Source organism: Actinia tenebrosa, unplaced genomic scaffold (assembly GCF_029948245.1).
Source record: "Actinia tenebrosa isolate PJP-AT-01 unplaced genomic scaffold, QUT_ActTen_1.0 PGA_scaffold4__44_contigs__length_22323623, whole genome shotgun sequence".
Classification (NCBI taxonomy): Eukaryota; Metazoa; Cnidaria; class Anthozoa; order Actiniaria; family Actiniidae; genus Actinia; species Actinia tenebrosa.
The window spans coordinates 18180838-18251906 of NW_028292581.1; the positions used below are offsets into that span (position 1 = coordinate 18180838).

General features: G+C 39.7%; 6 protein-coding genes across 7 annotated transcripts; 2 read left to right on the forward strand and 4 right to left on the reverse strand.

The window, feature by feature from the left end:
* Positions 1–618: 618 nt before the first annotated feature.
* Positions 619–27241, reverse strand: LOC116292535 (uncharacterized). The gene is made up of 2 exons (XM_031699876.2): positions 27182–27241; positions 619–3729 (listed from the first exon to the last, which is right to left on the reverse strand). Exon 2 carries the CDS (start codon positions 3637–3639, stop codon positions 739–741), a length of 2901 nt encoding a protein of 966 aa, XP_031555736.2. The 5' UTR covers positions 3640–3729; positions 27182–27241; the 3' UTR covers positions 619–738.
* Positions 27242–35021: 7780 nt separating this feature from the next.
* LOC148907381 (uncharacterized) lies at positions 35022–46013 on the reverse strand. 2 transcript variants are annotated; one of them, XM_089036387.1, is made up of 2 exons: positions 45926–46013; positions 35022–42300 (listed from the first exon to the last, which is right to left on the reverse strand). In XM_089036387.1, exon 2 carries the CDS (start codon positions 42038–42040, stop codon positions 35555–35557), a length of 6486 nt encoding a protein of 2161 aa, XP_088892513.1. In that variant the 5' UTR covers positions 42041–42300; positions 45926–46013; the 3' UTR covers positions 35022–35554. The 2 variants fall into 2 exon arrangements, with proteins under 2 accessions (XP_088892513.1, XP_088892514.1); XM_089036388.1 differs by having other exon boundaries at positions 35022–42296; positions 45926–46002.
* A 1329-nt stretch (positions 46014–47342) lies between these two features.
* Positions 47343–49423, forward strand: LOC148907382 (uncharacterized). Its single transcript, XM_089036943.1, has 2 exons — positions 47343–47806; positions 48130–49423. The coding sequence occupies exons 1-2, from the start codon at positions 47592–47594 to the stop codon at positions 48545–48547; spliced, it is 633 nt and encodes a 210-aa protein (XP_088893069.1). The 5' UTR covers positions 47343–47591; the 3' UTR covers positions 48548–49423.
* On the reverse strand, positions 49371–52449 carry LOC148907383 (uncharacterized). Its single transcript, XM_089036852.1, has 2 exons — positions 52120–52449; positions 49371–51709 (listed from the first exon to the last, which is right to left on the reverse strand). Exons 1-2 carry the CDS (start codon positions 52447–52449, stop codon positions 50402–50404), a joined length of 1638 nt encoding a protein of 545 aa, XP_088892978.1. The 3' UTR covers positions 49371–50401.
* A 1136-nt stretch (positions 52450–53585) lies between these two features.
* Positions 53586–60609, reverse strand: LOC116301733 (hypoxanthine-guanine phosphoribosyltransferase). The gene is made up of 11 exons (XM_031710843.2): positions 60488–60609; positions 58557–58663; positions 58228–58364; positions 57453–57502; positions 57306–57371; positions 56964–56981; positions 56171–56253; positions 55572–55618; positions 55272–55318; positions 55071–55100; positions 53586–53744 (listed from the first exon to the last, which is right to left on the reverse strand). The coding sequence occupies exons 1-11, from the start codon at positions 60509–60511 to the stop codon at positions 53691–53693; spliced, it is 663 nt and encodes a 220-aa protein (XP_031566703.1). The 5' UTR covers positions 60512–60609; the 3' UTR covers positions 53586–53690.
* Positions 60610–61529: 920 nt separating this feature from the next.
* On the forward strand, positions 61530–69320 carry LOC116301764 (protein disulfide-isomerase A4). The gene is made up of 8 exons (XM_031710883.2): positions 61530–61836; positions 63168–63373; positions 63611–63749; positions 64688–64893; positions 65621–65925; positions 66305–66464; positions 67704–67940; positions 68441–69320. The coding sequence occupies exons 1-8, from the start codon at positions 61574–61576 to the stop codon at positions 68848–68850; spliced, it is 1926 nt and encodes a 641-aa protein (XP_031566743.2). The 5' UTR covers positions 61530–61573; the 3' UTR covers positions 68851–69320.
* The last annotated feature ends 1749 nt before the right edge of the window (positions 69321–71069 follow it).

A 71069-nucleotide genomic window follows, 5' to 3' on the forward strand; every position in this document is an offset into this window, starting at 1 on the left:
ATCATGACCGTGAAGGAGGTTTTATATCTGATCATATGATCTGATATAGATTCGTCTTCATTTGCATTAACTTTAACTTGGATTTTCTCTATCAAAGTTGGTTCATTTCGTAAAGAATTCGGTACAATAATGAGAACTTATATCATGTGTTTTTTAAGCCGTTTGATAAACTCGGAGATCGTGTTTTATCGGGTCTAAAACCACTCGGCTACGCCTCGTGTTTTATACCTGACAAAACACTCCTGCTCGTTTATTAAACATTACTTATTACTATTTATATTATATACATAGATTAGTTTATTGTAAAGCGCCTCGAGTTTTATTAGGGAGTTTTATTACGCGCTATATAAGAACTTATATTATTATTATTATATAATTACCTATGAAATATCTATTTTTCTCTATTTCGAAAAATTGATATCTTCACACGTGAAAATAACATGTTATCTTCACGTGTGAAAATAACACCATTGCGATGGCTATTCAAAAATACACGGAAAGAATTGCCTGAAAAAGCCAAAACATACTTCATTGATAATTATATAATAAACAGAATATTACATGGGCGCTTGGAGATACGAAATTTATCTACTCGTGTTGTAAAATTCGTGTTGTGAGATCTTTTCAACACTGAAAGATAAATTTCGTATCTCCGCGCGCCCATGTAATATCCTCCATTTATTATAATTATACGTGTATTACCGCTACACCACCCTTGATCCCCAGTTGATTCTGTAATCAATAAAGTAACGGCCTACAGTCTCTACCAAGCCTTGCACACATTTCACAAAGTCTCATGTGATCCGTGCGTGTAAAGTTAATGTTTGTTCGTTGTCTTCTGGTTGGCGGAAGAAATGATCTCATTTTTAATGGGTAACATTTGGAGTCAGTTCCCTGCGAATCACATCTGTAACATCTCTGGAAAAACCCCTTCCAACTAGTCGCACTTGTCCAAGTCTTCTTGCATCTTTTACAGTAGAAGTCAGCTACGCAGGGTTCTCTACCGGTGTATTCAGAGAAGGTGATCAACAGGGCTCCCTCGTTCGCTTCCACGTACTCTATACTCTTCTTCCTGAGGTATTCTTTTACTTTTGGTCTTATTTTCTGTACTCCTCTCCTTGCTGAGTGATGTCCTGCTCCGTCTATAATCTCTAACCAATCTTCACCATCTCGTTTCGCTTCATCATGATCAAAATTTCTCAGTCGTTCATCCAGTTTACGAATCGCTTCATCTCTTTCTTGTTGTTCTCTTTCAATTATGGCATCAACCTCAGCAGCACTCTTTTCTCCTTTACTTAAAAGCTGCTTCTTATAGGCGGTTGACTTTTCTGTATTTCCAACCAGTTGTCCATGAAGATCGATTTGACTCTGAGGACGACCATAGTTGTAGAAGTTAAAAATCGCGTCGGACGCTAGTCTGTGACTCTCATTCATCAACTCTCCATACTTCTCTTTGATAGCTTTACATTCTTTGGCTTCTTGGTGGTTTTTAGCGTAATATGCCTCAGTTGCTCTTTCTTTCCATCTTTCTTTTTCGTCCCCAAACTCATTAGCCATGTTTCGGAAGTGCTGCGTGCCTCTTAGAAGCAGACACAGAAGTACGAAGACTCTCCAGAGTGCTTCCAGCCGAAAACTGCTGAGATCAAATACCGCAAGACCCTCGTATTCTTGAGATACGTTGTAATGGGAGAGCTTGCAATCAGGATGATATTCTTTCTCCAGTATACGGTTAATGTTTTTAATGTTTACGCAGTCTGCACCAAAGAGATACTTTTGGGCCACTCCAATGCAAAGTAACTTTCCCTCATTTTGGTTGACTTCTAGATAGTCATCCGTTTTAAAAGGCACCAAGCCAACAACATTCACGGTTACCCGCCTACCAAGACACGTTTCCTTGTACTTCACTTGGACTTTCTTCAATCCGCCTTCTTTCAGCTCAGGAAGTATAAGACAAGCTTCAGAAGGCTTTGAGCTGTGTTTAAAAGTAGGTTCAAAAACTAAGTTGTCGACCGTAACACTTAAATGACCAATATCCGGGCGGGAGATGACGTACCTCTCTCCTGTACAGCTTACAAACGAAACACGAAGTTGTAGACACCGGAAATGGCATGTAAATATGGGCTGTTCTTGACAGACTTGAACATCACATTTCTCAGGGTCGATTGGAGCTGGACCAACTTCAATTACAAATTGAGGAACTTTGATGTAGGTTTTACTAGGAAATTTAGGTTTAACAATGGCCGTATATCTTCCTTTTTTACTGTGTGTGTAGTGAAATGAAACCATCTTGGCTTTCTCGTCAAGAAAAGAATTCTTCACATCTAACATGTTCGCGAATTGTGTCTCGACCAACCTCCATTCGGAGAAGTCAAGATCTACTTTATTTCCAAAGGCATCTATTCCTTTGACAACTACGACTCGTTGTTCCTTCGGGTAAGAAATAACAACGTTTTGATTTGTTGTTGGAGGTTCGTGACTAAAGATCTTTATTTCGATCAAAGGGCCTGGTACAACAGTTATCTTGATTGGAGAATTCTTAACTTCCTTCTCCGATAGAAATAAAAGGAAACGTTTTCGTCCAGCCACGAGAGGAGTAAACTCAAGCTGACAAATGTTGGCAGGAACCTCCAAATCGAGAGAGCTCACTTTGTGGGAATCAACTTCCTTCTCAGTCAAGACTCGTACGTCCTGTTTTTCAGCTGCAATCTCGATGATGCGTTGATCATCTCCACAAGACAAGTTTGTATCACAGTCATGAAGACAGGTAAGATGAATATTCGATGTAATTTCATTTAAAGATGTCAACGGGTGCCCAAAAATGTCAAACAGCGCCAACTTAAACATTATCGCTTTGCCAGCCTCGTGAATTTTCTCTTGTATGGTATGGAGGTCGTTGTGAATGATATACGAATTAGCGGGACAAGCTGGAGGAGTGATGATTGTCAAGTCTGTTACTTTCACCACCGGATGATGAACTTGTGTTGGATCAAGCAAATCAAAGGAGGTTATACCAACTTTATTACAACGCAGAGTGACAATGTATATCTCTTTCTGCAAATCACGAGTAGTTGAAATCAAAGAGACGAAGGAGTTATCAGGAACTATGTTTAATTTTAAATCACTTTCAACAGTTTTATTTCCAAATTCGTCCTTGCCCGTCACATGAATCTCGACGGTGCCCCCTCGATATACACTACCAGCCTTGCCATGTCCAGGAATTGGTGCTATACCGCTGACCTCGACGAACTTTAATTCTGATGGCTTAACGTCGATATTAACAGCTTTCTTGTCAATTGATCTAAAGTTGTAACGACCTTCAGGGAACTCAGGGATTATGGAATATGTCCCAGCTGACGTTACTTGAACATAAACATCTAGCTCCAGTACTTCTCGACGGGGTCGCCTGTCTTCGCCGTAACTGACTTGAACTCCTGGAGGTACGCTATTTAAGGAAGGTCGTGGAAAATCAATATCTTCTTGCCGCCCTCCAAATATGCGATCACTGTGAAGGCAAATAAATATGGTGCAAATCTTTGTTCTTTGTCCTGCTATCAGAGCACCAGTTGACGTGTCGTGGTTTACTTTAGTCGTGACACTGAACGTCGGTGCTGTTAGACGACGCCATATTTTCCTAAACATGATTGTATTTTTTTTCAAGAAAAAAACTTGAAGGGCCTCTGATAAACTACTGATTTATAGTAGATGGCGGGAATTCTTCTGATCGCGCGTCTGAAACACGAGAAAAAAAATAACATGAATATCAAAACAAATAGTACCAGTCATATGACCGAAATAGAAGGCACACGGTTGTCACGGTACATAATTGACGACATCATGGATGATCGATCCTTTAAACCAATCACCGTTCGTTCAAACCGAGTCCTCAGAACATGAAACAGTCACAGTGCTCGCCGCGTACGGTGAGTTCTTACAAGGCCACGTCCACAGGTATCCGCAAATTTTTGCGGATACGGGTTGCGTCCACACGCAAAAAAAAATTGCGGATACAAAAATTTCCGGAAACGTGTGGACGGGGCCTAAGAGTCGTTTATAAAAAAATTCTGTCGTTGAATGTTTCTAAACCTGACTTGTAATCCGAGTCCAACCCGAGGTTGAGGGTAAAATCAGTAAATTCGTTGAAAATAGGAAGTATATTTTGCTAAAGACCATAAAATATCATGAATAGAAACCAGGGTATGTAGTCTAATCGAAAATTATTTGTGATTTAGCAACCGTTAGGGGAACAGAGAGGATTTTCATGGAACGACCTGTCTGACCTCCCCGGGAAATGATTATGAATCTCAATCAGCCTGAATCCGACGCCGCCTGAATCCGACAGGCTGTCAATTCAACGCTTGTTGTGGAGGAAAGTTTATACTGCGATCCAACGAATTAAATATAAAGTAGATATAACTAACTATAATCAGTTAATAAGAGATAACTAGCTAACAACTAGTGTGAGCTGCGTCGGTGTTTCTAATGAAACAGTAATGATAAAAGGGTAAATTTTACACCGTGAAAAGATGAAAACAATTACCGACGTTTCGGACGCTAGTCCTTCGTCGGAGTCACTATACTTTATTATACATTTTACTAAGTATCTCAATTAATTAATTGCTTATTATAGGGGAAAATCAGTGAAATTACATGGCTACATACCTCTCTCCTCCCTCTTGTACTCTAGACTACTACCACGAGGCCGTAATGTGATACTTTTAAACCAATGATTGAATATTAACTAAACTAGCAAGGGATCGGTTACTTGGTTTTCATGGTTTTCATCTCACATGGCTGCTTCATATTTAATAGCTTGATCTAAGACTTACTGCGATTCCCAGTCGCACGCGACGAAGTGAGACCAAAATCACAATCAGTCCTCGTCGAAAATTCCGAAAATGACCCCTAAAAGGGATCTGTATTTTGGGATGATGGGCGTGGCAGTGATGAAATTTCACCCCTAAGAGGGACCAATCAATAACGCATTTTTTTTGTTTGGTTTCTCGATTTTAGTTGCATCAAACGCCGTCTGCTCTAACGAAATTATGACGACGTCCTCATATACAAATCGCTTGTCTTTTTGTAGATCTTATACCCTAAAAGGGACCATAAAATTCAGTTGGTGCACATTCCCGTCGTTATCACCCTAAGCGGGACCAAAACCCCGATTTCAAACCCTAAAAGGGACGACGAGGACCCCCGCCCCCTTTCATAGGGGAGTCCCCCCCAGGGTCTAAGGATTCCGACTCCGAATTTCAAATGTTTAACTGCAAACTATCAGTATTGACTTATCCTATCTTGAAGAAACTCAAATCATAGTCATAGCGATAGCTTTGCAATCAAGTGTTAAGATTCGGAGCCGGAATCCTGTGACATTTTTGAGTGAGAAATTCACAGTTACAATGAGATAAGGACAAAGATTTTTGCACATTTGCACGTGTTCACGTGAGTATTCACATCAGTCCTGGTGTAGAAGCCAATAGAAACGATAGAAACCCTTTTGATTGACGTCCACCCAAATTCAATTTTTCGTTTGTGATGAAGGTCTAGTCGCAGTAATATCAACTTATTTGTTCCATAATATTATTAATTTTCCTAACTCAAGGGTTAAACTTAATTTTGTTGTGAAAACCATAGTTAACCAAGCATTTCTAACTTTGGCTTAGATTACTAATTATTGCATAGTAGTTATCAATTGCATTGCTCGGATTACAAAAATCTATGACTATCTAGGCAAAAAACAGAAGTGGATTCAGTTAATTCAACTATTCAAGGACTGTATCATATGGTTTAGATTGAATTAATGAAATCGATTATAAATATAGTAAGAGGACAAAAATAGAAAAGAAAAAAAAGAGAAAAATATCAAATGGATCAAACTAAACAAATTAAATTGCACACGTGCTACAGGCTAATATTAAGTGTATACATATATATATATATATATACACTCGATTGCAGAAACGTTGTAGTATACATTTATACATATATCTAATTTATTCAGTATATTTAATGATATGCAAAACAGAAAAATCGCTTTATTTATTGTTTGTTTCATTCTATGACTGTCAAAATATTTTTTTCTTGTCCATTAGATCGTACAGATTATATAATTTTTTTGGTTTTAAGCGTTGAAAATGGTTATTTTGTATTATGCATCTTATTAGATATTTGTATAAATGTATAAACGTATACTACAATGTTTCTGCTTGATCGAGTGTATATATATATATATGTGTATATATATATATATAAAGCATCTTTCTTATGTATACATATAGATACAATATATACCATAGTTAAACTATGAATGTACATACCTCTATGTATATACATGTATATAACTTATTGATTTTCTAAGTAAATAACAAAAAGATGTTAATTAACTTTATAATGTTATATATAATTATTGTATTGTGAACACATGATATTAAATTTATAGCAAGGAGGAAAAAAACTAACTCAATTATACATGAGAATTAATTCATTCTTTAGAGTTCTAATGAAAATGGAATTCCAAATTTTAGCACCTATGAATTTGATGTTCATTAAGCCATAATTTGTTCTTGTCTTAGGAAGCACGAAAGTCAATTTAGATGCCAATCTTGTGTTGTAAGAATGTCTTTTAGAGGCTGATAGAAAAAAGTTATTAAAAATTGAGGGTAGGTTGCCAGCATGATAATCATACATAAATATTGCTGCAGTATACAAATAACTTAGATCAACTAGTTTCAATATACATAGACTAGCAAAAAGGGGATCAGTGTGTTCAAGATAATGTGAGAAGGTAATAAGTCCAAGGGCGGATCCAGGGTTTTTTTGAAGGGGGGTCTCAGGGGTAAATTTTGTGGGCAAAGGAATCCCAGTCGCATTTTTACCATAAGAAGCACATTTGACCTCAGGAATGACAGGGGGGTCACGTCCCCCCGACCCTCTAATAGTCTAATAGTTTTCTTTTGCAAAACTATTAAAGGAGTTAGAGCTGATTTGTAGGTGTGTCCCCAGAAAATTATACCATAAGTCAAATGTGGATAGATTAGAGAATAATACAACAAAGTTAGAATTTCCAGGTTGACATAATGCCTCAACTTAGAAATCATCCCAACACTGTGTTTGATTTTACTAGAGATGTACGAGATGCGGGCCTTCCAATTACTAATTACTTAAGTTCATTTACTTGCTTTAGGGGAATATTGCTAATACTAATAGAAATATCATGTACCTTTTCCTGGGGGGTATGGAAAATAATAAAATTGGACTTAATGGCAAAAATCAATATTTCATGACAATTTATTTGCACAAAGCCATGAGTAAATAAGCAGCAGTTAGGCGGACTCGCGGAGCGCCGACAAAGCCAAAAATCGAAAGTCGAAAAACATCAGGGGGGGGTGGGTTTTTAGAGGTCGGTAACCCGCCCTACAGGGGGTCTTGCGCGATCGGCCGACACGCGAAATGTGCCTAACTGCTGCTCTGTTGGGGTCGCAAACAGAGGGAAAGATATCCTTTAGATATACATGGCATCCGTCAACGACATTCAAAACGAAACTGTGCGCAGGCTGGGAAATCAGGTGATGGATAGCTCAGATGCGGATTTTGTCTTCGCGACGTTTATGGAGGGAAAGACAGACAAGACGATGAATCACGAGATGGCTGAAAAGATAATCGACAGAATGCCGGACGGTGACTACCGCTTGGAGTTGACGTTCGTGAAGTATTTGGATGGCGAGTGGGTGATAGAAAAGGGCCGTAATCCCATCAGGGCGTCTGGTAAGCAGAGTTTGTTCATCTTGAATAAGCAAACGAGACCAGGGGCATTAGAGGGAATTGACATGCTCTTCTATGAGGTCGCTTACCCGGTTACCGTGGTCATTTACGGCGCGTACGAGATTAAGGAGCCGGATGTCAGAAAGTTGCGACCAATGCGACATCCGGGCAATTGCGTCGGGAAATTGGTCAGAGAGTTCTTCGAAGATTCTTCTCGTGGCGGCAAGCTTACGCCAAAAAGAAGTGAAGTCATCAGGAAATGGGAAAGAGATACTAATAAAACCGGAGGTACCATCAAAAACATCAAGAAGTTAGAGACGGCTTTAGAACGCCGCATACGCGTGAAGGACATCACGGACGGTTGCATTTACGAAGGGACGAAAAAATATGGAGGTAGAGGTGCCCCTATTGTCATCTACCAACACAATGGACACGCTTGGCGAGAACTTAGGTTTCCCAAAAAGAAGGAAACTAAGGTTTATAAGATGTCGCCGTTGGCAGAATTGGTCCACGAGAATTCCGTTTGGTTGATGGACGCGGAAGGAAGTCAGTTTATGACGCAGGATGGTACTCTTTACAGGCCTCTAGTAGAACACCAACGCATTCAAAGTGCTTGTGCGACGTTAGGGGAAGACTTTTCAGACGAGGTCTTAAGCATCCGTAGTTTGGACTTCCTAGCTGCGAAGAAAAGAAATGGATGGAAGTCCACGCCTAAGGAATTTGGAGACATAGCCAAAGCCTGCGTAGAGCACGGTCATGGAGGTCTGTGGAACATGGAGTATGACGAGAACGAATACGTCTCCTTAGACATGAAACATTGTTACCCTGCCAGTTTTAAAGGCCTCGGGGATTGCAAGGAGTATTACGACCGCTACGGGCATCCAGACTCACAATTCTTTCGTGTGTCTTTGCCAGGTAAATATGACGCCCCCAAGTCTACGGGGTTCGTGCGGTTGACCACGTGGAAGTTAGCAAAGGGCTTACATCCGATAATTTACGCGTGGTATGGGAAACATCTGCAGGAGAAAGAATGGATTCCCATACCGCTGCTGAAGTTTCTCGAAGAGCGCGAACTGCTCACGTACACAGCGCATGAAGCCATATTGTGCCGCTCCGCGTTTACGAAATGGCTTCCGGAGCATAACCCCACTGCTAGAATCGTCATAGGCAAATTCACCCAGGGTGCAAAAGAAGGAGAAAAGCACATGCAGCGGCGTTTGATAACCGACGACGGAGAGTTGAGCTTCCTCGTAAAGCGTGCACATGAGCAAGGAACTATGGTGTCCGTAGAGAAGTGGAATTATTTCATAGAAGGTAAAGGCGAGCGACGATGGAATGCGTTGTGCTATTATCAAGATCATCGCCCGCAATATTACCATCTCCGGGCGAGCATGCTCGCATATGCGCATATCAATCTCTTAGCAATGCTGTTGAGGTTCGACAAAGAGGACGTTCCGCGCGTGGCTACGGATTCCCTCTATGTGAAGCCCGAAGTGTTAGAAAAAATGCAAGAGTTTTACACAGCCGATGAACTTGCGGAAAGTGGTCAATGGCGCGTGAAAGATGAAGAGATAAAAGCCTGGAGAGAACGTGTGGAATACCACGGGGAACACGTAAAAGGTGCCGTCGTTCCCACCGTGGAGCCATTGCCATCCGTTGTGGACCCCATTTCTTACCAACGCTTTTCGTACCTGTACGGGCCGGGAGGCAGCGGTAAAACCACCAGGGTCTTGGAATTATTTCCAAAGATAAAGGTATTAACGCCGACACACCGTCTGGAAAGAGAATTAACGGAAATGGGTTACGACGCACAGACTTATCACAGCTTCTTTCGCTGGAATGGTCAAAAGTGGGTGCCAGAAGCAATACGCGACATACCGTCGGTCATATTATGGGATGAGATTTGCACCGTGCCATTAGAAATCTTACAGGAATTCGTAGACTTCCTCCGCGGGAAGTGTCAAGTGATATTCGCCGGAGATCCATGCCAGCCGCCTCCCATTTGCGGAGAAATGCCCCACGAATGGTTAAAAGGAATGGTAGACCATGCAGAGGAAATCAACGCCGACTACCGCAGCAAGGACGAAGTAAGAGACTTAAAGGCATCATTGAGAGGCCTCAGCGATGCAGAGCAAAACAAGACGCTGCGTAAACGCATCCGAGCGAAGTCTTACGAGGACTTCCTTTGCGCGTGGCATCCAGAGGATTTGGTGTTGAGCAGCAAGCGCGCAGCACAATCGCGAATACAGAAAGATCTATTAAAAGTACACCGCGAAAGATTCCCAAGCCATTTGGTACCCGTTTGCTACAAGCCCCACGATACCCGCATGCAGAAGAGAGACGTGTGGGTGCCAGGCACCGACGTCCAACTGCGAAACGCGGTAACTCATGATAAAGTCTGGGTGCCTATGGGAAAGGTTGAAAAAATAACCTCCCATCCAGATTGGCGTTTGGGATATTGCATGACAGTCCACAGCGCGCAAGGTCTAACCGTAAAGGAAACCTTATGGATCATAGACCAGCGGCTGTGTTGGAGCAATTTGATTTACACTGCTGTGAGCCGTGTGGAGCATGCCAAACAGTTGCGGAGGGCTTGGGGGCCGCAATTGCGTTACGATAAGACGCCAGAAGATATAGCAAAGGAGAACATTGCTAAGAAACTCCTTCGCTATAAGAGACACGACGAAGGAAAAGGCATGGTGTTCGACCTATGCGTGGACGACGTCTATGAGAAAGGCGCCCGCTGTGCAAAGTGTAACATACCGCTGCTATGGAGCTTCGATGCGAATGACGATCAACAGTTCTCCGTGGATCGTATAAATAACAAACGCGGGCATTGCAGAGGCAACGTAAGACTGACATGCCTAGAGTGCAATCGGGCGCGTGGAGCTGCACTACTCTGAGTCTTTGGGGACCATGAGCAGCTCTTCCTTGACAAATCCGCGACTTGGGCCATTTAGGTAATACAACACGGGTTGCCCTTCCTTGGTGACGGACTTCGAAATCTCATACGTTTCCAAAGACCAGTTAGGATCCGTGGCTCTCTTACTGCCACCTTCGAGTTCCCCCGGCTGATAGAGGTATCTGACCACTATGTTGCGGGGTAGCTTTTTTTCCTTCAGTCCGACCGCCCTCGAACTTCTGACGTAGGACTTGTGTTCCACGTGTTTCTTTTTTATGGCGTCCCTGGGTTTCATTCCCGTAGCCCTGGCCGCCTCGTTGTTCAAAGCCGCGACGACCTGGGGGAGCCTCTGAGTCCATTCCCTGTTGCGTTTGGAGGGATCTTCCAGCTCTTTCCAATACTGGTACCCAAAGAGACGCTCGGCCAGGGTCTTATTGAATCTTTCGACGATGCTCTGACCCCTGTGGTACTCTGCTTCGGCTCTTCTTATCTTAGTGCTGTGGTCTTTCAGGGTCTTAGTAACCACGCCCATGAACTCCGTCCCCGCATCCACTTGCAGCAGCTTAGGCCATTTCAAAACGCGCTTATAAATCCTACCTAGGGCTTCCGCGACTTCCCCAGAATCCTTGCTGGTTATGGGTTCGGCGTCCTTATATCTGCTTGCGATATCAACTACGGTCAAAGCGTATCTATAGGTCTTTCTTCTCACCTTATCGTGCGGTAAGAAAAGCAAGTCCGCCTGATGAACTTCATTAGGGGTATTTACGGTAAAGCTGGGTCTGGGAATGTACTTGGGCACGGGAAGATAAACCTGCCAGAGGGTTTGTTTTCTTAGCCAGTTCTTAGCCGTTTCATCTGATACCCTGGCCGCGGTCGCGAGTTTCTTGATGGCCGACGCTCCTTTCCAATAGCCTTCAGGCCCATAGTAAATCCTTTTGAGTTTGTCCTCTACGCGGCCCATTATATGAATTCCAAAACGAGATTGATCTTACGTCCGTTAAAATCCACCGTCTTTCCGTCCACTTTAATGGTGATGTTTATGCTTTCTACCAAATTAGACAAATCATAGCTCAAAGAAATGGGGGTGTATTCTACCAGATCGAATGGATTACCTTTGGGCAGGAACTTAGACATAAGAGAAGACTTTTCTCCATTGTTGTAACTATTGGCCAAATCGCAATAGACTTCGTAAGAGGATGCGACTTTCCATTTTACATCATATGTACTGCCGCTATTTATCGTGGTACTAGTAAGGCCCAGGAGTTCTACCAATGAACTGCCCTTTAAATTAGCGCTTCCACTATTTTTCTTGAATTTCATTTCATGGGGTAATCCTGTGGTAAGAGTATATCCATGCTTTGCTAGCTCCTTAGCCAGTGTTATAGGGGTGTAATGGGAATCTGGTAACTTTGGTTTGGTGCCGGAAGTCACGACGACAAAGCCATTAATTAAATTATACCAAGAATTGTACAAAGAGCAACTAACCAGCCGGACCCTTTCCGCGCGGATGGGAGGATTCAGATAAGTGGTAAAGTTATTCTTGTCGCTTTCCAAAAAGACGATCATTATATTAGATACGCCAAGGCTACGCCTCCCGCCAGCCCTGCGACTCCTACAAATACCAGCTCATTGTCTTTTCGTTTCTTAGAAGGCTGGTAGTAATTCTTGAACTGAGGCTTTCTTAACCTAAAGTCGGGGTGTGCTTGCGCATAAAGTTTAAAGGCGTAGTCCGTATTTTCGAAGTTCTTATCCGCCTGCATCTTGTCTTGGTAGTTCTTATCCAACCAATCCCTGTAAGCTTGTCTTTTTTCATTCCAAGCTGCCACGTCCCGCTGATATTTCTCCAGCGCTAAATCATGCCTCTTCCTCTCAGCGGCTAAATCTCCGCTTTTGTCGCCTCTAACTAATCTATCCAAATATTGACCACCATAATTAGCTCCAGTGAATGCTAAAGCTGCGACGACTCCACCTACGACCACGCTAGCCATTATATATTACGCCGTAGGCAGGTACTTTTCCTTTCGTAGGTAATCCTTTAGCATGATAGCCCCGCCTACGGCAGCGGTCATTTTAGCGAAATTAGCGAAGCTCTTGCTTGGGTCTTCAGTAAAGTCTTCTTTGAGCACTTTCTTACCTACCCAACCAATACCCGCAACGATGGAAGTAATGATAGCTGCTTCTTCAACAGTTTTCAATAACGCGGTTGACATTATATTACAAAGCGAGAAGGAAAATCTAGGTCGCCACGGCACGTGGTGATAAATTTACTCCATTTCAGGGATTTTGCTTTTTCTAACCTCCACAGGTGCGTGCACGGGCGCGTGATATGTTGGTGGTTCTACCTTTTTCGTTGCCCGCCATTGTAAGTAGAGGCTGCCTGCTGCTATAGCGACTCCTAACGCGCCAATGACGTACCCAGGATTAATGAAGGATTCCTCTTCTCTTTCCTCCACCTTTTCTTCTTTTTTGGCTTTGTTCTTTTTATTCATCTCCGCGAGCTTCTTTCCGGCAGCGACTCTGCCTGGAGATTTAGCCTTGGTAATCTTGGTATCTTCTACGGGTGGTTGTTCTTCAGTGCCGCTCATCTTATATTAAGGGACTTGAAGGACTTAACAAGTAACTTGATGACGACTTGACAATGACTTAAGGACGACTTGACTAAGTACTTGACAACGACTTGACTAAGTACTTGACAATGACTTGGCAATGACTTAACGGCGACTTGACTAAGTACTTGACAACGACTTGAGTAAGTACTTGAGAATGACTTGATTAAGTACTTGACAACGACTTGACTAAGTACTTGAGGCGACTTGATCAGGTACCTCAGCAAGTGCTGCCTGGAAGACCTTTTCGACTTCTCTGTCCTTCTTGAAGTCCTTCCAAGATGTTCCGAAGGAACCTAGTACCTCCTTCAAGTCGACATGCTGAGCTACGTGAAGTGCCGCAGAGGCGACTGCCATTAACTTACCGCACTTCAAAGACAACCACCCGCAGGTTATCTTAAGTTCTTGGGCGATAACATAGTCCTCGCTTATGTCCTTCCGCAGTTGCTCCACGTCGTCTATGGGCAGTGCAAGTCCGAGAAGCTTGGTGGCCAGCTTAATGGCTGAGTCTGCTACGGCGTCCGTGGTCTTACTTGCAAGGGCGGCCTCGTACCTCTTATGGAACTTTTTGACTTCCTCTTCTGACAACTTATTAACCTGCTCATGGGTAAATTCCTTGCCTATCATTTCTTTACACTTCCCAGAAGACACAAGGACGTTGAGTTGTTCCTTAAGGTTACTTTCATCTAGCTGCGTGGGGACTTCATCTAAGAGCTGCTCAATATCCATATATGTTAATGGAATACGGAAACCTCAAAGAGAAGATCATTTTGGAATGTTGGTGCGTCTTTAGATGCCGCATGTATTCGTGTAACTGTTCCTTACTTATCTCACCGCCGTAGTCGCTTAAGATGGTTTCCAGGTCACTCCGGCTCGGAGTATAAAATACGACCAGGGAGCCTATGTTTTCCCTAAAAGGCTTAGAGACGCTGGTAAGCTGCTGCGAGAGCAACCAAACGCTGATATTGTCGTGTCTACCGCTGAAGGCGAGCTTAACGAGCTCGGAGGTGCGCTTTTTTACGTCGTCCCCACAGGCGATGTCATCCAGTATGAGTAAAGTCTGCGTGTCCTTGGGGAATTGCTTGTGCCAAAACTTCAAATGGCTGGATAACTCATTAGGATCTAAGATATCCACGAAGAAGTCGTCATCTTTCACTCCTATGCCTTCCCAGGTGCGGTTATTCACATAGGTGGGACATAATAACACTATGTAGTCGAAGCGGTATCTAAAGGGTCCTAATAGCTGCTCCACGACGAACTGCGTTTTGCCGCAGCCGGTGGGTCCTACTATCAGAGCATTGCAGGGAATATGGTTCGGATCCATTATATATACGATGGACCCAGTGGACGCAGTAAGAAGGATTGCCGCCGACGCAAAAGATAAAAGAGACACCATAGAAATGCAAAGGGAGGAGATCGATCGGCTGCGGGAGCGCGTGCAGGAATTGTACGATGAAATGTGCGGTCTGAAGCGCGCGGAAAGGTTTGGTGCCTTGTTGACGATGGCCGGTTGGGCAAAAGAAAGCATTAAGGACTTTATGCGGTATCCCATATAAGGCTTAAATAACACTTAGTTATAATGAAGTGTAAGCAATGTGAAAGGGAGTTCAGCAGCAAGCAAAGATTGCAATATCACGTCGAAAGACGGGTATGCAGTAAGAAGGTAAACAACGTTACCGTTTGCGAAGACTGTGATAAGCAGTTTAGCAGCGCGCAGGCTTTGGAGTACCATCGTAATAAAAGGGTTTGTTTAAAGAATGTATGCGTGCGCTGCGACGAGAACGTTACCGACGCCTGGCACCGACATAGATGCTACGGTAATTACGATCTGCTGGGCGTAGCATGTGAGGAGCACGGTGACGTTGCCGCCCGATGTTGTCCACAGGAAACCCAAAGGAAGTTAACGCAAAGGAAGAAAGAAATAGACGAAACGTTTATGGAGTTTGACCGCGTAGAAGGCGTAAGGTGGGAGGATAGGGAATATTGGGAGGCCAACTGTGAGCGCTGCGGCTGTCAAAGAAGTGACCAACATATTTGGCAGTGCCTCTACGACGGTCAAGGCGGCTTTAAAGAGTACTTAGATCGCTTTGATGCTTGGCATGCCAGTAACGAGGTGGCAAGGAAAGCCCGTAGAAGTTAGAAAGGGACCTAAAATAGTAAGATAGGGTTTGTGCAAAGAGTCTCAAATCCTGATCTTATTTTTTATGTTGTTTTGTTAGGGATCAACAATACCTCAACAAATCAACAAGAATAATAGGAACCCCTTTTAAAGGAGGTTGCAGGATAATGAATAAGAACCCTTTTAAAAGAAGAGCGGATCGTCACTACTTTTTTTTTTCGTCAAGAGATGTAGTAAAGTACGACTTGTGCAAAGAGTCTCAAAATACGACTTTATTTTTTATGTTGTTTGTTAAGTATCATCAACGTTTAACAAAACAACAAGAATAATAGGAACCCCTTTTAAAGGAGGTTGCGCACTAAGAACAAAAGAGGTCTATGCCTCTTTTCGTGTCCCAAAAGACGTCGATTCATATTCCTAGGTAGTAAAGTACGACTTGCGCAAAGAGTCTCAAATCCCATTCTTATTTTTCTTGTGTTTGTTAAGTATCATCAACAAAACAACAAGAAAAAATAAGGACCCCCTTCAAAGGCCTTGCAATATATGCTAGCCTACGCAGCAGCCTTCTTAGGAGGATTCCTAATCACCCTTTCAATATATGGACTGTATTACGTGCGAACTACCAGCCGATTGCATTACGCCCACTCCTGCACCGCGTAAAAAATACACCTGCCTTCATTGCGGCAAGGTATTCCTGGAAGGATCCTTTGTGGGGCATTGGTGCTCGGCGGATCCTAAAGCGCAGCGGACTTTAGCAGACATTATGAATGCAGAGGACTCTCAGGCTCATACTTGACTACGTCAAATACCCACCTGCCATCCTTTTTACCATGACTCATGACATGGGTAACGTCCTGCCCTTCGATGGCGTACCTTATCCTATCGGGCGCCCAAAGGGTGTATGTTCTTTTTTCATTCTTTAAGACCAAACGCAGGCGGTCCAAGTCTTCAAAGACCACGTAATTCTTTATCTCATAAATCTCCCCCACCTGCAAATCCCTCCAGTATGTTTGTATGAACTTTAACTCGTTAAATTTATCCTTGTCCATATATTCTATGAAATATCTTTAAGTGTGTTGCCAAAGTCTCCGAGGTTTTAAAGCCCTTACAGCACCACCTGCAGGGAATTCGTAGGTGTTCAGCATACGCAGTGATCTCCCTGCAAATGACATCGTAGTCGCTGCTTATGAGCACCTTATAGCCGTTTTCTTCATACCTCTGTAAGAGTAGTTGCTGATCCTCAGATAACCTGCCGTTGCCTTTTGGGGTCTTTAGCTCTATGCAGAATCCACAGTAATGCGTATGCGCATTCAAGATCATTAAGTCGGGTTGACCGCGTTGATATCCTTTCTGCCAGCACTTTATACGTTTGCCGTCTGAATCCTGCAGTTCACCTAGACCAGGGGCTATGAGCATTTGGGGGTAAAACTTGCGGATGTAGTCCACCACCTTTTTATGCAGGTCGAATTCATTTTCTATTTTGAATACCAACTTGTTTGGACCGTCAAACCGCCTTTCATACTTACCGGTTTTCCTTAGCGCGGGTAGGACTTCTTCGAAGACCCAATCGCGAAACTTAACGGCTTGGGGTAACTTAGAGCTAAATATCAGTTCATACAAACCTGGCTCAGATATGAACACAGAATGTGGGTGCATAGAAGCGCCCTGTTTTAGGGCCCTTCCTAACTCACTCGACCTTTTCTGGTATTTCTCAGAAACGTGCTCCCTGATTGCGTTTCTCGTTTTTTCATATCCTAATGCAGCTGCCACCTCCTTCGCTTTGAAGTACAAAGTTTCGCCTTGCACTATGCATTGCAGTTTCGTACCGTTGTTTTCAAATATTTGCAGCATTGTATACCTAAGGAATATTTAACCCTAATATGCAACACTTTTAAGTTGGTTCATTTCCACGCTCAGTTGCGCGTCTGAGACGACGAAGACGTAGCAGTTTATCTTGTCGCTGTCGCCGGCACTGGTGTTCTTGGTGCGCTTGATCTCCAATGTTATACCATCCTGCGTATTTACTAGACGTAAACCCTGGCCATGTAGGTCTTCGTCGTTAATGGTGCGCATGTCAATCCACAGCGCGTACTTATCCTTAAAGAATTCCTCGGGGCTAATTTGGTCGCCAAACTTGCGCATTGCCTCCCTGTACACGTCTACGGGCTTTATCCCCTGGGAGTAAACCTTGTTTGGGACTCCGTTGATATTCACGCCGACGTTAGTAATGTTGGGGTTATGAAAGGCTTCGGAGTCGCGCTTACCGGCCTCATAGGGCTTAGCAAACACCAGCATTAACCCCGTGAGACTTCTTCGGGGGATGTTAATACTTTGGTTAATAACCTCATCCGTCTTATCTAGGAAGCTAAATGTCTTATACATTACTACGTGGTCGTATAAGAATGCCTTTCCGGCGCTATATTCCATGCCAGCGCTACGGGCCAGCTCTTCGCTGTACACGGTCTCGTACTGTAATTCTAGATTAGTGATAGAATAGGGATCCACGGCTCCGCTAATTGCGCTGTCCATTCCTCCTATGACGTTCGTAGTGTCCGCCAAGGTTACTTCAAACTGTAACTCGGATAACTGCCTGGGGTAGTACACACCATGACTCGTAATTACTTCAAAGTCCAAAGGGATAACGTATTTGGTACCGTACGCAGTTACTACCCTTGTTGCGTCTGCTACTGCGGTTGCTCCACTGGAGTCCGTAGGCGCGGGGTTAGTATCGCTGCGAAGCTTACGAAGAATAACGCTTCCAATTCCCTGCTCTATCTTTTGTGCACGGTCAAAGGCTGTTAGCCACAGATCCTTATACGTGGTGTACAAATCGTACCTATTCAAATCCAAGAGGGATTCCCCTGCGAACTTGATTCTCATCTTAGAGACGAGGTTCCTACCCACATTATTGACGGTATAGCGCTTGTCCTTGGTGCTTGGTTGTATTGCTAGGTCAAACCTTAAAGCCAAGGTACCAGGAACCAATACTAGGTTATCTGTTAGACGGGGCACGCCTACGTACTGCGTTTCCCCTGGCTTTGCGCTACTGGGGGTAAAGGTGACCCGGTGAAAGGTGCGTTCTGCTTTCAGCCCGCCAACCTGCTTAGGTAATACGTTGGGATTTAACTTCGAGCTTATCATATATAATGGAAGTAGGAGGAACGGATTTTGACCCCCTTACCGAAGAAGGCCAAGTAGACATTAACGACGAAGAATACGAGTCTTTACTTCCTAATGACAACGTAGACGGACGAAGTCTCTTTGAGAAATTGCTGAACAAGTATGGCGTCAGGGCCCACGGTGCTCTGCGTTCCTTAAGAGATAAATTTAGGTCTAAGAACCCCCACACGCCCATTCCAGAGTACTTAGAAATGGAATCTCTTGGCGTGCGGTCGGACTTAATGGCGGACCTCATCGAGGACCTAAGAGAGCGATTCCCAAGCCTAAACCTGGCTCTTTTGGACATCCAAATAGGAGACAAAGGGCAGGTTCAAGTTAGAGAATCGGGTAGGGAAAAATGGCACAACCTGTATCAAAGGAAGAATTCCCACCTGCTTAATAACCAGCTTCCAAAAGGAGTCACAAATGCGCTGGGAACGCCCAACTTGACCATGCAGCGAGGCTCGACTAGGGAGGAAATGCGACTGGATTTCAATAAGATCTTTAAGGCGGCAGCTAGATTACCGGCCTCTGCAGGCGGCCATGGAACATACGAAGAATTAAGGGCGCAAGTAGGAACGCTAAGTGAGTCACTCCAAACCAAGACAGAGGAAGTTGCTACGCTGAACTCTCAAAAACGGGAATTGGAGGCCAAGATAAATAAAATACGGACCTTACCAGCACGCCTTGCCGAGCAAGCCTCTTCTGCATACGATTTAGCGGAAGCGCATCGAGAATTGGCCGAGATTGCTACCCGAACGGAGGCAGCTAATAACGACTTAGAACGAATCGCCAGGGAGCGCGAGGACCTCTTAAGGGCAAGTGAGGATTTGGCGGCTCTTAAGGTGTCTTTCCAGAATCTAGAGCTGGAAAACGACGTCCTCGAAGAAAGATTTAAGGAAATGGAAGACGAATTCATGAGGGGAAACAAAGCTACTCTTGAAAGTCATGCCGCCGAAGTTGCCGACTTTCGGCAGCGGATATCTAAGTTGTTAGATGAAAAGACCACTGCCGTGAAGGACTTTCAGAATGCCTTTAGCCGCTTGGCAGGTAAGGATGAGCAGCTAGTACGCATAGGAAATGAATTAGTGGAGAGTAACGCCAGGGAAAGGCGTATTATAGCACAAATGGCCGAAAAGGATCTGGAAATACGACAACTTCAACAGGCCGTCGAAGACCTGCAGGGTCGAATAGAGCGGCAGCAGGAAGTAGCTGTGGACCAAACTCGCTCCGAAGAGGAAAGGGAGGCTGCTAGGAAGGAAGTAGATACGCTTGAAATACGCCTTGCGGAATTACGGGCGCAAAAGGAAAACCTGGAAAAAGAGCTGGGGCTTACCACCAAGGAAAAGGTAAAAAGAGCTCTGGTGAAGTATGGTATTCCGCTGGCATTTGCGGTTGCTATTTCGAGCGTAGTAGGAGTCATCCTATCCACGCTTAAGGCTACGGGCGCGGGCGTAAAGAAATTAGGCAGTGGGCTGACGGACTTGGGAAAAAAGATGGCAGCCGGTCTTCCTGGGCTGCTGGGTTCGGTTGTTTCCTTGGCGCTTAGGGCCGGCGGAGAACTGCTAAAGTTTGTGGGGAATAACATTTGGATATTAGTCGTAGCTATTGGAGTGGTACTCCTGAAGAAGATGAAGGGTTAATCTTATCCTTGTATGTTATGTCGGGCTTATCGTCGTCGGGCATCCGAGGCGTCCTCGACTGAGGATAAGTAAAGATAGTATTCGCAACGCCTTGATAATGCGGAACTAGTGGTATGGCGGTCATGGTGCTAATGGGCTTATGATTCCAAATAGCATCCGGTGGAGAAGGCCCCACAGTATTTATTCCTATGCGACCACGAGTTGCTATGGTCTTACCTCCATCGCTGGGACGAATTTGCAGCTTTGCATATTGGCAATTGGCTATCATATGAAAAGTCGCCGGCCTTTGATCTTCTCCGCTTACTGGAGGGGGCTCAGAGGAAAAATGAACTGGGTTCCTATTGTTAATTTTTTTTCTGTAAGGCAGTAATGGATGGTCATTCTCATCAACGATCCTAAACCCAGCATTGCACGAATACCCCGTATTAAGGCTAATAGTACACACAAGTAATCCCACGCCTCCAACCTTCACCCAAAGATCAGTGTCAAACCATTCATCATTTACGTACTCCTTCTCCTCTAAGTAATAAAGAAACCAATCTTCCTTTACATGTGGGTTCATATATTTCAGCAAACATAGTTTGCTTCTAGAGACTAAGCACCGTAAAAGTGCTAATGGTCTTGTGGTTATAAGCCGTGTCTCTTTGATTTTCTATGCCATTCACGCAAACACTCCCAGAATCGTCTACGCGTATTTGCAGCTTTACCTTCCCATGGCAATCGGCGACCATGTGAAAAGTCCAAACCGATAGATTTTCCTCGCTGGCTGGGTTGGGCTCTACGGAAAAATGTACAGGCTCCCTGTTGCTCGTCTTCGCGCGCATAGGCTGCAGTATGCCATTCTCATCCAGGAACCTAAAGCCCACGTTGGCATGGCTGCTCGTGCCAATGCAAATACTACAAAGGATTAACTTCTTTCCTGAGTAGTTCAAATTCACGGACATGCCCGTGACATCAACCCAAGAGCTCTGGGTGTATTTTTTCTCGCCTGTGTAAGTCGTATAAACACAATCTACTCCAGCTACGTAGGGGTTGTTCATCGCCATATATAATAGCTCAGACCAACACCCGCGGTGGCTAAGCCGGCTTTTAGTAAGTCATGGTCATATTCCTCGGTAACCTTCTTTACTGGTTTCTTTGGTGGCTTTTCTACGTACGCCTTTTTTAATGGTAGCTTCGTTTCGTGCACTTTTTTAGGCTGTTCAACTAAGTGCCTCCTGATGGTGTCAGAGTTCACGTCGTTCACCCCAAACTTCATATTCTTAGTAGCTCGTTGAAGTTTGTTGTTGTATCCTACTACAGAACCAGTATTTATAGATAAATTACTGGGCATTAACCAACAACCCGGGGCTACGGCATAGTCCAACCTCGCTTTGGAATTTTGTATGGCTAGTTGGTAACGCTGTACGCCCTTGCTAATGTCGCCCTCCAAGATTGAACTTTCGAATAAGATCAAGGCTTCGGCTCGCGTCTCTTCTGCGGCGCCTGTATTCCCCACTATGCTCGATCGGGTGTTTACCTGAGCTCCAAGGATAGAATACACGTAAGCTTCTATGCTGCGGTTCAAACGGGCAAGGCCGGCTTTGGTTAGTCCTTTACCTTCTGGGGGTATGAAATTAAGATATTGCTTCGTTTGCTCGTCGTTGGTAATCTTGATAATCAGCGGGTTAGCCCCTGCATACTTACCACCCTCGTCTTTGAACAGAGGTCCATCGCGGACTTCCTTAGTGGTCTTAGCATTTGGTTCGAAGAAGGTGCTACTGTCGTGAGTTTCCTTATGATATCCCGTGTTCCATTGTAGATTCAATGCATGAACTTCCTTATCACTTAACACATGTCCACTAATCCCCCAATAAGCCCAAATATGTCCCAGACCATTGTTAGCGCCGGCAGTGCATCGGAAATCCTTCCCTACAACGCCAAACTCCTTACAAAGTCTGTCATAAGCCGGCACGCTGTATTTATTATCTCTTGGATAAAACGTGGCATCTCCCGGCAGCGCAATAACACCCATTTCATGTAGTATTCTTCTAACCGTGAAGTGGAAGTGAAACATGAATATTGAATTCTTCATCAAGTTTGCGCTTACCCCACAACCGCTGGTGGCGCACCAAACCGCAAAGTTTAGTTGCTGCGGCCAATAACGCATGTTAGGACCACTTAACCATTCATGAGATTCCTTAGCGGTGGTATGATTAATGGGCACGTTTTTGAAGATATCTCGCACCTTTAACGGAAAGGAATGGTTGTTAGAGATCCGCATGTTCAACGTTAGGTCCAGGCTTGGATGTTTATCGAATGACACCGCGGGTATTGGATAAGTACTGGTACCCAGCAATAATTCCTTTGACCAACCTTGCGTTACCGTGGGATGCTGCACAGATACCGTAGGCGTGGAATGCTGCAGCTGATTGTCTATTTGCCCCACCAGCGTAGGTTTCAAGTCCGCATTGCTGTACATTCTGAAGCCGTTATAGTAAATACCGTCGGGTCTTCTTTCAAACTTACTAGGGTCTGCATGTGGAAACATCTTCCTAAAGGCCCTCCAGTTCCAATAATCCCTGTTGTCATGATGCGGCTGCTCCTCTATGTTATTTCCAAAAGCGTCGTACATTAGTATATAATGGATGTTATACCATCAGCACCTCCACTTTATCCTGATTTACCTAGGGAGGGACCTAACGAATTAAACGCCGAGAACTTCCGCTTGAATAAGGCAAATCTAATCCTGGCTTACTTAGAGGGGCAGACAAAACACTATGAGGAGGTCAGGAAAAAGTATGCTAGAGCGCGAAGCATACTACATAAAATCGCGATAACTTCCGGCTCCATGTCCGTGGCGTTAACAGGCACCGGCGTTGCTACCTCACTTACCGGGCCTGGAATAGTCGTTGGCGTTCCTTTGGCCAGCGTTGGAGCCGTCTGCGGCATCGTTTCCGCTGTTACGACAGGCATTATGAAGCAATTGTCCGGTAAGATATCCAAGCACGACACACACATAGCCCTAGCAAGAGCAAAGGCTAACACCATCGCCGACTTAGTCTCCCAAGCTCTGCGGGACCGCCGCATAGACGACACGGAGTTTTCTTTGATCCTCGCGGAGGAAAAGAAATACGGCGAATTAAAGTCGGGCAATAAAAAAACCATCGTGAAAGATCTTTCCGAGGAATCTCGCAAAAAGATCTACCAGGAGGCAAAAGAGGAGCTCCAAAGAAAACTCGCTCAGTAGACATCTGCTTTGAAAAGAACGTAGGTGGATTTCGACTGCACATTTCATCTTCTCGGAATCCATTCTAATAGGGGGTGGTTGGGGTCTATTTGCTGGAATATTTCGTAAATTACGTCGGGGTAATAAGGAATATCCTTATCCAGCCGACAGAATAACCACTCGGCCCTTTGCATATCTGGGACATCAGGAATACGCCTACCGGTAATTTCAGACAAAAGATAGGGAATAGCTTTGTAATATTTCCCTAGCTTTAATTTTTTCAATGTCTTTCGTAGACTTTGCGGCGAGGGCTCTTCCAAATTGTCCACGATCTCCCGCGTGTCTAAATACACCGGATGCAACCCCTGGATATAATTCATCCAGTCCCTGAAGTATTTCAACCTCTTATATGGCGTTTTCGTGCGACCTCCATTGGCGTAATACTGTTCTTTGGTAACATTTGGCACCGCATTACGAATATTCTTACCACACTCATAACACTGTGCTGACGTGTCCTCCTCTATCTGTATTTTTTTACCACAACACCAAAAAGATTCTGGCTTCGGTATGACAACTTTAGGCGTTAAACAAATCACACAGAAGTCGTTAACGAACTTCTTACACTCATGCATCGTATATCTAAAGGATATCTTTCCCTCTGTTTGCGACCCCAACAGAGCAGCAGTTAGGCACCTTTCACGTGTCGGCCGATCGCGCAAGACCCCCTGTAGGGCGGGTTACCGACCTCTAAAAACCCACCCCCCCCTGATGTTTTTCGACTTTCGATTTTTGGCTTTGTCGGCGCTCCGCGAGTCCGCCTAACTGCTGCTAAATACTTTCAAGTTCTTCATTCATCATAGCTTCTAATTCACTTAAGCTTTTATGAGAGTAAAATAGGTTACTATCATCTGCAAACAAGTGAAAAGAGAGCAATTTAGAGGAGTTAGTTATGTCATTTATGTATAGAAGAAAGAGTGTTGGTCCAAGTACTGAGCCCTGTGGGACGCCGCAACTTACTGTACAGATTTCAGATTCAGTATTGCCTAAAGTTACAAATTGTTTTCTATTTAAAAAATAAGAAGAGAACCATTTTCCAGCAGGACCATGTATTCCATAATGTTCAAGTTTAGAAAGTAATAATTGATGGTTAACAGTATCAAAAGCTTTGCTCAAATCAAGAAAAATGCCACATGAATATTCATTAACTTTTATAGCACATTGGATATTATTTACAATAGATAGTATTGCATGAATAGTACTATGGTGCTTACGGAAGCCAAACAGTTTATTGTTAAGTATATTCTTTTCATTTAAAAATTTGATAAGTCTTTTGCTTACTACATAATTTTTCCAAGATCTTGTTGAAAATTGATAAAAGAGAGACAGTTCGATAATTATTAAAGTCGATTTGGGAACCTCTTTTAAAAACAGGAACTATACTTGCAATTTTTAAGCAATCAGGGACTACCCCAGAGAAAAAAGATTTCTATTTGATTATTTTTTATTTAAGATTTGTATTCATAATTAATGTAAGAGGTTCAGTAATATGATTCTTAGCAAGCTTAAGTATGCTGGTGCATGGTATGCTGTAAGGACCAGATGCTTTATTAGTAACTAAGCTTTCAATTTCCTCTTCAACTTCCTGTATATTTACAGGACATATAGTAAAGGTTTCTTGTACCTTATCTGGAAGAAAATCAAGTGCTAATTTATTAGATGGAGGAATAGATTGGGCAAGGCTTGAACCAACATTACTGAAAAACATATTAAAATGATTAGCGATATCTTTACTATCAGTTAATTCAATGTTATTTTCTGTGATGAATTTAGAGGGAAGGTGGGTGTGGTTATTAGGAGATCCCACAATTTCCCTTATACCTTTCCAAACCTTCCTTATGTTAGATTTAGAGTTTTCAAAGAAATTGTTATAGTATTTGGTTTTACTAATTGTAATGATGGGATTTATATGGTTTCTATAGAATTTAAACTTATCATAGTAATAGCTGCATTTATTTTTCATGAATTTTCTATAAAAATCATTTTTTATCCAAATGGAAGTTCTGATACCTTTTGTTATCCATGGTTTTGATTGCTGTTTAATTTCCCTTTTACTAAGCCTTTTCAGTGGAAGGTGTTCTGATCAACTACAATTGATATTTTTTGGTAAAAACTATCAAACATGTCGGATACATTATCACAGTGTGATAAATTATCCCAATTAATAGATGCTATATCTTCAATTAGGCTAGATTTGTTATAGTTGGAATAGTCTCTTTTAACAAATTCAATATTCTTAGGTACATAATGTAGCTTTTTTATTATGAGGAAATTTGGTAAGTGGTCAGTGAGATCATAACAAATGTTACCACTTATGGTATGATGAGATAATGAATTAAAGAAGATGTTATCTATGAGAGTTGCAAAGTGATCAGTAATTCTAGTAGGCTGAAGAATATGAGGGCTAAAGATTCAATGGTATAAAGAAAGTTATCAGTATCTGTATGAAAATTTGACTTTAACAAATCAATGTTGAAATCTCCCATTACTATGCAATACTTATTTTCACTATTGATTTTGTTCACTGTATTGTCTTGAATAATCAAGAAAAGCATCAAGGTTACTATGTGGATGTCGATACATTACACCACATATAATACTATGTTTAAGGTTACTTTTGAATTCAATCCATAAAGCTTTACAAGGGCGGATCCAGGGGGAGGGTCGGGGGGGTTGCAACCCCCCTGTCATTACTGAGGTCAAATGGGCTTCCTGTGGTAAAAATGCGACTGGGATTCCTTTGCCCACAAAATTTACCCCTGAGGCCCCCCCTTCAAAAAAACCCTGGATCCGCCCTTGCTTTAGAATCAGAAGTGGTACATGATAATTCATCTCTAGTAAATACAGGCAAGTTATGGGAAAATATAAAAGCTACCCCACCCGAGTTGGATAAAATAGGTTGGGATATGAAATTACAACCTAGGATTTGATTCTTGAAGGTAATATGAGAAGATAATTTTAGTTTGGTCTCAGATAGGCCAATAATACCAAAATCATGATTTAATTCACTAAGGAGTTTATCAATATTAAATATTTTGCATTAAGACTTCTAATGTTTGAATGAAGAACAGAGAAATGTTTGCCAGAGACACAACTAGAAATATCAAAGTCAGCAGTAAATTCACTAGTGGAGTAATCCCGGGGGAGTAATACTTTGAATTACAGATGGATGTTGAATTTATGTCGGGGTCAAGGTTATTCAAATCAACCGGCTGATATATCAAATCTAGAGTCAAAGTTAAAATAATACTTATCTTAGAGTAACCACAGTAAATCCGTGAAACACTAATTATTAAATAGTACAAAATAGTGCTAGTTAAACAATAGAAAACAATGGAATTTGCATAAAATTGTGCTATTTAGTATTACTGAAGTTTCACGATTTACTGTGGTCACTCTAGAGTGATTCTCATATGACCGTGACAGAAAATAGACCATTTAGTTTGTACTTTTTGATAAAGAACAAAAGAAACAATGGGTTTAGAGTGTACTACTAACTATTAGTTTGCCTATTCTTTCACGGTCATATGAAAATCACTCTATTGCTCAGCAACTTGACGAGTAGATTTGATAAGTGTCTCGCTTGAAGACCCAGGCGCGTCTGCCAAACACAAAGTAACACGAAGAAAATCTTTCAATTTGAAGGTCTTAAAGATATTGTAAGTTAAATAACTTTACATAGTGGAATATTCCCGTTTTTATAACTAGAAAAATGCCCATACCGACCTTAGATCGTGGTTATTCATCCGATTTGCTTATGCGGTTCCTTCTTGTCTCAAAACTGACGTGACTCGCGTGACCTAGACCACAGGCAGTCCAATCTCTTATTCTGTGGTGTTGTAGTATTTGAATGTTAACGGTGAAAGTTTAGTAGCAAGTAAAATTAGTACTCGATAGATTGTTGTTTATCTTTTGATGTTTTGCTGATTTCGAAGCCAATTTGGTGCTTTTTTTACGGAGTTATCGTAACTCCTAAGTTTTACATTATCTCTTAGTGTTGTTTTATTACCATTTTAATGGGCTACTTGTGCCTAGACAAGTCTGGGCAACCCAAAAGCATGCCAAGAAAATTTGTGGAGGTGGAGGGCAGGGAACAAGGGCGAATCCGGAGGGGGGGGGGGGGGGGCAAAGGGGAACTGAAGGTCCCCCTTCAGCAGAAAAAAACGATGCTTTTTTATATTGTTTTCCGTTGTGTTGACGGAAGAAACTCAATTAACCCCCCCCCCCCCCCCCCCCCTAAAATTTTGGCTGGATCCGCCCTTGGGGAAGGGAAGGATTACACCATATGACATATCTTAACTTCTATTATTTCTCAATTGACACGGTTTTCTTTGTTATTCACAAGGCTTTATTTTTGTTATAACCCTCATTATAAATGCGAGGTCAATATATAGTTAGTTATTAACCCGGTTATTAACTATATATAGACCTCGCATTTATAATGAGCAACATTTGATAGAAAACCTTTTCAATTGAGCGTCGGCAATAAGCCTATACATCCCTCGGGCCTGCGGCCCTCGGGATGCATATGGCTTATTGCCTCCGTTCTCGGTAATTAACTCTTACTTAATCGCTACGAAATGAAGTAGATATGGCAATTACATTCCTCTGGCACAGCAACTCACGATTTTTTTGCCAAATCATGGAAAAATATAAAGTAGATGGCTATGGCGTGTTTCTCGACACTTCTCAAGTGTTTTGATGACCCCAAATCTTTCTATATCTGTACCCAGCACAGCAAGCAATTTTGTAATTTCTTTTTAAGAGAAAACACAAATTAAATATTAAGGAGAGCTGTTATTTTGGTCGGAATGACGAAACAGGATGTACGCACGCGTGCTCTGTGCTCTCATAATGCAGGCGCTCCCAATCAATCAGACTTCGAGATTTAGGACAGATGTTTTTTTAAAAATTATGCATAACTATGAAGAGAAATTGCACTTAGAGAAGAAATCTCTGGTATTCATGCTTGTAGCCAACATAGGCACCGTTTAAATTGATGCTATTTCTATAATCACATTTGCCATCATTTGTTTTTCTGCTCACGTTTTTTAAAACGCAACACGCAGTACGCGCGTAAAAAAAAAGAAAAAAGAGATCAAATACATTATTCTAAAAATAGCATCAAAGATTCTAAAAATAGTATCAAAGATTCTAAAAATAGTATCAAAGATTCTAAATATAGCATAAAAGAGTTCTCATGATGGGGCACAAGGATCCTTTTTCTTACTTCGTTTTCTCCTGTAATTATAATAAATATTGTAAATCAAAAATGAAATTACTATAAGGGTAGGCGTTTTCAGGGCTCTGCCTCGGGACTAGGTCGATATGCGTGTATTTTCAAAGGTTTCATTCAACGTGGTTCGTCCAACAATTACATATTTCCTTCGTAATCGTTTACACGTTCACACGAATATAGGTTCACAAAAGTACACGATTCGCTGTAGAATCAAAAAGTTATAGTCATCAAAATGTCATTAAACTTTTAACAAACTCAAACAATTACTTACACATTTTTATGGCTGTCCCGAGGGGATTCTAGGAGTCTCGATCTCCTTCCATATAACAGTCAACTCCTCTCTCTGAACTCCTCACTTTCACTCCCCCCGGGCCCTACGAAACAGCCCTTCCCCAGGAAGCCCGCGGCCAAATATTATACGTCGCAACAATAAGATTATGTAAATCACATGATATGAACATGTTGAAGCCCTTATCAGGTTGTATGACTGCATCGTACATTTGTTTAGGAAAACAATTGTCACCCAAACGTAAATTCAAGAATGTGTTACATTTCGCAGTTGAATTAAATTTACATGTTCTAAAGTGAAATAACCCAAAAGTGTACAAAAACCATATATTTCAGTTATAAGGATAATTTGCAAATGAAAAAAACAGCAGTACTTTCCACAACAGCATTTTTTTAATAAGTAATTAGTCTTTAGAATTTACGTCATCTAATTTGCATATTGATAGTTTAAATGTTTATATCTCTGAAAAGAGAGGTCCACATACAAACATATTTCAACCATACTGCTACAATGTTCACATACGAGTGATTTTGAAATAATTCATTTTCCTTGATATACACTTTAATAAGTGTACAGTCTTTTTTATTATATGCTACGTATGATGACGAAGACACTAGAGAAAAAAGTTTGCGCATGCGTACCTTTACTAAGAATTTAGAATCTCGCGAGAAGGTATACTTTGTGAGACTAAGATACTGTATGTAATAAAGACAATAGCAATGTTTCAAGCATCTAAGTTTTGGCAACTTGTGAAGTCTATTTGTCAGGCATGTCTAAAGGTTAACAATTATTCCAACAAAGCGGCTGGCCGCCATTTTGGATTATCGCTGGAGGTGATTATCGTGTGATAATCTGAGTTTCTCGACCAATCACCACGCGAGATTTTAAATAATCAGCTGTGTATCTATACTAAATGATGATAAAGTTATATTTAAAATTATATATTAAAAATCAAACAATAATAATTAATTAATAATAAATAATAATAATATAGTTATATGAATAAAAACTCGAAGTTTAACAATTATATGCTTCGTTATATTAAAAAGATATGTTTTTAACAAACTCCTGAAATACGAGATGGTATTAGCATAGTTCTTACTTCCTCTGCCTGGAATTGTATTCCACAGTTTCGGGGCAGCTATGGAAAATGCCCTATCACCATATGTTGCTGTTGAGCATCTGGGAACTGTTAATAGGCCTTTCGAAGAAGACCTTAAAGTGCGTTTAGGTTTATAAGTAACTATGATATTGTCTAAGTAAGAAGGTGCACAACAATTATTAATGTTATAAATGAATAATATCTTGAATTTGATACGCTGCTGCACACTCAGGCAGCCAGTGTAATTTATATAGTGTAGGTGTGATGTGATCACACCTTTTAACTTTATAAACTAATCTAGCAGCTGTGTTTTGAATACGTTGGAGCTTACTTAGCTGCTTATCCGGTAGACCATAGAGTGCAAACAATATAACCGTGAAACTTTAGTAATACAAAATAGCACACGATTTCATGCAAATTCCATCGTTTTCTATTGTTTAATTAGCACTATTTTGTACTATTTAGTAATTAGTGTTTCACGGACTAATTGTTTGCACTCTATTGATGGGTTGCGAGCATTCCCAAGAGAGTTAATAGACAAAAACATGGCAGCCATTGTGGTACCCTTAACAATGGATGCTAATGAGAAATCTTTAGTTAAATGGCACCAACATGGCCGCGATGAAGTAACGTGCAAATAGAGAATCAAATACTATTGCAATGGTTATAAAGGTAAGTACTAATCGTTCAGTAGATTTGTCATCCAGATATCTACGAACTCTACCAATATTTATTATGGCAAGTGAAGCTGAGCGACATATGTAGAATGCGCAAACGTTTTTATTTGTATAACGTATGAACGTATAGAATATATAGCTGCAGGGTAGCTTAGAACTAATGAAGCCGCGCCAGCCAAAAGATTTTTATCGTTGTCGTCTGCAGTCCCGACCAAGTTGAATGCACTTTTGACAGAGTCTTCTGTGATCTTTAAACTGATCGTTGTTTTGTCCTCTTCGTTTTGGGAGTACCGCGAGAGACCTTAATTTGAATGGATAGCAATTAGAATTGGTACCTTTCTTATAACAGCTGTAACAGTTCTGATAAAAACCCTTCCAACTAGTCGCACTTGTCCATGTCCTCGTGCATGTCTTGCAGTAGAAGTCAGCTATGCAGGGTTCTTTACCGGTGTATTCAGAGAAGGTGATCAACAGGGCTCCCTCGTTCGCTTCCACGTACTCTATATTCTTCCTCCCGAGGTATTCTTTTACCTTTGGTCTTATCTTCTGTTCTCCTCTCCTTGCTGAGTGATGTCCTGCCCCGTCTATAATCTCTAACCAATCTTCGCCAACTCGTTTCGCTTCATCATGATCAAAATTTCTCAGTCGTTCATCCAGTTTACGAATCGCTTCATCTCTCTTTAGTCGTTCTCGTTCCATTATCTCTTCAATCATAACAGGTGTTTTATTTTCCCTACGAAGATTTGCTTCTAGCTCTTCTAGTTTTACTTGATTTCCCACTCGCTGTCCATGAAGATCTATCTCACTTTGAGGACGTTTACAGTTATAGAATTTAAAAATGGCACCAGACGCTCTTTCGTTACTCTCATGTATTGCTCTTCCACATTCAAGTTTCAGTCTACGGCATTTATGAGCTTCAATTCTGTATTTTTTTTCCAGTTCGTCGTAATAATGTTCCAATTCCTGAACCTCTTTTTCAAATTCCTCGTCCACATCTTTCAAATCTTCGCCCCCGTATTCCAACTCCTCATAATCATATTCCAATTCCTCGACGTCTTTTTCAAATTCCTCGTTCTCATCTTCAACTTCCTCATATTCCTCTTCAAGTTTCTCGAGCTCTTCTTCAAAGTCCTTGCAACTTTTCTCCATGTTTTCCTTCGCCTCCTTTTCTTTTTCATCCCATTTTTCTCTCTCCTTGGCAAATTTATCAGCTTCATTCCTGTAATGTTGCTGACCTTCCACGAGGTCCGACAGAAGATGGCAAACTTCTAAGGCTGCATTCTTTTGAAAACTACTTAGGTCAAATACAACGAGTAGCCCATACTTCCAACTTACTAGATCTTTGGACAATTTGCAGGATGGATATTCATTTTCCAAAACACGATTGATATTCTTGATATTTGCGTTATCCTCACCAACAAGATGCCTTCGTTGAACTCCCAGACAAAGAATCTTCTGGTCACATTCATAGAACTCGAGATACTCCTCCTTGTTGTATGGAATACCTTTTCTTGCCTCGTAAAGGTTCTCGGACGTTTCCCTATCGAGATAAGTTTTGTTCTGTATTATTTGCGATTTATCTCCCTCACGTGGTAGAACTGCTATTCTGAATTGAAACCTGGTGAGCTTTTGTCCAGCTATGCAGAAAGAGTACTGTCTCTTTCCTGCCTCGGAAGGAGTGAACTCGATCTCACAAATGTTGGAATCAACTTCAGAAGGACGAACCCTTAATGATCTCCCATTCTCAGTGGAGTACCGAGTATCCCCCGACCAGTTTGGATAACTCGTGTAGTTTTGATGATGAAGATGAAATTGCTCTTGATGCTGAACACTTTCTTCACTAGGTATCGGATTTCCAAGTACGTCGATGAGTTGTAGCTTGAATGTTATCGCTTGTCCAGCGTCGAAAAGTCTCTCCCTTATTTCATCGATATCGCTTTGGATGATATAAGACTTAGCAGCAGACACAGGAGGTGGGATGACTTCCAATGAAATATTCTTCCTAACTTGACAACTGCCTTGTGAGGCAATTAATTTAAATGACCCTTTACCAACTTTATCACAACGTATTTTAACAAAGAATTTTTTGTAGTGCGTATTAAGGGCATGCGACAACAGCGTTACAGATAAACTGCATGGAGGGATATTAAAATTCAAATCCAGGTCACTTTCGGCAGTTATAAAGTTTTCAAACTCGTCCTTGGCCCTCACACGAATCTCGGCCGTACCACCTCGGTACACACTACCAGCCTTGCCATGTCCTGTATTTGGTGTTATACCGCTGAGCTCGACGAACTTTAATTCTGATGGCTTAACGTCGATATCAACAGTTTTCTTGTCAATTGATCTAAAATTGTAACGATCTATAGGAAACTCAGGGGTTATGGAATATGTCCCAGCTGACGTTACTTGAACATACACATCTAGCTCCAGTACTTCTCGACGGGGTCGCCTGTCTTCGCCGTAACTGACTTGAACTTCTGGAGATACGCTGTTTAAGGAAGGTCGTGGAAAATCAATTTCTTCCTGGTAATTTCCAAATTTACCTTCGGTGGCCAGAGAAAGTTTTATGGTACAAATTCTTGTTCTTTGTCCTGCTATCAAAGTCACAGCACCCTTGCCGTGTGTTTCAGTCGTGGCATTGAAGTCTGGCGCTGTGAGATAATTCCAAAATCTAGATATATGGAACATTTCTTTTCACTTTTTTTTGGCAAGGTGTAAGTAGAAGAATGAAGGATGACAACTTTTAGTAGTGATGTTATTAAGAATCCTGTCGATGCCTGCAAAAAATATATTAAAAGCTTGATTACAAATCAATGTAGATACCATCAAAGGTAACATGTTACGTAACGTGAGCTATAAGAACACATCTACTAGTGGTAGTCGTAGCCGTGGTAGGTGACGGTCACTATTTATCTCCTGGGTTGAAGGTGGAGAGGGTGTCGGGATAATTTAGGAAGGATCAAGGGGTGGGATCAGAAAGAAATATAGTGCCTCTTGGGGATTCAGGTAAATGTTGACAGGAATCATAGGGCCGGATCACTCAGTAGCAACTACCAATATGTGGGGATCATGGAGAAATATAGTGCCTCTAGGTCAGTTAATCTTTATGTAGTCGCGACAAATATTCTCCGGCCCCTCCCCCTCTAGGTGACAAATAATGATCGGTACCTAAAGCGCCAACGAGCCAAATTTTCATTTCTAGCCTAGAGATTGGAGGATAAACAGAACTGTTTAGAGCTTACTTGTGCCATTAAATAGTTAGGAACTGCTGTGACGAACGTTCTAGTCAAATACGTTATGGGGTTAGTAGTTAACTGACAATTGGCCAGAAAAACAGTAGCTAACTGACAAATAACCTAAGATTAGTAGTTAAAGTGTATATCAAGGAAAAAAATTTTCTTTCAAAATCACTTATATGTGAATAGTGTAGCAGTATGGTTGCAGCATTTTTGTATGTGAAATTTTCTTTTCGGAGATATAGACATTTGAAATATCAATATGCAAATGAATGACGTAAATTCAAGACTAATTTATTATACAAAAATACTTCTGTTGAAAGTACTGTGTTTTGTTTTTTCATTTGCAAATTATACATATGCCTGAAATATAAGGCTTTGTACACTTTTATATTTCAAACGTTAATATCTCTGAAAATAGAAGTCCACATACAAAAATATTGCAACCATACTACTACACTGTTCAAATATGTGATTTTAAAAATAAATTGTTTTCCTTGATATACACTTTAACAGTTACCCCCATTGGCACCCTCTTATACGTAGAATATTAATCGTGAATACTAGTTATGTCACTAAACACGGCATTCGTATAACTTGTAGGACCTTATGTGCACAATTATTTCAAGCCAACCCCAAAAGGGTTCTCGCATTACACTACCTTCGTTTCCCAGAGTACAAGAATCGCGTCAACTGCGAACGGGAACTTGCTCGAATGTCAATAGAACTAAATGTTTTTAAAAAAAAAGATAATTCTTTGGTAGTTCAATCAACTCTCGCCTTGCGAACACCCCGATATAAAGGGTACCATGCTATTGCGAATAGGAGCAAAGTCCCCGACAACATCCACTGACAAAGAAATGGCCGTAATCAATTCTCGTTATTGCAGACACTCGTTATTACAGACACCAAGTGACGGTCCCGAGGGTGTCCGCTGTAAAGAGAGTTAACAATATTTCAGATTACTTGATCGAAGTACGTTTTCATTTTATCGTGTGCAATAATGGTTGTACAACTAGAAGAATGGCCAAGTATTTTATTACACTTCACATCGTCAAAAGGTAAACAAAATGGTACCGGCGTAGCAGGGTTTTTATCATAAAATACAATAACTTGTTAACTTTGAAACACTGGCACTAAATAAAATATTTTCAATTATCAGTTTATGATTTTCCTTCTTATAGTTTTCAAAATTATTATTCTAGCTTTTTTTCCATTTTTCTATAAAATTAGAATAGCGTTATCAGTAAAACCAAAGTTTTAAAATTGTTTAATTAATGTAAAGTATACATTTTGTATGACTGTAACAAAATTATCAATCATTTGTGCTTTGTACACCGACGCAGCTTAAACTAGTTCAAACGAAAAGTATCTCATTCGAGCGGTTAGTCTTTGTACTAGGGCAGCCCAAATAGTTTGTCTAGTTTGTCTAATCAAATTGTTAGATAGTACACGACCCGTCACGGTCACGGTCTGGTAACACAACTTAGTTTATTCACACCGTACGGACCATACGTTTCCCAAGGATCTTCATATGTTAGTTAACATTAAAGTCATTGTGCCATACAGTCCCTACCGAGCACAATACACTTCTGACATAACTTTCTGTGATCTTCACGAGTGATACGAAGATTTGAAACCGTTGATTCGTCACCACTCCGTTGTCGGGGTCGTACAGATCTTAACTTAAAGGGATAACACTCTGATGGATAAATTCCTCTACGATAACACCTGAAACATCTCTGGAAAAACCCCTTCCAACTAGTCGTACTTGTCCAAGTCTTCTTGCATCTTTTGCAGTAGAAGTCAGCTACGCAGGGTTTTTTACCGGTGTATTCAGAGAAGGTGATCAACAGGGCTCCCTCGTTCGCTTCCACGTACTCTATACTCTTCTTCCTGAGGTATTCTTCTACCTTTGGTCTTATCTTCTGTTCTCCTCTCCTTGCTGAGTGATGTCCTGCCCCGTCTATAATCTCTAACCAATCTTCACCAACTCGTTTCGCTTCATCATGATCAAAATTTCTCAGTCGTTCATCCAGTTTACGAATCGCTTCATCTCTTTCTTGTTGTTCTCTTTCAATTTTGGCATCAACTTCAGCAGCACTCCTTTCTCCTTTACTGCGAAGCTGCTCTTTATACTCTTTCATCTTTACTGAGTCTGCCACTAGTTGTCCATGCAAGTCGATCTCACTTTGAGGGCGGCCTTTGTTGTAGAACTTAAAGATGGCGTCCGATGCTTGACCGTGACACTGATTCATCAAGGTTGCAAATTTTTCCTTGATGTCGCTGCAGGCTCTAGCTTCTTCATGTTTGCCTGAAAAATAAGCGTCGATGGATTCGTTTTTCCATTTTTCTCTTTCTCTGTCAAATTCATTGGCCTGGTTTCGATAATGGTGTGCCCCCTCTACGAACAAGGAGATAATTTCAAGAAATACAGGGAGTGTTTTACTTTCAAACTTTTTAAGAACAACGTTGATTAGTTTCACTTGCTGGTTATCTGTGTTTTCGTTGATGTCACTGCTTTTCAGATCTTCGTTACCTGGGTCTTGCACAATCCGGTTGATATTGTCCAGATTTGCGTAATCCGCAAGCATTTCTCGACAAACATCTTTGCAGCGAATCTCCTTCTTATTCTTGTAAAGTCGCACAAAGTTTTCAGTTCTGTAAGGCTGTAAACCAACAACCTTTACTGAGAGCTCCTCGCCGAGAGGTTCATCATTATATATTACCTGCACATGTTTGGTATCAATAATTCTATTATCAAGAACAGTTGTTGTCACGTAGATTTCGCCTTCTTCTGTTCCAGACTCGTGTGCTATTACATTGCCAGCTTGGTCATTCACCTTGATCGACAGCAACTCATCTTTGAATTCTGAATCTTCCGTTAGACTGTACCTGTTGCCTATACAATCGAAAAGACTCACTCGAATCCTAAAAGAGCTTTGGGTTTCGCCGACAAAGACAGGCTTCTCGTCTGCACAAACACACAAACACTTGTTTACATCCAAAGGAGCTTTTGTGATCGCAACTGTAAAGAAAGGAAGTATAGACAATTTTGTCATGGATTCCTTGGGCTTGATATCAACCTTGTATGTCCCTGGTTTATCAAAACTATACTGAAAAACCAAGTCATTCTCTCCAGTGACAAATGTGGCCTCTTCCTTCAAGCCTCCTAAGGCGTCCAGGCACCACTCAATGGCGTTCATGACTACTTCATTGTCAAATTCATCTTTGCCCTTCACGATAACAGTTCGCGACTGTTTTGCATAAGAAGACAAGATGTTCTGGTTCGAAGCTGGAGGCTCGTGACTGACGATCTGGACTTCGGCTACAGGACCGGGCTTAGCGACAAAACTAAGTGGAGATTCTTTGACTTTCTTGTCTGCTTCGTGCAACGAGAACGAAAGCAATCTTTTCCCTACTATGTAGGGTGTGAACGTAAGTACACAAGTATTGGAGTTTACGTCAGATGGACTCCTTTTGAAGGAATTCTCTTCTCTAGTTGATTTGACGCTTTTTCTTGAGGAATCTTCTGACTTTTCGTGTGATGTGTCATGAAAGGCAAGACAAATGCTTTCAACAAAAGACTTGCTTTCTTCATAACATATTGCATTTCCAAAAATGTCGATGAGCTTTAACTTGACTGATATCGCTTGTCCAGCCTCGTGGATTCTCTCCTGTATTTCATCAATATCGCTTTGGATGATATACGACTTAGCAGCAGACACAGGAGGTGGGATGACTTCCAATGAAATATTCTTTCTAACTTGACAACTGCCTTGTGAGGCAATTAAACTAAATGAGCCTTTACCAACTTTTTCCCAGCGTACTGTTAGTTGATGGCTTCCTTTCTTTAAATCTTTTCTACAATCAGTGGACAGCAACTTGACAAGTGAGCAATCGGAAAATATGGAAAACTTCAAATTACTTTTAACAATTCTGTTACCGAATTGGTCTTTTGCCATCACCCTGATTTCAGCTGTATCACCTCGATAAACATTAACGAAGTCAATGGGATCTTGCTTGACGATTTGCAGCTCTTCCAACGGACCAGGTTGGACTTTTAATGCTATCGTAGAGATCTCCTCAGTTTCGTTGTCTGCAAACAAAGAGACCTGTCTTTTCCCTGCTATAGTAGGCGTGAACTCAACTTCACAACTGTTGGAATCCTCCTCAAGTGGACGCACCTTTAGGGCAGTATTTTCCAAGTTAGACTCATGAAAGGCAAGACGAATGCTTTCAACAAAAGACTTGCTTTCTTCATAACATATTGCATTCCCAAAAATGTCGATGAGCTTTAACTTGACTGATATCGCTTGTCCAGCCTCGTGGATTCTCTCTTGTATTTTATCAATATCGCTTTGGATGATATACGACTTATCACCAGACACAGGAGGTGGGATGACTTCCAATGAAATATTCTTTCTAACTTGACAACTGCCTTGTGAGGCAATTAAATTAAATGAGCCTTTACCAACTTTTTCCCAGCGTACTGTTAGTTGATGGCTTCCTTTCTTTAAATCCTCACTATAATCAGTGGACAGCAACTTGACGAGTGATCTGTCGGAAAATACATCAAACTTCAAGTTACTTTTATCAATTCTGTTACCGGATTGGTCTTTTGCCATCACCCTGATATTAGCTGTATCTCCTCGATAAACATTAACGAAGTCAATGGGATCTTGCTTGACGATTTGCAGCTCTTCCAACGGACCAGGTTGGACTTTTAATGCTATCGTAGAGATCTCCTCAGTTTCGTTGTCTGCAAACAAAGAGACCTGTCTTTTCCCTGCTATAGTAGGCGTGAGCTCAACTTCACAACTGTTGGAGTCCGTGTCAAGTGGACGCACCATTAGGGAAGTATTTTCCAAGTTAGACTCATGAAAGGCAAGACGAATGCTTTCAACAAAAGACTTGCTTTCTTCATAACATATTGCATTCCCAAAAATGTCGATGAGCTTTAACTTGACTGATATCGCTTGTCCGGCCTCGTGGATTCTCTCCTGTATTTTATCAATATCGCTTTGGATGATATACGACTTAGCAGCAGACACAGGAGGTGGGATGACTTCCAATGAAATATTCTTTCTAACTTGACAACTGCCTTGTGAGGCAATTAAATTAAATGAGCCTTTACCAACTTTTTCCCAGCGTACTGTTAGTTGATGGCTTCCTTTCTTTAAATCCTCACTATAATCAGTGGACAGCAACTTGACGAGTGATCTGTCGGAAAATACATCAAACTTCAAGTTACTTTTATCAATTCTGTTACCGAATTGGTCTTTTGCCATCACCCTGATATTAGCTGTATCTCCTCGATAAACATTAACGAAGTCAATGGGATCTTGCTTGACGATTTGCAGATCTTCCAACGGACCAGGTTGGACTTTTAATGCTATCGTAGAGATCTCCTCAGTTTCGTTGTCTGCAAACAAAGAGACCTGTCTTTTCCCTGCTATAGTAGGCGTGAACTCAACTTCACAACTGTTGGAGTCCGTGTCAAGTGGACGCACCATTAGGGAAGTATTTTCCAAGTTAGACTCATGAAAGGCAAGACGAATGCTTTCAACAAAAGACTTGCTTTCTTCATAACATATTGCATTCCCAAAAATGTCGATGAGCTTTAACTTGACTGATATCGCTTGTCCGGCCTCGTGGATTCTCTCCTGTATTTTATCAATATCGCTTTGGATGATATACGACTTAGCAGCAGACACAGGAGGTGGGATGACTTCCAATGAAATATTCTTTCTAACTTGACAACTGCCTTGTGAGGCAATTAAATTAAATGAGCCTTTACCAACTTTTTCCCAGCGTACTGTTAGTTGATGGCTTCCTTTCTTTAAATCCTCACTATAATCAGTGGACAGCAACTTGACGAGTGATCTGTCGGAAAATACATCAAACTTCAAGTTACTTTTATCAATTCTGTTACCGAATTGGTCTTTTGCCATCACCCTGATATTAGCTGTATCTCCTCGATAAACATTAACGAAGTCAATGGGATCTTGCTTGACGATTTGCAGATCTTCCAACGGACCAGGTTGGACTTTTAATGCTATCGTAGAGATCTCCTCAGTTTCGTTGTCTGCAAACAAAGAGACCTGTCTTTTCCCTGCTATAGTAGGCGTGAACTCAACTTCACAACTGTTGGAGTCCGTGTCAAGTGGACGCACCATTAGGGAAGTATTTTCCAAGTTAGACTCATGAAAGTTTTTGGTAACAGTTGGTTTTCCTTTGGCGGAGAATAACACAGAATTAGCTTCACAATCATTACTGGAGTAAAAATCAGAATTGGGACACATTTTGGAGGAATTTTCTTCGTTAATTGATTGAATGCTTTTCTTTGAGGAGCCTTGATTTACGCCTGAAACTAGTGATGTGTCATGAAAGGCAAGACGAATGCTTTCAACAAAAGACTTGCTTTCTTCATAACATATTGCATTTCCAAAAATGTCGATGAGCTTTAACTTGACTGATATCGCTTGTCCAGCCTCGTGGATTCTCTCCTGTATTTTATCAATATCGCTTTGGATGATATACGACTTAGCAGCAGACACAGGAGGTGGGATGACTTCCAATGAAATATTCTTCCTAACTTGACAACTGCCTTGTGAGGCAATTAAATTAAATGAGCCTTTACCAACTTTTTCCCAGCGTACTGTTAGTTGATGGCTTCCTTTCTTTAAATCCTCACTATAATCAGTGGACAGCAACTTGACGAGTGATCTGTCGGAAAATACATCAAACTTCAAGTTACTTTTATCAATTCTGTTACCGAATTGGTCTTTTGCCATCACCCTGATATTAGCTGTATCTCCTCGATAAACATTAACGAAGTCAATGGGATCTTGCTTGACGATTTGCAGATCTTCCAACGGACCAGGTTGGACTTTTAATGCTATCGTAGAGATCTCCTCAGTTTCGTTGTCTGCAAACAAAGAGACCTGTCTTTTCCCTGCTATAGTAGGCGTGAACTCAACTTCACAACTGTTGGATTCCTCGTCAAGTGGACGCACCTTGGGAACAATACTTTCCTCGTTGCCATTATAGTCGCGTTTCATTGTTACGATACCCTTATTTCTGGAAACGTTTCTGGAAAGACTTCTTCTCATGCGTTTGACCATAGCTCTACGAGAAACAAGACCAAGAGCTTTTTCAAGGAAAACCTTGCTTTCGTCATAAGAAATTGGATTCCCGATAATGTCTATAAGCTTTAACTTGACTGATATCGCTTTTCCAGGCTCGTGGATTCTCTCCTGTATTTTATCGATGTCATTCTGGATGATATGGGACTTATCAGCAGACACAAGGGGAGTGATGACTTTGACTTCCTGACTAAGCGTGTGAACATTCAAGTGCGTTTCTTCTTCGCGTACAGACAGTACGAACGTGGTTGTACCAATTTTCTGGTAACGCACTGAAATAACGTACCATCCGGTGCTTGTGTCACGAGAAGTTGGATGAACCACCTTTAGTGATTGGTTACCGGAAACTATGCGAAAACCTAAATCATCTGTATACTTGTTTTCAAAAACGTCAACAACTTCAACGTATATCTTAACAGTATCACCTCGATAACTAGTGGCCATTTTTGTACTACATTCGTCCTTGACTGGATTTGAATTAACGTACTTCTTCAACAGTATGTAACATGTATTCGATGGCTTTACTCGCAATAGAAGTTTAATTGTACCATTAAGTTTGACGTAGCTGTCTGTGGGGAATTTAGGCACAATGGCATAAGCCCCAGCCACTGTCACATAAACAAACATATCTAAAACTAGTTTCCCGTCGATCCATCTCTCATTCTCACAAGTTACATAAACTCTGTCATCTTGGTAGTAGTTGGAAAGAGGTCGAACATATTTGCTTTTGTCAAGTTCGCCTTTATGATCGAGGCTGACTGAAATGGTGCAAGCTTTTGTTTTTTCTCCCGCGGTCACAAATCCATTAGCTTGGATATATGGACGAGAGTCAATATTAACAGTAAATCTTGGAGCTGTCAGAAATTGCCACGCTCCTTTTAACAAATTCATAGTTTGTCGAGGAGTTTTTACCACGTTGAAATTGAAACCGGCTGAGGGTACGAGAAGTTAATATTTTTCATATGTAGAGACCGTTTTGTGGTTCAATTGATCTGAACTGAAAAGTGTCCCAAAAACGTTGATGAACTTTGTATTGATCTTGATGAATGTCCACTTGGCTTTTAGCAAGAAATTCTTATGTCTTTTAGTTAGCTTTTAAGAGACGAAGATCCTCTTGAGTTTCTTCCAATGACTGTCTTCATTGGGACTACCTACAAAATGCAAGACATAAAAATTATCAATATACTATGAACAATGTATATTTTACAATGATGATGGCGATGAAAAAGATGTTGATAGCGGTGATGACAATGATGATGTTGATGATGATGTTGCTTATAGTGTTGATGACAATAATGATGATGATGGCGATGATGATGATTGCCTCCTCTAAAGAGCAGGCTATCACACGAGACGTTATAGTCAAGGAAAATGCAGAGAAGCAATGTTTCTTAGAAGATGGATCAATCCCAGCTTCATAGCTTTTATAAGCCATGAAAGCTTATAAAAGCTTTCATAGTAAAAAGATATAAAAATCAAGATTGGAAGCCATGAAGCTATACCTATTGTACCAAGAAAAGAATAGATCTTTATGACAATCAAGAAAACGCTTTTACCCGCATTCCGGCCAGCTCAGTTGCTAAGAGCGTCGGTCTGTTGTGCGGGAAGTCTTGGTTCGAGTACCGGCCGGATCAACACTAAGGGTCTTAAAATAACTGAGGAGAAGATGCAGCCCGTCCCTAATCAACTAGAGACGTTAACAAGAGGTCCACGAGTTTATCAGCTAAATTACTAAAAAGTGTCATCCTCTATTAACAAAGTTGACTTGATTTTTGACTGGAATGAGGGGGTTGCAGAACACTGTAATCCTATTCATAGTTAACTTGAATATGTAAATTATGTCCCAGAGGAATTGTTAATATGTATTCTCACGGACTTTATACTAATACAAAAGGGAAAGGACGCCATGAATTAATCACTCTCATTAAACCACCGACGAAGAAGTGTACGTTTTGACCCACCCACCCGCCCACGAGCAAGCCGGGTTGATCCACATTCTGTCCCATTTATTGCTCTCCGGCCAGGATTTGTTCCAGGCCAGAGTTGCCTTTGCATACCTTAATATTAACAATAGATGGGGCAGAATATTACACTATGGGGTCAAAAAGTACACACATTATGCAGGAGACTTAATTGATTTATGACATTCATGGATTAGGACTGGTAAATTGAGAAAATTGTCAGCAAAAAAGTAAAGGAATTGTGAACAAAAATAGAAATACGAATAAAAGTGATGATGAAGATGTTATCAGTTGTTGTTGATTGGATGATGATTCACAATGGTAGTGATGAATGCGATGTTATAATATGATGTTAATAATGATTTTGAACATAGTTAATGGAGCGGAATGGTATGGAAACTCCATAGAACAAAGCTATTGTTTTGCATTTGATGTTGAACTGTACCATCACGTGATACTGAGGGTGCACAATGAACCAAAGCAAGTATGGCTGAAAATACTCATTTCCTTATTATTTTCATGTATGAACATTTTGAAAGTGAAAACTTTCATTCGATGACCACAAACTATGCGGATAAATATTTCCGCGCAGATACAGTTAAGTTACTAGATGATAAATAAGAAAGCATGAAAAAGGGCAATTTCATTTTCAATAAACAATTAATATTAATCATATAGGATTAATTAACAAATAATAAGTATTTTAAAACGTTTTTTGGGGTTAAAAACTTCTATATTCCCGAATACTATGAACAAATGGAGAAACTTTTCCTTCTCTGTGCACCGTCAACGTCATATAACAATGGATAAAGTCGAACAAAAACATAGAACAATGGGTTTCCTAAACATTCCGCTCCATTAATTATGTTTTGAAGATGAATATGATGGTGATGATAATGATAATGATAATAATGTTGGTGTTGGTGATATGATAGTTTATTATGATGGTGATGATAATGATAATGATTGTGATAATGATGATAATTGTGATAATGATGATGTTTGTGATGATGATAATTTATTAAACAAATCGAACGAAACCCATATCAAAAACAAGAAATTGAACAAAAGATACTTACAAAATGATGTTCACAGCGATGAACAGATTTGTCACGATGAAATTTGCGTATGCATACCAAGGATTCAATAAAACAAAAAAAAAAAAAAAACAACAAAAAAACAAAAAAGAAAAGAAACAAAAACAATAAAAAATTTCTTTATTTAGTTAATATTATTACAAATATAATTATCTTTAGTTTTCTGAATTGATAATATTAATGAAAATATAATATGCGTGAAAAATTTTTTTAAATCGATGCTGATTGGCTAAGAGCAGTGCTGCTTCAAGGAAACAGTGCAGAAAAAAGGAAATGCAGTGAAAATTTTAAAATTTTTCAAAAACGGTTTCAAAATCAAACTTTTCTTAATTCTGCTGTCGTTAACATGTAGTACAGACATCTCATTTGTAAATATTTGAGAAAAACAAACATATTTCAAAAACACCTTTTGATATAATCTCGTCGAAATTGAAAAAATATTTTTATTTGAATTCGGTGCACGTGAAAATGGAAAGTGGAAAATTTAAGTTTAACCCATTATCGACTGCGAACGAGTGACCATCCTCTGCTCCGAAGATTCCGGTAAAGCCAGTACGAGTAGATAAAGACAGAACCTGCCTTTTTATGGTATAAACTTTAGTTTGAGCCAACGAATGAGTTTTTATAACGAGAAGACTTCACAGGGTCTTTACTTCCCGTAGGCTCAAAAAATATTAATTGAAGGATATTACATGGGCGAGCAGAGATACGAATTTTATCTTCGAGTGTTCAATAATTGCTATCTCACGAGTGAGCGCAGCGAACGAGTGATTGATCTAAATTGAACACGAGAAGATAAAATTCGTATCTCCAAGCGGCCATGTAATGTTCTGTTTATTATATAGATATCGATGAAATTTAAATGAAATAAAAGCTCAAAAATTCTTTATTAAAATAGCAAGCCGATTCAACAGCGATATCTTCACGTGTGAAACATATGGTATCTTCCACTGGTGAGACAAAACCTAGTATTTCATTAGTGGTTTTCTACATTTGCTCATGCCTAATACTTATTTCCGGTTAAAACCGGTTTAAAAACTTGTTTGGTTTGTCCAGAGTTAGGTTTGCCCATCGTGAATCGCCAACGAATCGCCAGCGAATCCGCCAACGAGGGAGACTCGACTCTGCTAGCAGGGAAAGTGCCCCTCCTCTCCCACGAAAATAACCTCACCGAAAATGTAGATTTATATTCCCACTCACCGTTGCACACGAGGAATATATTATCATATTTTATGGTAGCGAAAGAAGCTGAGTGTATGCCGTTCAAGCCTTAATATAACCCCTGAATCTCAACGTACACTCTCGTACTGAACATTATGAATACAACTCCGGCTAACTATTCGATCTTTTGATTATATAGAGCTCCATGATGGTCATGATGATCCAATGAAGACCAAAATGGATCAAAATGGATGGCAGAAATAGCGAAGAGATGTTTACATGTAATAAGCTTACTTACAAAGTTGGCTTAACCGACTAAGCTTCAGTAAAATATGGAAGTCAATTTCTTTCTCAGTTGAGCACTTTCCTACGACTACACTTTATGGTTTAGAAGAACTTTGGCTAAAATCGGGAAATGAATTGCTTCGAACATATTTGCTGGGCGTAAAGTTCGACTCAAGCGATACTGACTAAGTTTGTCTATTTTAACGAACAAAAAGCTCAGCACGGGAAAAGAAAACAATGTCTATTTTAAGCCAAAAAACAGTAAATTTTACCTTTAGTTCAGTGTGATGGTTCGCTTCAAGAATCCAAAATGGCTCGCGTCAAAGCTACCTGCCAGACAAAGCTGCCAGACGAAACAACTGACAGAATCATATTGTCCTCCAATCAGAAATCGAGTCAGGGACCCCAGACCAAATTCTGAGAATTTGGTCAAATCACTTCCGGAAAAATAGCGTTTTTTACAAATTTCTCGCGCGCTGATTGGCTGATTTTTATCATCAATAAGAGGACAGACAGATAAAGCTGTCGTCATCGAGCGCGCGCTCTGATCTTGGTTGTTTTGTTTTGATCGCTAGAAAAGAGACCGGTTTTTATCGTTTTTCTTGTTGTTTTTGTTATTGTAAAAAACGTGTCTTAATTAATTCTTTTCTTGTCTTTAGAGCTTTCCATACATGGTAGTCTGCGTTGCCCACGGTCTGTTTAAAAAAACGGCAGACAGCCGGCAATGCAGGCTAAATACATGGCTTTTAATGCTACTTACACGGTGACGGTTACAGGGTCGTTACTGGCGAGGTCTCAAGGGGGAAGGGGGATGTTTCATTTTGCCGCCAATAAACAAACGTACGCGTTCATCTTCATTAGAGATGCCCGCCATATCCACAGGAATCCCACAGGGAGCCCAATTTAGAAATAAAATCGGAAAAATTAAAGAATTATTATTTTTTTAAATTCGAGGTCAAAATAATGTCCTCTGTAATGCGAAAGAGTAAAAAAATCTATAAAAATGCTCTAGAACTTTTTTTTCGCGCGCGCCTTTGTTTTCCTATATAATTTCCCTATATATGGTATAAAGTGGTTTAGAGTGTTGTATTTTCAAATATGGCGACTTTACTTTCCTCCCTTGTCAGAGAGTATACTAGTATACATAAGAGCGACATTAGAACCATAGGGAAAAGGTACTGCCTGCGCTGCATCCGGAATTTTCTGTCGTAAAACGTTCGGAGGCACGCAGGCTAGGCTTGCACTAAGAGGTCACGTGATCAAATCGGCCATTGTGGCTGGCATTCTACAGGATTTTAGCTATCGGTGAGAATGTAAAAAAAATTGGCGGATTCAGGTAGTTTTTTTTTGGTGATAAAAAGTACTAGTAAGTTAGCGCATTAAATAACGATAAAAATCCCCTTTCTTGCAAGATACACCAACTTGCAAGAACATTGACATACGAAAATAGAACATTAGTGATTTAGTGGGATAGGAATTATATTAAAAAACAAAAGAAGATCACTGAAGCTGAACTTTTTCTTTTGTCTTTTAATGAATTCCTTTCTCACTAAATTACTAATGTTCTATTTTCGTATGTCAACGTTCTTGCAAGTAGGTGTATATATTCCTAGTAGATTTTTGCTATTAAAGGACAACTGACCCTCCAAAATGACCCATTTTTAAGAGGAACTACATCATTTGAGAAGTCCAAAAATCCAGTTTTTAAAGGGGATAGAGCATCCATTTTTCTAAAACAATTTTTTGAAAACATCGCATATATCGCTCTGGTGGCCGCCATCTTGCGCTTTTATCGCGGGCTCAGAAAAATAGCGTAATGACGTCACAACGTCACAAGAGTTCAAGCTTCCAGTTGTTTGCCTGACTTCTTCCTCAGTTTCTTATACGTTTTACTCAATATTTTGCGAAAAAATACAACTTGGTCATCAAATTAAAGGCATGTCAGAATCTAATTCTTCTTCCGAAGGCTCGGACAGCTCGGGAGACGATTTCGCTCAAGAATTTTTCGGAATGGACGACGAATTTGGTTTACGGCCATATCAGTTTGAACCAGAAATAGAAATCTCCTCAGATGAAGAGTTCAGAGAAGGATCTGACAGTGACATTATTGAAGACGATGAACAAGAGAACAATCGACTTACAAATTCAGATTGGTAAGTCGTACTTCTGTCTTATCACAAAACTGAACTACATACCCATTTTATATAAAATCGTATCTTGCCACTCGTGTTCTTGCAATATGTTCTTTAGATATTGGTATGCATGAATCCAGTTTGCGACCAAAAGCAATACCAACTTTCACAATTTTAATTAAAAACATGTTTAAAAACATCGCTTGATAGTCAATAAGTTATATACTGCAGGATATAGATACAGGGATATAGTTGTGTCACAAGTTGTGTATGTATATTCTCACTTGGGACAATCGTTGATAATGTTCAAAGATACTAAGAATTGTTTTATTTCTGTTAAATAGGTGTACCTGTGGTAGCTGCCAAATTATGGATTCAATATCTGAATGCATTTGTTGCCAAGAAATCGAAAAAGTGGTTGCAACATGCCAGTCTGTTGTTGAAGATGGAGATGCTGATGAACCACCACCATGCATTACTCAACATCCTGGATTCTTACCTGTTTGTGCCAATAAGTATGTTCTTCGAACCGCATGGGCTCAGTACAAACAGCAGTACAGTAATGCGTATGAAGGCCCAGAGCACAAGCAGTACAGACACATTGCATATAGGCAACTAGCAAGATGGTGCTGGGGAGTTCTTGGAAAGGAAGTTCGGGTTGTTCTGCCCTCTTGTGCTGTCATGTGCATCAGAGCACACTTCCCTCCCCCTGGACTAGAGGAGGACTTTGAATTTGAAGGTTTTCACTATGCAGATGATTAGCTTGGCCTAAAGTTACATGGAGTTATTATATGCATTTTATTTATTCCTTACTTCATTTCATATACACAGAGTGGATTTTTTTCTATCAGGATTTCTGAATTGATAAATTGAAAAGGAAAACATGGAAAGGCTGAGACCAAAATGTATAAGATTAGTCATGAATTTATTTTTAGATGAAGTACATATAGAAAGTTGTTTATATAAATGTTTTCTAGGTTTTGCATATTTTATTATTTAAAAACAACTACACCTAGACAAAATATCCAGCTGAATAGAGAACCTAGTGTACAAAGCACTAGTGGACAAAATCATGAGCTAACCAAGCAAATTTTGCAGTTATACTAGACATGGATAACCAATATTTCCTGGGCACCAATTTGTCTGAAAACAAGGCTAGTCAGTATTGTTTATAAAGAATTTGCCTTGAAGTAGCATGCTATAATGGATTCAAAAATTGTGCTAAATGAAAAAAATATTCTCTTGGTGATAGAATCCCACCCCATCTTAGAATCTCGGTACTGACTAGTCTCATTGTCAGACAAATTGGCACTAGGAAATCTTGGCATCCAGGCTTGTCAGCCATTTATGGCTCATATATTTTTTTTCCAGGCAAATAGGCCCTTTGCAGCTCAGTAATCATGTGCTGATTAATTCACTGAGAGCAAATGAATGAACATCTTGATTCCCATGAGTGAAAGCGAAAGTCACTATTCAGCTGGAATTTTTTCTATACTACATTCATACTGGGAGAGACCCCATATATAATGGAGCGTAGATAGTTAAAGAAAAGACCTCTTTTAAGATTTCATTTAAAAGTCAATCGTTTCCTAAGTGGTAATGATATTTTAATAAAATTTTCATCTGAACATCTAAAAACTGCAAACTTATCTACCACTTTAATCAGGTCCCCTTCACATTAATTACATATTTTGTTTATAGCAGTTTTACTTGGGTCTGTCATGTACCTTCCCATTTGTAGAAGCATTGTAATTATTACCAGTAATGAACACAACTGTTCAAAGATGAGGGGGATTGGGACGACAGGCTTACTTGACAGTTCTTTCAAAACAGCTATTCACTAGAGTACAATCACTAAAAGAGTGCCAATGATGCTTTGCATTATTTTCTACTAAATAGTGTTAATTAAAAATAGGAAATGGTTAGAATTAGCATCACTTAACACTACACATTTTAGTGTTTTTAGTCTCTACTACATTCCATTTAAATTAATTACCTAGAAAATCTTGACCGGTGTCGTTCAATCAATTCCTGTTTGTCTGGGGCAGGAACACTAGCAATGTTTCTTGGTAATTCAACCTCTTCAATTGGGTCAACCCCTGCAGCCTCCATGCCACCCTCACAAATTTCAAGTACTTTCAGTTGTAGCTCAGGGAGGAAAGCATAGCTTTTTCTTTGTAAGACTGGCTTAACAACCCAGCGCTTGTGCATCTTAGGGAAGCACTTGCGATAACGAGCTTCTCCACTCCTTGGGCCTTTTTGAACAATTGCTTGAATTCTAGCTGTATTGAAATTGTTGTCAATGGCAGCAAGTTGAGTACGAGCAACCATTCCCTTGTAAGAGAAGTGCTCTCTTTTTGAGCAATACTTCAGCATCATCGAATGATAAACTTCAAGCCCTCCTGTGTGACAAAAGTCGGTCAATCTTGCCAAGTCATTAAGTAACTTTGGTTGAAGGACAACCTCTTCTAGGGCCACATGAGCTGGTGACCCCGGCTTGATCCAGTGTGTGGTGCGCACTTGTCTGCGGGTTAGGGGAGGATGGGCACACTTTTTGAATACCTCTGCATCCTTCCAGGAATGCTTGTTCACGCAATGGTGAACAACAGATTTCCACTACTCTCTCAAAAGTTGTACATCCCCATTACATGTAGCAGCACACCACCAAAGATGGTTTGAAATGGATTGTATCCAGGGTGCCAGCTCTTGGTTTTTCTTCAATTTTGCTTTCTTGTTCAGCTTTTTTACAATTGACTTGGAAAGATGCCACACATCATACTGGTGTTTGATGTGGCTAAAATCTTTTGCCATAGTGCTGGTGATGGATGTGTGTCTGTCAGTTGTGATACATTTTATACTGACCGTGTCTTCTAAAGTGTTCAAACACCTTAGAAACCCCTCTTTCTCCATAGCATTGGAGCTGGTTACTTCAGAGACTTGAACAATGCTGAAGGTGGCAATTTTCCCTGTGCTTGTCTCCATCATAGTATATGTGCCATATTTAGCACTATGGCCAGGACTGTCACTTCGGCCATCACCATTGAGATTTACTATGTCCTTATTTGACAGCTCTTCAATTACAGCAGCCTCCTCTCTCTTCCAAGCATCATTAACAACAGGAAATAGGTAACGTTCCTGATGTCTGTAAAAGACCCTCTCACTCAGAAATTTTAGGCCAAGACAGGATGCAAAGTTTTGAAGTCTGGTAAAAGTATTACCAGTAAATAATATTGATGAGGAAATCAACAAGTTCCCAATAGCTAAGCGATTTAACATTGGCTGTGAGTACCATGTCAAAGCATGATGTTTCATACATATAGTTGTCACAATAAGTAGGCTGCCTTGACATACAAAGTTGACATCAGCGACAGGTGCTCCACAGCTTCTACAAAACTTGAATAACTGCTGCAAACAAGAGTTAAATACCAAATATTTAGGTTCTTTGATATGGTTTTCAAGAGTTTTATTGCAGTCTTTGTTTTCTGGCTCTAATTCACTGTCCGCTGTTGAAACTGTCTCTTGCGATGAAACAATGAAACCATGATCATCGTCACTTAGTGGGAGTCCCTCTTCCTCTGAAAACAAAGACTTTTCTGACTTTTGTGGAGACACTGTTGGCATTGACTTTACTGGTGAGGGGTGATAGCTAGTACTGTAGCTGTGGTCGTGGAAGCTCACACTGAGTATTTCATCTCTACTGATGTTTGGTGAAGGGGAGGGATTGTAAACTGTTGTTGTGTCGGCATCTTTATAGTATCCAGGCTCTGTCTGAGTTGATACAGTGGATGTTACAACATATCTACAACCAAGGCAACACTGAACACCAATCTCCTTACAAAGTGGTTCAGGAGAGAACTCTGGTGTTTCCATACTTGGTGGATCTTCACACGAGGGATTTATTGTGGCACATAGCTGCTCCACATTCTTTGAAAATACAAAAATAAACAATGTTTTCAACAATACTATAAACCATTCTTCGAGGCCTACTTTACCTTAAATAATACAAAAAAAACATATTAACCAACAATGCTATAAATTATTCTTCCGTGGTCATTTATCCAAGCAAATTTGGAATATTACGGCAACATTGTTATGGTTTACGAATAGATATCAAATGTAAACTAAACACGTGCAAATAACCATTTTGAAAATTTCAAGTATCGATCAAATATTACTAGCTATACTTATGATTTTAAGCAACATTTCATCTATGAAAGCATAAATAGCTAATGATTGATGACTCGCTTCGGTATGCATTAATAAGTCTTTTTCATGAGTGATTATTTCGAAAAACAATGTAAACTATGTTATGTATAAATGACATGTTATCTCACCTCTTCGTTTTGTTTGCGTTTGAGCCGGTTCTCTGATGTAGCTCTTCTTTTAGCTGGCTTGCAAAAATTGAATACTGACGGAACAGCATCGCTCTTTAATCTCCTCTTCCTTTTTATCCCGGTTAACTGCTCCATCAGATCCACTTCAAAGCATGAATCCTCGAAGTGATCGCTGCAAACGTAGCAGTTCTTCAAAGGCGGCAGGTTCTCTCTCTTTATCCGCGCTATCCATGCCTTCTGAAGAGCTATTTTGTTAGGAATTTTGTGGTAGCTAACAGACTCAGTTTTGGAAGAATGGTTGGTGCATTTTGGCACACAACAATGGACCATCTGGATTAAGAAACTTACTCTAACTTAGACTATTAAAAGATCGACTAGCACTCGAAATATACAAACTCAACAAGTTTGGAATGCAAGCTTCACGTTGTGACGTCACGGCATTAATGCGGTAATTTATTGCGGGCTCAAATATGGCGCTCTTCTATTGCTATTTTTCGCGAATTGATTATTTCTTTTCGGCGACATAGAAGCTGTATCAGAGTTCAAAGTTGAATTTATGTGATCTATGTACGTTGTAGTTTTATATGAAAAACGGCAATTTTTGGGGTCAGTTGTCCTTTAACTCGCCAGGAAGAGAAAAAAATATGGTATTTTTTCGCGCTACGATGTGAAGACCTACCAAGTATTTGGTCTTGTTTCGCCGGCTATATGACCTCAAAGCATACCATATTTTTCTAAGAATAAACAAAGGCGCGCGCGAAAAAAAATTTGTTCTAGTGCATTTTTATCGATTTTTTACTCTTTCGTGTTACGGAGGACATTATATTGACCTCGAATTTAAAAAAAATTATTTAATTTTTCCGATTTTATTTTCACTATTCATTTTTATCTAAACCCTGTGGTTCTTAGAGTTGGTCCTTGCTTCTCCACTAAGGGAGTTTTGCTCGACAATAAGAACGGCTGCTAAGGAGACTAGCTGTATGCAGACTAAATTTCTAATGACCCCCACCCCCCACCCCCAACGTTTGCATTTGTTTATGTGCTAGCTTTTTCTTCCCATTGAAGAAACCAATGGACGAAAAAAACCTTCACTTTGTACTACCCTTAAAATAATCTTCTTTAGTTCTGATAGCTACTTTTCAAATCAAATTAGAACTTTGCGTCTTGAGTGTTTTCGGAGTTACGAAAACCGAACGGAACTATGATAAAAAAAACTTTTCCTTCGCACTGCAAAAAAAGACTAAAAAAAACTTTTTAAAAAAATTATCCATTCCCCCCCTATCAAATCATGTATCCGCCTTTGGGATTTTCTAATAAACTCTGGAAATATTTAAAAAATATGAAGTCTTTCAACTCAACCTCATTTAGCCAATCCTATCATCTACTAAACATGCACCACGTACACATTGATGGTGTTTGACGGTTGACCGACTTAGCCAGCTGTCTTTTTTAACGAGGAATGTTGCTTTTTATGGTTTTTAAGGCGGGCTATACCCATCTTTTATTTTTAATCAGAATTTACACTTTACGAAGATTTGTCACTGGAGAACAAGAAATGAATGACATGGTTGTTATTTCTGGATTGCGTATTTCTTCTTCCCATTATCGTTGATAACGCAAACATGCTGTGCGAAAAAATAAATAAATATCAGTACATTAAATTCAAATTGAATTCCACCTAGATCCCTGACTTAGATCAGCCCAGAGGTTGTTTCAGGGTTCGATCTGTGCGTTAGCCGTGCCCTGACTTAGATCAGACCAGAGGTTGTTTCAGGGTTTTATCTGTGAGTTAGCCATGCCCTGGGCCGGGTTGTTCAAAGCGTTAACACAGGATTAGCACTAATCGGGCTTTGAACGACTGGGCCCTGGATTAGATCAGACCAGAGGTTGTTTCAGGTTTGATCTGTGAGTTAACTGTGCCCTGCAGATCAGCCCAGAGGTTGTTTCAGGGTTCAATCTGTGAGTTAGCCGTGCCCTGACTTGGATCAGCCCAGAGGTTGTTTCAGGGTTTGATCTGTGAGTTAGCCATGCCCTGACTTAGATCAGCCCAGAGGTCGTTTCAGGGTTCAATCTGTGTGTTAGCCGTGCCCTGACTTGGATCAGCCCAGAGGTTGTTTCAGGGTTTGATCTGTGAGTTAGCCATGCCCTGACTTAGATCAGCTCAGAGGTTGTTTCAGGGTTCGATCTGTGAGTTAGCCATGCCTTGACTTAGAACAGCCCAGAGGTTGTTTCAGGGTTTTATCTGTGAGTTAGCCATGCCCTGGGCCGGGTTGCTCAAAGCGTTAACCCAGGATTAGCACTAATCGGGCTTTGAACAACTGATATGGGCCCTGGATTAGATCAGCCCAGAGGTTGTTTCAGGGTTTGATCTGTGGGTTAACCGTGCCCTGCAGATCAGCCCAGAGGTTGTTTCAGGGTTTGATCTGTGAATTAACCGTGCCATGCAGATCAGCCCAGAGGTTGTTTCAGGGTTCGATCTGTGAGTTAGCCATGCCTTGACTTAGATCAGCCCAGAGGTTGTTTAGGGTTTGATCTGTGAGTTAGCCGTGCCCTGACTTAGATCAGCCCAGAGGTTGTTTAGGGTTTGATCTGTGAGTTAGCCGTCCCCTGGATTAGATCAGCCCAGCGGCTTGTTTCAGGGTTTGATCTGTGAGTTAGCCATTCCCTGACTTAGATAAGCCCTGTATTTGAGGCTAAGCCCCGTGCACATTCTAGAAGTTATGGTACAGACCATTTAACTTCACTGTCTGCTGTGCACATTTCAGACCATGTGATGCCACTTTTGGGAGTTGATTCTTTCATGTGTAAATATTTTAACATGTTCATCACAAAAGAACAATTCTCATGGGAATGTCACGTGGTCTGAAATGGGGCAATTTGCTTTCAAAGACTTTGGTGGAAAACAATGAAAAACTTGACTCAAATTCGAAAGCATTTGAAAGCATACTTACGTTTAAGTCACGGAAGTACTCATTATAATCCTGTGAGAATAAAAACAATTATAGAGTTATAAGAGAAAAGTACAAACAAACAATAGAGAAACAAAAAGTGAAACAAAAAGCACAAACAAAGATAAAAAATAAAATAAACTAACTAAAAAATCCACCCAAACAACAGAAAAACAGGAAAGTCACAGAGGAAAAAGGTCTTACCAATGCGTAGCCCAGAATAAATTCATCTGGTATTTCAAACCCAGTATCTGAAAAATATTACATTTTTTTAGCTTTATTTGTACGAGAAAACAAAAACGAAATTGGAGTTTTGTAGTTAGATGTAGGTTAGAAGTAGATGTGACTGGACGTCAGTCAAGGCGTCTCCATGAACTAATAATGGCACAAATGTTATGGAAACACTTTGATTAAACAAATAATTTGAAGATGGATGGATGGAACAGCATAGCATCCAGCTAAAGAGAATTCTTTTATCAGGATATATTTACAGGATGCACTTACAGTCAGGTCGATAGCCACAGCTGCGGGATGTTCTTTTGACAAATAAACTGTAGATGAAGAAAGGAAAGTCATGTTATTTGAAAAATAAAGTAATACTATGTATTACTGTTTTATTTATTTATTTATTTTCACAGTTTTTTAAAGTTATTTATGAGTTTATTGGCCTAATTGGAAAAAAGTTTACCTTTATTAGTTACCCAATAAAAATATCATTATTGTTGTTTTTATTATTAGGAACAGCAAACGACTGGCCGAAACTAGAGAACCCAAGGCCATACATGTAGAGTATTTTCATGTGAAGACACAGCAGCCATGTTGGTGTACCAAATAAACTTTTTTTATTCTTTAAAATTTAACTCTATTAGTTTTATGCAAAAATTGTGCAGAAATTTTCTGTTGTTTGGTACGCCAATATGGCTGCCTTCTTGTGTGAGTGAAAATCCTCTATATAGGGGTGCTAGGCAGTGCACTCTGTCATCACAAATGGACTATGAACCCTAGAAAAAATGGTGGGTACTTGGATAGTTATTTCCTTTTGCTATTCTCACTTAATGTTGAAAATATATTATACAGGTAAAATCAACATAATCAAGATTTACCTGACAACCTTTATTACGGCAGGTTCATACTTTTTAAGTGTGTTTAATAGTTTCACCATCGTTGCTCCAGTATCAATGATATCCTAAATGAAAGAGAAAGTAATAGAGATTTATTGGAGCTCCCCAGCTATTGGTACCTCTATTTACACCTAGTCTCCTACACAGCAGCTATTAGTTTCGTCATGCAACGCTCACCAATTTACACCATGACATATATAGTGGTTTCGAAGACTGTGCCCATGTGCCACAGCATTGAGAAGCAGTATTTTAGAAGACTTTATAAAATGCTGTTTCCTAATGTACAAATTTATGGGGGGTGGGGGGGGGGGGGAATACTTGACCCCATTTTGGATAGGTGTGCAGTCAGAGGTATAAAACCCTAACCCTATTTAGGACACTTCAGAGAAAAAAACCCATACCCTATTTAAGACATACAAGTAATTGTATACCTCATACACTTCACCCAGTGTTATAGGAGTTCAATAACAAAACCATCAGGGATCTGATATCTTTATCAGGACCGAAGAATGAGGTGTTTTGTTGCCATTAAGTACGTTTTGTATAAAATAGTACCCTATCCAAGACACACAAAAACATGAAATATACGATCTTGCTTCAATATTAGAGATCCTGTTTAAAACGATTTTGTTTATGTATACCCTGTGTAACACAGCAAGGCCAAAAACCAAACCCTATCCAGCGACACATACCCATATAGCAAATATATGCAAGTATCCCCCTCCCACCAGAAAAATATCAATTTTTTAGATAGCTTTTTAGAGCCAAGGCTTACCTCAACAACAAGAACATTCTGAAATAATAATAATAATAAAAAGATTTGAAAACTAATGCTTTGACATAATAGAATATTATTTTACCATTATATTTTTGTTTTCAATAATCTTTTGTTTCAAGTAATCCATGCAGTTTCAAAATTTTTTTGGACAGGGTTAGGTATCAAAGTGTATGTATAACTTGCTAAAATTGTGCATTCTTTATTTCACTGTTGATATTAATCGTGAATACTTATAAACTGAAATGATGCTAACCCCATATAAATGAGTCTGTGATCAAAGAACACAATGGCATTTAACTAAATCAAAACTTTTTCTATGGTATTCTTTTTTCAACTAACCTTTCCTTTCAAAGATGCTAAGTTATCGCTGCCCAAGATTTTAACTTCTCCAGAGGAAGACTCATCCTGGATATCAAATCAAAGAGTAAATAAAACTCACATAATACTTATTATCCAGTATAGTTATGCACAATGGAAAAAGCTCACCTCATAACTTTTAAGACGAATAAAGTCCACTGAAAGAGGAACTGAAGTTTCTGTGAACAAAATATTTGAGAATCAAGTTGGATCCAGTCAATCACTGTGTTTAGTTTCCTAAAGTTGTTGATAACATCTTAGCTTTCTGTACGTTTTGTGTTATGTAGATTACATCTTGGCTTTTGGTTTCCTGCTTCTGAATGGCTTAAACTTGAATGCTTTGCTTTCATTAATAAAGGAAGCACTGTTATTGTGAAGCAGTAAATTTTGTTTTAGCTAATCACAGTGCATTGAACTGTTTTGCTGCCGGCCCTTATTCCCAGGCTACTGCGTAACCCAACTTTTTCGTTTGACTAAAATATAATATGCATGCCAACAAGAAGCAAAAATATGGAAAAGAAGAATAAAAACAATTTCACTTTGCTGCCATATTTGCTTTGCTTTTTTAAGCTTAGGGCCAGTCATTTTGTCCAATCATGCTTTATGCGCTGCATTCACTGCCCAGCTGGACTAGCATGGTCTTGGATTCCATCCCCAGACTAACCACTATAAGCTGTTTGTTGGTTGTTTCCTGTGCTAGCTTAAAGGGTTTTTCTACAGGTTCTCTAGTCCCTTCTCTACAAGAAATTACTTCTAAATTGTAATTTCACTATGAAATAAGGCCTACAGGTTTGTTACCCTAGTGCTGGCTATCAAGTGCTACCTTTGTAAAACAAGGATAATTTTTAAAAAATCCATTTATTGAAGTATCTGCATAGTAGATATGCTAAATATCAATTGTTACCTGAATTAGCATTCAAGGTGCGAATGTACTCCATTAAGTCGGCAAAGAACTGATAACCACCCTTAAGGACACAAAGTCCAACCAGCGCCCCACCTGGCTGCATGTCTCGTGATATGTCTCTAGCAAGGCGCTCGGTTCTATGAGATAAACCATAGTTCATTCATGAATGGAAAACAGCAAGACTACAAAACATTATTGCAGCATGTTAGTATGTGTGCTGGGCTTGGCTAATTGGCATTTCAATTGGCATTTCATTGTAAAGTGATATTAAAATCTTTTTTAAGTTAATATACCTCATCGTTAACTAGTAAAATATTGCTATTTCCTACCTGTCAAGTAGTATGCCTCTTGGGAGCATAACATGCTTTAGATCATCTTGGTAGTGCTTTGGGATGCTGAACATATCCAGTGAGTACCCTTGGTACTCATCAGGTACCTATATCAAAAATAATAATCAATATTTAACAATTATTCTCCGACTTGAAGGCGAAGTGGTTATCAGTGAATATTTACCGAGCCATGATTCTTTGAGCTGCAAGGTAAATATTCACAACAATCATTTAGCCTGATGAGGTGAATAATTGATTTAGTATAATAATTTTTAGACTTCAATATCAGAGAAAAGATGAAATTCAAGATAAAAAAACGCTTTTTGTATCAATTCTGCTTTGGCAAACTTTGTGAAACCTCATAATCACTGCTCAAGCAATGATTATCGTCTCAGAATCACTGGTTGCTCGACCAAAGTGCTCAAAACTCTATATTATTCAAGTTTAAAGTTCCACTAAATATATAATGATTATCTTATGAACTATTTCAAAAAAGGTTGGTGAAGGTTTAGTTGCATGTCAAGCCCAAAATGCAGGAAGCGCAATGAGAATGCAATCAGTGAAAGGCCACAACAATATGTAATTTTCTCAAACTTTTTCTGCATATTTTTGCAGCATAATTTTTTTCTGTGTTGACATCATTTGTTACATATGATCTACAATATATTTTGGGCTTGTGGTATAAAACATGAAACAAAACTGTTGCCAATTGAAACGTAAAACATGCTGAGTAACAGGCCGATCTGTGTGTTTGCTAAGCTCTAATCATGACTTAAATCAGCCCATTCAGTTGAACATTTATCTTACAAATTGTTATTGGCTTTTCAATTTGTAAAGTTCAACTATGCAGATGACCATTGCTCGCTAGCTCTCAGAAAGAAAGAAAAAATGGATTTTTCAATATTGCAGCATTTTTGAAGAAGAGTCAAGATCCCCAACCCCCCGACCACTCCCACCCCCCTCCCCCCAGATATATCCAGGCCTTGTTACAGGGTCTATAAGGGTAGCAATGCAATGCTAGTGCGTCATAGGTTTCCGAACATATGAGGGAATTTTTCAAGGATTTGGTTCTTTTGCACTTAGAAAAAAAATTCAATGACAGGCAAGATTCCAACTTCCCTGCTAGCAGAGTCTCTCTTCTCTTTCTCTCCCTTCTTTCAGGCGGGGAGGAAGGAGACTGCTGATGTAGAGCGTTTCCTTTGATACACCGCTGTCCACGATTGTGGACGAACAAAACTGGTTTTAAAACCGGTTTTTAACTGATTTCATGTAGTGCGCATGAGAAAATCTAACACGCCGTGGGGCCAAACATTGTTTGACAAGAGCAGCTGTCAAAATCATGACAGCATGTCTAAGTTACACCACACATGCACGACAGAAATAACGCCCTACATCGGCAGAGTCTGTTATTCTCTCTCAACCAAAACAAAAGGAAAATAGGCTCTGCTAGCAGGGAAGATTCCAACCTCTCACCCTTGGAATCAAATGCCATTCCAATGCCTATCTTATCCCTAACCACTCAGCCACGAATGAATTTTCTGGATCTTTCCGATTTTTGAATGCACAAAAGTATTTATTATAGTATAATGTATGTTATCGTGACACGACTGCTAGGATAATGAATTTTTGAATTTGAATAGAATTCCCCTGACAATACCTGCACACCACGATACTACCCGTATATATAAGCGTTAAAATCCTGGATTGCTAAAATAATTTACATTAATTTTAAATAATTACAATTTTCTTTGAAAAATGACAAGTAATAATGCAAAAATAAGTAATAATAACATATGTAAACTTAAGCTTATCATGCCGTCAAGGTTTTGCAAAACAAATAGCCAACCGAACTCAAAATCAAGCTAGTTCGGCACAATATTGCTTAGTTATGAACGTGAAAAACGTTTATCACGTTAAAATGTAGTTCCTACCGTTATGAATTTATTTCCAGCCATATTTTCTGTATAATTGCTGAACCTTGACTTAATTCTTCAATTTCAACTTCCAAGTATAAGAATTTGATCGATTCTCGCACTTTCGAACCATGTGCCTGAACACAGGAAGCCCATGCTAACAAAAGGAGCTTGGAAAATTGAATAAAGCCAAATCACTTATTTAGTGATAAGAAGAATGTTAATTTTACATGTTAATGAATTAAGCTTTAATTTATTTTCGATTTCAAGTACAAAAGTACAAAAATATTAAGTACAAAAAGTACAAAAGTACAAAAATATTTACAAATGTACTGAGTAAGGACCCTCAGTAAGAATATTTCGTTAAGATGAGCTGGGCTTCCTGTGGTTGGATTGGTGCCCTGACAAGAGTTCCGGGCACACGCAGCCCATTGTATTTGTGGTGTGTATGATATCATTTACAGTAAATGTATGGGGGAAAATATGTAGTCTATTCATGTTTAATTGTTGACTAGATTACAAAAACTGCTCTAAATCAACTAAAACCACCCAGAATGACGTTAAAGACAATTAACAACAACACAGGAGCAAAGTATGTTCAATTTTTTTGCAAAAAATACATATTTTTCCATCCTATGTAAATGCACACACCACAAATACATTCCTTGGGCTGCCTGTGTTTCGGGAATTGTTACAGTCACGATATATCTTTGTCATGCTTTTTATTTTATTTATTTATTCATTTATTCTATTAAAGTTGTTTTTTACATTCTAGAAATTATTTATCATTTCTATATCATATGGTGTCATGCTATTAGTTTAAAATGTGCAAATGAAGCCTTTTGAATGTCGTAACAAATTCAGCTTTAGCGGATGATAGCTGTAAATAAAAACAAAACAAAATCAAAAATGAAATATTGTACCAATAAAAATTTCTTCATTCAGGTGTGCACACGTGTGGCCCCTCGAGCTGAGACAGACGCGTTGCGAGTTATGATTGGTTCAAAAACGCGTAACATGTCGCATGCTGATTGGCTAATATTCTCTTTGTAAACGGGAATCCTCAGCAAGCAATTTGTTGGCCCCAAAACCTGCAGCTGAAATATGGCTTTTCTGCAAAAAATAACCTACTTTCTACTCTTATTTGTCCTTATTTCTGCTTGCTTAACACAAGCAGAAGAAGAAACCAAGGAAGAAAAGCTAGAACCGGTCGAAACAACTACCTCAGAGGAGAGTAAAACTGAAGAAGAGCCAGTGAATGAAGACGAGATCAAAGAGGAAGATGATGTTCTGGTCTTGACTGCTAAAAACTTTGATAATTCTATTGAGAAGCATAATGATATTCTTGTAGAATTTTATGCTCCTTGGTAAGTATAGTTTTCTATACTCTGTGCAGGTATATTTACTTTTTGTAAAAAGTTTTTATAATTTAGGAAGTTTTGCTTCTACTATTATAGAATTTAATGTTTGTCCATTGTACTATCGTAGAATTTGTACCACAACTATTTTGCTTCGCTTCTTTAGTTTCTTGAGTGACGATTGTATACTCTATATTTTTGCAAGGTTTTTAAGTCTTAAGTGTAATTACTTATAATGACTTAGTGAGAGTTCCCTCTTAAGCTTTACATGAAATGTAAGTGAGTAACTTTTAAACAGCTGGTTCGATTTACTTATCTGGTTTCTTTCTTTCTTTCTTATTTTCTTTATTTTTTGTTGTTGTTGATAATTTTAATTCTTTAGAATTATACAACTTCAGCTTATTTCATCAAGCCAATGGTCTTCGTTTGAAATCACAAACAATTTAAAAAATATACTGTATTGTTATTATTCTCGAAAACAATGATTGATACGTGAAAAAATTCTTAAAAAGGAAATAGTAAGAAATGATAATGGCAATTAAGATAAATACTTTAAGAAAAAAACTCATAACTTTTTCAGATAATGCTGATTTATTTGGGAGCTTTTTTAAAGATCATTTATGTATCATTGTTTTTAGTTGTTTTTATTTTAATCCTTTAATGAATCACATAATTAGGTAGTATAGTTGTCTAGTATTGATATGGAAAAAAGGGAATGGTATTTTATAGCGGCGTCCAGTTACTGAGAGGTTTGAGCCTCATTTATTACACATTTCCTATTTTTGTCCATTTTGGTTGGTATTGTAATCATCCAAAAGATCATTATTGAAACTAATCCTTGCATTACACATAAATCGTACTAGTTTTAGCATCATTTGCTTGTTTTAAAAACTGTCAGCTGTGTTTGGTTAGATGTCCCTCTTGATTGATCACTTTTTTATTGTCTGTCTTGCTATCTTACTATTCATTTACCCAAATCTATTAAAACTAATCAAGGAGTATTCATTATTCTTAATTGGAGAAATGGGATATTCATTTCTTTGTTATTACATGTCACACATTTCATTTTTGGCTAAATAACATCAAATTAGAGGAAGACTTTGCATCAATACAATAAGAACAATTGTCTAGCTAATTGTCCAAAATTGTACTACTGAATCACAGGAAGCTCAAGCAAGGTACTATTGTATCTCATAAGAAGTTATGTATGAAGATGTGTGTATTGTAAGGATATATTAAATATATTCAAAAAGCTGGTAAGCCAACGTGCTTGGGCCTCCTGTGTACCTAACAATTGCAAGGACCTTGAGCTCTAAATTATTTATCTCCTTTGACTTTAGGTGTGGACACTGCAAGTCTCTTGCTCCAGAGTATGCCAAAGCAGCCAAGAAAATGAAAGCCAATGATCCTCCTGTTGCTTTTGCTAAGGTTGACGCTACTGTCCACTCTGACCTTGCACAGAAGTATGATGTCAGTGGCTACCCAACACTGAAATTCTTCAAGAAGGGAGAAGTCCATGATTATGATGGCCCAAGAAATGAAATGGGTAAGTTAATTTTTACAAAGAAAGGTTGAAATCATGTAGTAAGTGTGAGAATCAAGTGTGCATGGCATAAAAAGTTCAGAAGTTTAATGTGGGGTCTCAGGTTTGATTTCTGGACTTTTAAGTTTTGAATTTTTTTGAGAAATAATTAGCTCTACATAAAATAAAAGTTTGAAAGCCTAAATAGTTAGAATGCTATCTTAAACAACTAAACATGTTCAATTTACCATGCTTTCCCAGGGATTATTGATTACATGAAGAAGCGTGCCGATCCAAACTGGAAGCCACCACCACCTGCTGTCCTAACACTAACAAAACACAACTTTTATGAAACCATCCAGAAAGAAAGTCTAATATTGGTAGAGTTCTATGCACCATGGTGAGTCTGTCTTTATTAGTTATTTTTAGATTGAAACAATAATATACAGTAAGGATGGGGGAAAAAATGAAAGACTATATAATGAAAAAATGAAAAACTTCAAGAGCAGGTGGAGTGGCTGTATTGCACACTCTCCTCTCACCCTATGTTGTCTCCTGTTTGATCCCTAGACTTAGCATCACATGTGAATAGCAAGTTTTTTCCTCTAGCTTCTCTAGTTTTCCTCCCTAACATAGTAAAATCCAATCAAATCTGTGAAGTTAGCGATGCCCTAACACAGATAGATCAGCCCACACAGAAAAAAAACCCGGATTCCCAAATTGGGAATTTGTTGGGAATTTCCTTGAATTCCCCTCGAATTCCCATCCAATTCCCAGAGAGAACAAAATTGGGAACATGGAACTGATTCCCAATGTTAGTTTGTTGGGAATTTTGTTTTTCTATTGGCTATTAGAAGGAAATTCCCAACATTAAATCCCAACCTTGGTGTTCAAATTGGGATTCAAGGAAATTCCCAACAATTCCCAATTTGGGAATCCGTTTTTTTTTTCCTGTGCCAGAGAATGTTTTAGAGTATTGATAAGATTAATTGAAGGTTTTTAGCATATAAAATCTTTGCCAGCAGATAGATAGAGAGGGATGGATTTTTCCCCCCTTAGATTTATTTAGTCATTCATGGAAGACTTTATTCCTACGGAGTCTGCAACGGCAACACCCAATAATTCTTGAAAATCCCATGTATAGGTAAATACAAGAATTTTATCTCCGGTCTGAAAAAGTACCTTAATTCTAGCTACACACTACAAGAACAAGCAATTGAGTTACTGAATGAATGAATGGATGAATCAATCAATGCAACATACTTTGAATCCAATAAAAATTGTTTTAATGTTAGATACATGTAATTTAAAACATCTAAAAAATATTTTTTTAACTAGGTGTGGCCACTGCAAGTCTCTTGCACCAGAATACGAAAAAGCTGCACAAGAGCTGAAGAAAAATGATCCACCAATTCCTCTGGCCAAGGTTGATGCAACAGAGGAGTCAGAGTTGGCTAAAAAATATGATGTGCAGGGGTACCCTACTTTGAAAGTCTTCAGGGCAGGAAAGCCATCAGAATACAAGGGAGAAAGAAACCAATATGGTAACTAATTAAGTTGTTAACATGTTCAGACTAAGGAAAAATTCACACAACAGTCTCAAATGTTCTTGATAGTTTCTCTAATTTAGCTGCAACCGTCAGGGACTCCACATTTGACTGTACTCATTATTATATGCCTGTGGGGGAGGGGGGAGGGGTTGGAGGGCAGTTAAAAATGTTTAATTTGGAGTATCTGAAAATTATTTGTGAGTTCAATGGGTAGATCTCAAAATTGTAGATAGTATTGAAAGTAATTGTCAGCCCTCCCATTAAAAAAGTCACCCTCTATTGACTTTTTTATTTTGAGGCAAAGATAGTATGACAAAAAACCTATGGCAAAGCAAATGGGTTTTTGTTTAATGCATGCCTTTGACGTAGAAATGATGTCATTGCAAAATTGAGGTGTTATGAACCTGTGAAAATTGACCAAAGAAAAATAAATTATTAATTACTCATTAATTATTGTAATTATTGTACCATTAGTGTTATCAAGCACTTAGTAGCAACGTCATTTTTTTTGTTAGCTTGCAAATCTATAATTTCAAGAGGAAAAATATCACACCTCAGTTTTGCAAATTTTCTCGATTCTGATTGGCTAATATTTTTTCTCAAATCAGTTGGAAGGTCTGCATGTTCCCCCTCACCACCCCCCTGTATTCAAGCCCAGCCCTTGGTTTACATATTTATTTGAACAAGTTGATAACATCCTTGTGATAACTTTTCCTTCCAGCTATTACTTCATACATGAAAAACCAAGTTGGTCCAAGCTCTCGTCTCCTGTCCTCCCTCAAAGCTGTCAAAGACATGATGAAAGAAAAAGATGATGTGACGATAGTTGGTTTCTTCAGCGATGAAAAGGATCCACTCCTGGAGAAATACCTGGATGCTAACAACGATATTCGTGAGGAATATACCTTTGTACACACCTTTGATGATGCAGCAAAGAGGTTTTATGGTATCAAGGAAAGCTCTATCGTTTTATTTCAACCAGAGAGATTCCGCTCGAAATATGAACCGAAGCACTTTGTATTCGAGGTAGGCATTGCATGAGTGTGTTGACTGTATAACTGTTAAAAGCTCACGGCACGAACACGGTCGTAACACACCTAGGTATACGCCAGACCAACCACATTGCGCGAGAATTATTTATACTCTATGCAATCAAATTCTCGGAACACAGCAAGAACACGGCACGGACACGGTCATGTTAAGGCAACGGCCCTGCCAGAGCAATCACATTGCGGAAGAAAGAAATCGACCAATCAAAATTCTAGAAAACATTACTGTCGCGGTTTGGCACGCATACGGCACTGAGATTTTCACAGTCATACGAATACTGCACTAATGACATACAACTATATATAACTGACTATACTGGGCCATGATATTCCTACTCATGCTCTCTTATCTTCAGGGCAAAGAGGCAACTCCAGAGAAACTTCAAGCATTCTACAAAGAAAAGATGGTGCCTCTTGTTGGGCAAATCAACACATATGACCAGGACAAGAAATATTCCGCAAGACCATTGTGTGTGGTGTACTATACTGTAGACTTTGGATTTGATAACAGAGTTGGTAAGATTTACCACTTCATGTTTGTTTTATGGTTCTGTTGTTGATGTTGCTGTCGTTTGTAATGTTGTGTCGTGGTTTTGTTGCTTCAGGTACTATAAGTGGTTGGTGTTGTCGTTGGTGTTGTTGCTCTAGTTGCTGTTGTTATTTTTGCTGGTGGAGCTGTTGTTGGTGGTGTTCTTCCTGTCAGACAATGATAGAGTTCTAGTTTTTGGTGCTGTTGCTTCAGTTAGCGTTTTGTTTCTATTGCTGCCGTTTGCATTGTTATTGTTGTTGTAGTTGGTATTGTTGTTGTTGTTTTTGTTGTTGACTGTATTATTGTAATTGGTGCTGTAGTTGGTGTTGTTGTTGTTGCTGACTGTGTTATTGTTATTGGTGCTGTAGTTGTTGTTGTTGTCGTTGTTGTTGACTGTCGTTAATGGTTTTGCTGCCGAACGTTTTGCTTTTGTTAACTTTGTTAATACTTCTGCTATGTTTAATCATGCGCCACGTAGTGATTTCAGGAAATAAGAACTTTAAAATTAACAATATTATTCGACAAGAGAATATGAACTAAGAGAAGGAATCCTACCTATATAGCCTTGTAACCATTATGTGCACAGTTTGGTGCTATTTTTAGCTTGGAGATATTTTGAGCGAAAACCTGATTGGTTGATTTCTTGAGGGTAGGCGGCTTCCAGACTCGCAGTAAACAAAAGCCTGTGTTTTTGTCGTGGACGAAACGAAATATGGCGCTTTTCGTGTTCAAAAACGAGGCATTTAAAGGGAAGCATGATTATCGCGCGGGCATGGTAACGAGTTAAAAATAGCATCAAAGTGTGCACATGATGGGGCACGGGAATTCCTTCTCTTGGTTCATTTTCTCTTGTATTCGATTAATACCTGTCTAGTTATTTTTTCCCCCTTGTGTTGTTTGTTTTTTGTCGTTGTTTTTTCCCCCTTATCCCCTGCCTTATGGATGCACTAGACTCTAGTTTATTCGTTTTCTCCTGTATACATTTTCTTATTTTTGTGTTATTATAACTTTAGTTTTTGTTAGTTGGGATTAACTTTGATGAGACCTTATGTCCTTTAGTTGTTCCCTCACTCAGTCTATCCTGTCTTGTACTTGTATTTTCTTGCATTATTTTTTTCTCTCTTTACCATGATTTTTCGTATATTGTAACCTTTGTATTTTGATTGAGTGGAAGTCTCCAAATAAAATTAAAATAAATTAAAATAAAATTAATTTTTTTCCCTTAGCCACTCAGATCTGGCGCAAAAAAGTAGTGGAGGTTGCAAAGGATCACAGAGATATCACTTTTGCTATCGCCAACGAAGACGATTTCCAGGATAAGCTAAAAGACTTTGGTCTAGATGACTCCGGCGAAGAGATCAACGTGGGTTGTTTTGATAATAAGGGTAAACGATACCGTATGGACCCAGAAGAAGAGTTCTCTGAAGACTCCTTCAGGGAATTTATTGAAGAATTTAAAGCTGGTAAGTTAGGCCACGTTATATTTAAGTTACACAACGGTCATTTTCAAAATGGTTAGGCCACTGTATTAGCTTTCGTTTTTCCGAGGTACGGTACATTTCTTGAACTCCCTGCTAGCAGAGTCTCCCTCGTTGGCGATTCTTGGCAGAGAAAATAGGAGACGTCTCCTATTTTCTCTGCCAAGAATCGTCAACGAGGGAGACTCTGCTAGCAGGGAACATCTTAAATCGAGTTTCACCTTAATTTGTAGCTTCATATTTTGCTACAAGTGCTCTCAGTTCATCTCACAAATCTTTGGGTCATTCATCAACTTTGAAAAACATTATTACGAAGGTTATAGTACCTCAGCAGAAGTTATGAAACTTTACGGAAAATTTTTATTATTTATTTTCCCACATACTGCCGCTTTTGGGACTCGACCTTCAAGTAGCTTTCCACTCGAGAGGTTGTCACAGGCGGCTACTGCTATTTTCACAGACATAACTGTACCTGTCTTTTTTAGGTAACCTCAAGCCCGTCATCAAATCTCAGCCCGTCCCCAAGTCTAACAACGGACCTGTCAAGATCGTTGTCGGCAAGAATTTCGATGACATCGTCATGGATACATCAAAGGACGTCCTCATCGAGTTCTACGCCCCATGGTGCGGACACTGCAAAGCACTCGAGCCGGTTTACAAGAAGGTCGGCAAACACTTCAAGGATAACAAGAATGTGGTTATCGCCAAGATGGACGCCACAGCTAATGATGTTCCAACTGGCTACACTGCAGAGGGATTCCCGACTATTTACTTCGCCACAGCTAAGGATAAAAAGAATCCCATTAAGTTTGAAGGTCAAAGACAATTAGACGACTTTATCAAATTTGTCAACGACAAGGCAACGGTTTCCAAAGCATCCAAAGAAGAGCTATAGTTTTTGTATTTAATAATTAATAATTTGAAATATCGATAAACAAGAAACATTATTTCCGCGAACGAAAATAAAGGTTGTTTTTGTACACTTAGGGGAAAAAAACATGCAAAAAAGAAGTTTTAAGCAAGGTCGCTCACACTGCGCTCAAAGGTCCTAGTTTTACCCGTCTACAGCGCGGAAACAAATGAAACCACTTCCACTCTCGCTCTTGGCTTTACCTGCCTACCTGAACGGGAACAAATGAAACCGCTCCCCCCCCCTAAAGTTTTTGAGGGGAGGGGCTGGAGACCTCTGAATGCAGCGTAAGGTCTGTTTCATCAGATGGTACAAAATGACCTACCGTCTGCCTTTTCTCTCTTCTTTGTAACTCGATTTTCTCGTGGACTTTAAGATACAGGTAGCCCAATGATCTATTTGTGATACACTACAAAGAACTGAGGAATAAACGTCTGCGATGCATTTTATAAAAACTGTGTCTTGATTTTAAAATACGACTACAATTGATTTCAATAAAGCAATTGATGACCACGAAAAACTGAATCACATTACTTTCATTGACGACTCTTTAAACGTGTATGCGGGCTTAGCCTCGAATCCAGGAGTGGTTTGGTTTTGTTATTCTAATTTCTGCTTTTGTTTAACAACCTCAGAAGTGAGGCTTAGCCCGCATACACTGGAGTTTTAAGAGTCGTTAATAGATCAAATGCAAAACTAGCACCGATGTGAGGCTTAAGTTGTGGACCAATGGATCTGGCGTGATTCAAAGCAATCTGGCGTGATTCAAAAGTCACGAATCATGCCAGATCCCTTTGTTCACAGCAAGCCTCACATCGGTGTAAGTTTTGCATTTGTTCTATACTAGTACTGTTTAACTCAAACAATCTTCATAATTATTCGCAATAGGTTATTTTAAAAGGACAGAAGGTATTGGGTTGTTGTAGGGGCATATTGAGTTTTTCCCATGAGGAGGGGAATCACTCTCTCCACTAATACAGCCCCCAGTAACAAATCGTCCTTCTCTCCCTCCCCTCTCCAAGCGATATGGGCGTTTATAAGTACACAGCCACAAGAAAGGGACTGACAAGAAGTCTTGCACTTTAATTTAGTTCAAAGTGATTTTTTTCGTCCATAAAAGAATAGTCAACGTAATACCTAGTAGTATACACTATTTCCATTGTTTTCTCCGTTTTGTTTTACCATATAACTGTTACTAACTAATTACAATACAACTATACAACGTTATTTCACGGGCCAAGTAAAACTACTCTAGAACCTCTCAAAGATAATAATAATTACGTAAAAAAGTCACAGAATTTATCTTAAAGATCGATTGCTAGAGTCTGTTGGCTTTTCGACGAAAACACATCATCTTTTATTTATATCTCGAACTTAAAACAACCTGTGTCAATAGCAAGATAAGTGAACCACATCTTATCGTAGACTTCATGACAATTTGTACTCGTCCGCCTTCCTCCCAAATTAAAACAGTACACATGTCTAGCTCTACTGAAAAGAAAAAAGAGAGCCTATACCCACCACAATAAGTGATTCATGTTTAGGGTAGGGCACAACACGTTCCCTGGCGCCCTTAGTTTCTATATTGTTTTGGAAAAACAAATAGTCAGTCATGCTTATTTATTAGCGTTGAATATAAACGAAAAATGTTACTGTCTGTAAAAATGTCACTATGTAGAGTCAAGTTCATAAAAACTGCGCTATTTCTTTTTCACACCTGATTAATCTATAAAAGAAAGAAAGCAAGAAGGAAGAAAAATCAACTTGAGGCGGGAAATAAAGCAAAATTACAGTAAAAACAAGTTACACTTCATAATTTCCCGCGCTTTTCTAATTCTCGAGGATTCAGAATTTTCGAAACAAAAAAAAGCAAAACAAATTAAAGAAAGAAAAGAGAAAGAAAGAAAGAAAGAACGAAAAAAGAACTAAAGAAAGAAAGAAAGACAGAAAGGAAGGAAGGAAGAAAGAAATAAAGAAACTGAAAACTTTGAAAACAGTTCGGTGAGAAAACAAACCGCACCTGTTATATGATGGTTGCAAACAAGATTAACATCAAAACTACAATAACAAAATCAATGTATTCGATTGGCTAATACAGATGCATACAATCCTGGATGATGCATAATTGAAAACTGACGTTCCGGTATTAAAACCCGACCCCCCAAAACAACCAATACATCACATCACATGAACACCACGGGACA

Bases quoted from the DNA above. Each gene is read 5' to 3' on its own strand.
- LOC148907382 (XM_089036943.1), top strand. From the start codon at position 47,592: ATGTCAGAATCTAATTCTTCTTCCGAAGGCTCGGACAGCTCGGGAGAC. The intron at 47,807-48,129 runs GTAAGTCGTACT...TCTGTTAAATAG, and splicing joins CGACTTACAAATTCAGATTG to GTGTACCTGTGGTAGCTGCC.
- LOC116292535 (XM_031699876.2), bottom strand. From the start codon at position 3,639: ATGTTTAGGAAAATATGGCGTCGTCTAACAGCACCGACGTTCAGTGTC.
- LOC116301764 (XM_031710883.2), top strand. From the start codon at position 61,574: ATGGCTTTTCTGCAAAAAATAACCTACTTTCTACTCTTATTTGTCCTT. The intron at 61,837-63,167 runs GTAAGTATAGTT...CTTTGACTTTAG, and splicing joins GTAGAATTTTATGCTCCTTG to GTGTGGACACTGCAAGTCTC. The intron at 67,941-68,440 runs GTAAGTTAGGCC...TGTCTTTTTTAG, and splicing joins TATTGAAGAATTTAAAGCTG to GTAACCTCAAGCCCGTCATC.
- LOC148907381 (XM_089036387.1), bottom strand. From the start codon at position 42,040: ATGAATTTGTTAAAAGGAGCGTGGCAATTTCTGACAGCTCCAAGATTT.
- LOC148907383 (XM_089036852.1), bottom strand. From the start codon at position 52,449: ATGGTCCATTGTTGTGTGCCAAAATGCACCAACCATTCTTCCAAAACT. The intron at 51,710-52,119 runs GTGAGATAACAT...GTATTTTCAAAG, and splicing joins AACGCAAACAAAACGAAGAG to AATGTGGAGCAGCTATGTGC.
- LOC116301733 (XM_031710843.2), bottom strand. From the start codon at position 60,511: ATGGCTGGAAATAAATTCATAACG. The intron at 58,664-60,487 runs GTAGGAACTACA...TTTTTGATATAG, and splicing joins CTGGAAATAAATTCATAACG to GTACCTGATGAGTACCAAGG. The intron at 55,619-56,170 runs GTAAATCTTGAT...CTTCATCTACAG, and splicing joins GCCGTAATAAAGGTTGTCAG to TTTATTTGTCAAAAGAACAT.